The sequence below is a fragment of the Channa argus genome, chromosome 1, assembly GCF_033026475.1.
Source record: "Channa argus isolate prfri chromosome 1, Channa argus male v1.0, whole genome shotgun sequence".
Classification (NCBI taxonomy): domain Eukaryota; kingdom Metazoa; phylum Chordata; class Actinopteri; order Anabantiformes; family Channidae; genus Channa; species Channa argus.
In genome coordinates, this window is record NC_090197.1 from 23,901,907 (window position 1) to 23,955,399 (window position 53,493).

The 53,493-nt window shown below is 37.9% G+C and overlaps 1 protein-coding gene across 8 annotated transcripts; it reads right to left on the bottom strand.

Annotated features, from left to right (window-relative positions):
• Window positions 1-5,809: 5,809 nt before the first annotated feature.
• On the bottom strand, window positions 5,810-37,545 carry phactr4a (phosphatase and actin regulator 4a). 8 transcript variants are annotated; one of them, XM_067508505.1, is made up of 17 exons: window positions 37,231-37,545; window positions 31,320-31,433; window positions 28,434-28,476; window positions 28,190-28,209; window positions 21,374-21,544; window positions 21,209-21,289; window positions 19,982-21,124; window positions 17,374-17,724; window positions 14,680-14,811; window positions 13,599-14,172; window positions 11,655-11,899; window positions 10,644-10,806; window positions 10,289-10,344; window positions 7,773-7,834; window positions 7,512-7,649; window positions 7,025-7,101; window positions 5,810-6,899 (listed from the first exon to the last, which is right to left on the bottom strand). In XM_067508505.1, exons 4-17 carry the CDS (start codon window positions 28,203-28,205, stop codon window positions 6,884-6,886), a joined length of 3,225 nt encoding a protein of 1,074 aa, XP_067364606.1. In that variant the 5' UTR covers window positions 28,206-28,209; window positions 28,434-28,476; window positions 31,320-31,433; window positions 37,231-37,545; the 3' UTR covers window positions 5,810-6,883. The 8 variants fall into 8 exon arrangements, with proteins under 8 accessions (XP_067364606.1, XP_067364617.1, XP_067364626.1 ...); XM_067508516.1 differs by having other exon boundaries at window positions 37,392-37,543; XM_067508525.1 differs by lacking the exon at window positions 28,190-28,209.
• Window positions 37,546-53,493: the final 15,948 nt, after the last annotated feature.

Consider the following 53,493-nt stretch of genomic DNA (forward strand, 5'->3'; position numbering starts at 1 on the left):
TTATACCAAAGTACCACTCTTTGCCCATGTCAACCTTAAAACTAATAAAGAATTATACTCACCCAAACAAAGATCAGACTCCATGACTCCATGACTCAGCCTCACTTTGGGATTAGGCCTGCTCAGGGTTGCCCAAGTTGCTTGTTAGCCAATTTTGTTATGGAGTCTGAAACACATGGCACCAAAATAAACTGAGCAGACAAGTCTACAGGGCAATCAGCTGGACTCCTTCTCACTAACTAGTCTTGTGTTGAGTCCATTACCCAGGTCTAGAACAAAAAGAAGGCTTAACACCGCCAATGTCCTGCAACTAATGGTAGAGAAACTTGAGTTTTGTAAAGCATTGAATCAATCTGCTCAGTGTTTGAAAGTTTTTGACACAAGTAAAATAGCGACACCTGCTGGCCAGATTATTTGTAGTATCTGTGAATGGGTGAAATAAACAAAATAGTTGGTCAGTACAAGCTGTTTATGCTGCCATTATTATGTTCAATAAAGTCTGTTTTATAAAATTAGATAACTTTTATATAGACTCACACCTGAATGAGAAAACAGATATTTGGTCTTCAAAATCCAGGTGACACCTTTCTCATAGGAGTGTGATGGAACTTTGTTTCGCTTGATTTTTTTGAGTGGTGAAGCGAGTTGCAATACATCTGCTTCAAAAGCTTGATACTGGTGCAAGGAGCTTCGAGTGTGACATCACTACCCACAACCAACCTCTCTTGACCACAACCCCCACTCCCAACACAAAAATTAATTTCAACAAACCACTGTGCCACTTGGCAACACAAAAAACTAGCAAGCATGAGCCCTATGTTGATATTTTATCAAACAAAGCCACATGTTAGCATGCAATCAGACCTAACACTAGAATACCCAGCATGCCTAGCTTGGTGTTTGCCAGCAAACATTTATGCCTTAATAATTATCTAATCCTTCTGGAAGACCTAGTACCATAAACTATACACATCCACAATTTAGGTTTCAGCTTCTTGGCTGTACTCTAACATTTACTTACCCTTCTTTGCTCCTGTTCCACACACTTTATTGAATTCAATTACCCTCTTCACACAGTCTGCTAAACTGTCAGCCATGTTTTTTAGTGCCTACTTTTAGCTCCACCTTTTTATAACCCATTTAACTTAACAGAGAGAAATAAAACACATCCTGCTGTCTCTACTGGGAGTCCTGTATAAAGTCACCAGATTCTAAGTCACCAGATTCTTAGGGAAATTTCAATTGCTGAAGCAAAAAAAAAAGTCAAAATGCTCAAAAAACAAACAGGAAGTGAAAACAGGCTGAGTATCATCAGAGTAGAAACCCAGCACCTGGTAATGTCTGTGCAATTTAGATTTCGGTCATTGACCGACAAAGATTTACAATGAAGTTTTAAAACTGATGGATACATTTATTTTGTTGGGGGTTGTAGGAAAACCCATTCCATCCACACACAGAGACCTAACACAGACCAACCAAACATGGCCTCCAGTGGATCTGAGTAAGAGAACATACACACCAGGTACTGTATGTTTAGAGATAAACTCCAGAGATAGCTGGACTCACCTCAAACATGAGCAGACTATCTCTTAACTGCTGTAAAAATGTAACTAGCATTGAATTTTGGGTAATAGACTCAAAGATAGCATTTTAGTTATAGATTTACCTTCCTCTGTTTTGCTTTGAAAAGCACAAATGCCAGTGCCTTTCTGAGCTAACTATAAAAGGAAAAGGTGATGGAAATAATTTACACAATTTAAGTCAAAGTTAAATTAAGCACAAGTTAAAGTTACTGTAAAGTTAAAACATTAACACTTCCCATCAGTTTAAGGTCCTATTATCCAAAATCTTTTTAAATTCACTCTTTCACTCTAGTTACTTTCTCCTTTAATTTTAACAACAAGTTTAGGATGGAAGATACCAACTTAGATGAGAATAGGGTGGGGGATTTTATCACAGCGTAATGAAGGATTCAGTAAAGTTCTTTCAATTCAAGCATCCTGCAGATTAAATTCCAGGCAGAACCACACAGTCTACCTGGGAAACGCTCCTGCTGGGGCAGATGTTTTAAAGTCAGTGTGTTTGCTGTGGTTTGCTCTTAGTGTTTCGCCAGCTATCACCATCCACAAATGACTTCATCATCAGGCTGATCACAGTCTCCTGTACCTGTCCCCCTATGCATGCAGTATCCATGAGCACCATGAGCACCATCAGTGACAGCCCCTCCGGGCTCACCTCCGCGGAGATGGAGAGAGGCAGCAGGCTTTGTTATATTCACAAAATGTAATTACAGTCTTGCATCAATATCCTACCTCTCCACATCTACCCACCCCCACCCCGTTTGTTGACTGCCAAGGTTCCCTAATGATTCAGTGATGCCCCCACCCCTTCCAACCTCTCCAGCTTCTTTTACAATCCATCTCATGCTGCTACGAAAACAGCCTGTCTCCATCCCGCTGCCTTTCCAGCAGTGTCTTCATTTGTGCTTTGTCAGCAGCAGAAGGTGGTCAGGGTGAAATGTCTGTTTTTGAAATAATAATCTGGCTCTAGATTATTATTACAACCCTTAAAGATGCAGTATTAACTTTTTTTTTAAATATTACCCTTTTTTTGTAAAGTTGACAGTTTCTGACTGAATCCGAATTATAACTATTTCTGCTTAATTAGTAAGTTTGAGAAAATTTACAATCATTATCAGATTACATTATTGTAATCTGATAATGATTAATACCTGAATTGCAAAGTGTAGCAGAGTGTAGCAGAGCAGAGAGAGAGAAACATGGATAGAGCACATGTGAATAATTTCAAGTCTTATGTCAGTACTAACTTACAGGTAGCTGCATATTGTAGCTTTGGACTCCCATTAAAGCTAATGCTGTGCAAAGTAAACCAGATAATAATAATGCAATAATGTGATGTGATAGGTTGATTAAATTAAGATGCTAAAGCACGTTTGTTATCTAAATGTAGCTGCATGCCTCTGAAACCCAATGAATGGATTAAACCCTAGACAAATTGGATATAAAATTTTCATTACCCCACTGCAGTCATAAATATTCAATGCTATTCATGGCTAAAGTGAAGTTCAGCTCATTTGTCTTATTTCTGTAAGAACACAATAACTCACATAATAAACACAGTAGCTGTCAACGCTTGGGATTTGTAGCTAATTATACATTCATGCAGAGCTGCCTTCAGAGAACAAAAGTGATACCTGATTTAGTTTGTCTCGCTTTGTAATGTCTGAAAAGGATTCAGTGATTCAAAGAGACTGTCAGGTACCTTGATGTGTTTTTTTTAAATAATTGAACACAATGTTTTAAGGTGAATTGTCTCTCTGATGTAAAATTATGCATGTTTTTCTGATTGATATTTCTTTGGGGTTGTTTACTTTAGAATCCACACAGAATCCGTGCCACTGACAACAAGACAAACAAAGGAATGCAACAAGATAATGTTGAAGTTTACAATCTTCATCTTAGAGTGTGAGCATGTTACTGTTTGTTAATCAGTCCTAAACCCTAATTAGACCTCAGCTAATGAGAGTGCCACATTGTGTAACAGTGAAACATTGGCTGAATGAAAAGTCCATGTACCATGATGATGTACTTCCTCACATTGTTTCACCTTGTCACAAACAGATGTTGGATATCTGCCTTCCACCCTGCTTTGTAATACTTGTAGGCATCATGGGTTTTGTAGGTTTTTAATTCAACACTCTTATTCAACACTCTTACTGCAACATCCATTGCCAAGATAAGGAAAGAGACAACTGTGTACTGCTGGTCTTCTTCTCTATCTGCATTTACGCTTCCATCCAAGATGTCAGCAACTCTAATTAGTACCACACAACATTCCTCTGTGCAAATAGCATGACAGTGTGATAACTAGCTGACCAATTTGCAGAAGAAATCCTCTGACAATCTGCTGATAAGGACACACATTCCCAAGAACAAGTTTACAGACACCCTACCAAGCCCACAGGTTGAACTGAGCCTGTTAGAAATCAAGGCACATGGACACACCTAAGTCACTCATTTTAAAAGCACTGATGTCTCAATCCCATCACAGATTATGTCCATTTATCAATCATTCACACTGCAGCCTTTAAAATGAAGCAAGTGGATGATGTGTAATGGCTGGATATGACAGCGACTGATGAGGAAGAAATTTTATCTAGTGGTCTATAGATTTGGTTTCTATCATTACTGCTGGTTTGACATTATTAATAATGATTACTGACACTTGGATTTGATTTGTGCTCCCACATGACCAGCATCTCTCACTCTTACTCACCGTGGAATCTTTGTATTTAATTTTTTTTCATCAAGTTGCTAGTATCATTTGAGGGCAGTAGTATAGCTCCTATAAATCTTGATTAAGTAATTTTATGCTTTAATAATAATCTAAAATGTGCTGCTCATTATGGTACTGGACATTGAATGGAAACTTTACAAAGAGCTTCAGATTGAATAATTGTTGAACTGACCAAGCAGCATCCAAAATCTTGATTTTCCTTCCACTGTACAGTACTTTACTGTTGGGATGTCACTTTTTATGCGATATACAGTGATTCGTGTTTGTTCTCCAAAACACATTACAACCTTGACATTCTCAATCAACATTACAGAGAAAATGCTTTGTGGTCTAATGGAACTAAGCTTGATTTGTTGAGGAAGGATGCAGCTTTTCCACTAGCACTTTAAATATTTAATGGATGTGTTTGAAGAGATATGAAAGTTAAAATTGTGTTTGTCTATACTAGTGACCAAATGATGTTCAGATTACATTTTCTGACTAATTAATTCAGAAAACCAGGTCACGTCATACAGCTCACATACTTTTTGTTGATAAATGTATAAATGAACACACGCAAAAGCACAAATATGTTCAGGATAGTGGGTGCATTAATAATGGTATTCAAAAGGATTTATTTTAGCGGCTCGACACCACCCTGAGGCAGTCATTGATTTTGTTTTTATGCTATATATTTTATTGCACGTTTTAATGCATGAATATGTAAAAATTATCTAAAATTAATCACAGCTACTTGTTGGAAATGAACTGCGACCTGGTATGTTGTCACCAGTGCAATTTCAAACTCAAGACACACCAAGTTGAATTTGACAGGGGTCCTATTCATATGTATTTATAGGAAGAAAAATAAACAAGCAGGCCAACTTATAGGCAGTATCCATACCAGAGACGATCCCAATGTAAATAAAATGTACAAAATAAAATCAGCATACAATTATGCTCATCTCAGTGCGTACAGACATGTATGCCTTCGAACTGAATTATACACATTTTTAAAAATATGCGATCGACAAGGAATAAGCTCTTCTCCACTTGTTCAGTAGAGTCTGAGTATACAATTCACCAGACAAAAAAAATCTGTAATTATGTCATAATCATCTGACACTCTGTAACAACCAGAAGGTAAAGTGGAGGAGATCTGAATCTCTGTTGTCTGACCAAATCTCTGTGCTGCTTATTAGTATTACAGGGGAACTTAAAGAGAAAGAAAGGCTATATTTGTTTAGAGAAATGTTACTTGCACTTGTCTGAAGCAAGGGAGTCTTATTATCGCAGAGTTCTGTGGGGAAGGAACCGCTGTGGGGAAGCTTCCTGGCTTTCTTCGTTTTAGACCACACTGTAGGACGAGGGCACACATGATGAATACTTTGTGTTTATGTAACACTGCCCTCATCTGGTCAGTGTATAAAGACAAAATGTATCATTCACTCTAAAACACTGTCACAAACGGAATGTTTGCCCAGCGGACAAAGATCAAAAGAATGACACAAACTGAAATGAAAATCACAGATTATTTTAATTTCTGTTAATTTATACAGTGCGGTTGCAAAAAGTGTTAAAGACCTCTGTATCAAAAAAAGAGGGACAAAAATACATTTGTACCATTACTGCTTGCAAATAACATTTGAGATAAACATTACAATTAAAACATGTCAGCATTAATGTAGATACATAATATAAAGTCTATACAGTTGCAGCCAACTAATGACTTGCATATATAAGGTACCATAAAACAGCCAGGAAAATAAAAATATGTACATTTTCCTGTTATAATTACTCAATTAGAGGCTCAATTTTCCATACACCCAATTAAGGAACATACGGTAAAGTGCCTTATTAGAAGATAATCCAGTGATATGTGCTCCATGAGAATCATTTAAATGATTAAGAAAATACAGTAAAATGCACATTAGGATATTATATTGGAGTCAGTGCTGTGCAAGTCTACACACAGACATCTCAAACAACACGTGAGGTTCAATTAAGAAGGAACTGTACCAAAGTCTGAAACTTGAATGCTAAAAATCATGAGGAGTAAGGCTGATGCAGTGTGGCACCTTTCGTTTCCTCTTCTAGTACCAACACAAATATACAGTGTTAAGTCTGAATTAGTTCGGTGTTACTATAAGAACTACAATTATGTCTTTATGTGCAGCCTTCCTGATGTGCAAGGAAGAGAAAAAATATGTTGTGAAGGCAGGTGAAGGCATGATGAGTGCGGGTTCCCCTGAGGGGCACAGTGTGTGATAACCCTGCAAGACTTATCTTGTCAGTTCTACTGCAACTTTCTGAACCCAGAGCTCGGGGTTCTCACTCTTAGTGTCAGCACCTGGTACATGGATGCACTACCAGCTTCTCCTGTTTTACAGGAGTATATGTGAAAGTCTGCAGTAATTAAACTGACATTCGTGGCTCTCTACATTTTGGTTCAAGTTGTCATTGACAGTGGTCAGTTTCAATACACGAAATCGAACCAAATGAGCCACATTTTCAGTTCTGAATGGGGAGCAGGACTCAGAGCTCCTCGCTTCTGTCAGTCCAAGTGAGTTACAGGTCAGCATGGAGACTAAGGCCGATGGAACCTGGAGGACAGAGATGAAGGAAAAAAAGAAAAAAAAAAGAGAGAAAACAGATCTAATAAGTTATTGATACTTTGCTGATGATGGTGAAGATTCATTTTTAAATGGGAACTGTATACAAGCCTGACCGTGTGTAGATCCTGCTTTCTTCGTGAACCTCCATCTCTGAACTCTTGAATTCATTGAGCTCCTTTCGTATGGCCGCCTGAAAGGAGACATGAAAGGAGAAGCGGGACTAGATTTAGCCATTTACAGCAGGGCACAAAAGAAGAAAGGAGCGTGTGATCAAAGCTCTGTAAATGTAAACTTTTTTCCCCCCACTGTTGGTATCCTTGATAAGCTCATAGGATTTTTTAAAAAAACAAATTTAGCATGTACTGTACTTCTGGTTCTATACATTATTGAGCTGGACATGAACATTTATGTTATAGTTCAAACCAGTCATAATGGAGCATCTAGCTTGCATTCCTGGGATTCCTTTTCGATACTGAATCTGCTTGGTATGCAAATCCTCAGACTAGACGCTTCTGATTTTGGCTTTCACTTGTTAATAAGCTCTAAGCCACATGAGCTCCGTAGGTATAAAGTAAGGCATTGAATGTGTGTGAGTCCCACCTTGTCAGCAGGAGTGAGCTTGGTCCACGGTTTATCCGCTCGGCGGTCATAGTCGTGGGCATGGGTGGACTCAACGTACTCGTGGAAACGCAGGATTTTCCTCGCCTGGAGTTCAGCCACGGTGGGTCTCTGGGACAGCTGGTGGTAAAAATCAACAAAAGTAATAAAGACAGGTGTTGTTTTCTACTTCACAGCGGCACAAATGACTAGTCCAGAGATACTGTGAAAGCGCATGACACAGTTACGTTATTATATCCTAACCTTTCTTGTGAGCCTCCGCTTGATCTCGGATCTCTCTAATCGCCGATCTGCTTCATTCTTGGCTGCAAGAAAGGGAAAAAATAGGTTTAAAAAAATAAAATAAAATGATGACATTCTATAAAGGAAAAGACACTGCAGCCAGTCAGGTAGAAGTCACCTGAGCTGCTGTCAGCACACTGCAGCAACAGGAATCTAATCACTGCCTTGGCTTGTACAAGGCACTGCTTTGTTTAAAAGCGAGTGCAAAGAATTGTCTTAGCCTAGTCCAGTTGAGGACATGTGAGACAGTGCAGGGGTATGAAAACCAGATCAAACCATGATGATAGACTGAACAGGATTGTGTTCATACTAGGTTCTGAAATCTAACTTGACTGAGGTTGAGTGCACTGTCTGCTGGTGCTCTCTGCTCATACTGTATATTTATGCTTTGCCACATTTAAAAGGACACCTTTTCTGATTTAGAACTCGTTTTATTTGGTTCTTGTTTGGGTAGTACATGTAAATGAATGGCGTTAAACTTCTCTGACTTTCCTATATCAAAATATCTCTTTACTTCTCGCTGAAAAATGGCTCCAGATGACATAATTTGGAGGAACCTTCAGTTCAGATTATGTCATCTTGTGGCTCATACTATACAGTTTTTAATCATGGTTACCTCCTTTTCCAGAGCTCCTACAGATGACATCATCTGAACTCCCATTGATGAAAAACTCCAGTTGACGTCAACTGGATTAGTTTATGTACATTAATGTACATTTATACCCTAAATTAAAGTAATAGAAGTAAAGTAAGTGTCATTCTGCTTTGCCAGATACAATTTTGGGGAAAATCATATTCTGGTGACAGTAGATCATGAAGCACTAATGCTTAATAATAATAATGTGCTCTGCTGACACAAAAAGCAAGTGAAGAGATACATGATTAGAAGTTTAGCATTATACATAATGACACAGACAGGAAGAAAAAGAGGCCATATTACAGGGCACATGACTTTGGGATCACTACGTTACAGACTTTTTAATGGACTTTATAGACCACTCTAAAATATATAAATCAATTTGGCCATCCTGGAGTCATTACAATACACATTTGACAATGATTAATAGGGGTTGTACACTTTGTCTCTGCCTGGTCTGTTCCATCCAAAGAATTACACAAATGCAATGTTGGGGGTAGAGGAATAGTTGTGCCCACACTGTGTTGAGAGTAGATTGAGGGTGGTGTGTGTGTGTTATTATTTATTTATTTATTTTTTTTTTTTACAGCCACACAGAGCGACTTGAGATGCAGAAAACTGAAGGAAGCGGTTGTTGGTTCTTTTTAATTTTCTAATGAAATGTCAATAATGATCATTCTCAAAACAATTTAAAAAAAATAAAATAAAATGGTGTTAGCTTTGCTGAGAACTGTTATAATTGTCACTATATAAAATTGTACCCAAAGTCAGGAGTATGTGGTGTGTTATAAAGAAGAGCCAGAAGATATGGATGAACTACATCCAAAGTGATATATCTGGCCATTGGGGTGCAGCACACCTTTAAACAATTATGCATGGTCACCTGTAATACATATGTGTATCTGTAGTGTTTTTCACAGAATAAAATTTTATTAGTGGTGGTGGGATAGTGTAGCAAGGCGGTGCTGTGCTTACTGTAGTTAATCTGAGTTTATCAAAAATGTGTATACGCTGAATTTAGTACAGAAATGTACAAAAAATGCAATATATTGTGTGCCCGTGCATAGCAGAAGATAGGCAACTATTGATTTTTTTAAAACATAATAACAGACTTATTTCTCAACCGCTAACTGGTTCAAATACACTACTGAGGGCCCTGATTCAGAAGTACAATTTCATTTGATTTATTGACTTTATGTAAAAGGGTTGGTTTTACTAGAAAGGGTTCTCTTTTAAGAGGTCTTGAGACCAACCGACTCTGATAACTTAAAGGTTTAACAGAATGATACTTCTTCTGCTGTATATAGACAATCTTTGGCAGACTGTGTTAAAGCCTGTTTCTACACCAGAGAGCAAACATAGTATGTTTCATTTGTCATTATGCCAATCTAAATCATGAAAATAACACAACCAACATCTGATCTGAGCTGCTTTTTGACATTTTAAACAGCAAAAAAGTAGTTGCAATAGAGTGAAGGGAAATGGTCCACTACTTAAATGATCCTGGATATAATTTTGCTCACAGCCATAGGTGTATGCATTCTTCTTTGTACAATGTTTCTACTCTTTTGGTGCTGAGGGGGCATATGATAATATTTAATTAGCTCGCAATATGTTAATAAAGTGAAAGTACCACTGATATTGTAAAAACTGCTGTGTTTAGTGACCATCATTAAGCCTGTGGTAAAAAAAAACCCACATTTGATAGTGGTGAAATGGCTGCTCAAGAATATTATATATTTAAGTTGAGAAGAGAAGAATGAGAAGTGTGGTTTGAGACCCTGTGACAAATCAAATGCAGACCTGAAAGAATAAATGGATGATAGATGAAGAGTTTTACCTTGAAGGATGTTCCTCTGCTCAAGCTCTTCTGCTGTCGGTCTCTGACTGAGTCGCCTGAAGACAGAAAATACTTTTAATTGACTACTTTAAAAAAATAATATTGAAAGAAATATATTTCATCATTAGGTGTAGGGTTCCATGACAAACTAAATATATGACTGTTTATTCTTAGAGTAAAAGGAGAGCCTCTTAAACTCCATGGATTACATGGAACATTATGAGCAATGACCATATACAAACTACATCACAACTGCAGTATTACAGCAGATGACACTGACTTGCCATGTCCAAGTTTACAGTAAGTATGTACATCCTGTCAATCAGTTTGCTGACACACAATGTGACTGCTGTACCGTGTGAGTGCAGTGCCGATCTTGTTCCTCACTGCCATCCACTGCTCCCTGTTTTGCCAACTCATGTCTTCACAATTCTCCGAATCATTCCTCTCTTCTTTCTCCTGTTTTTCCAGACGCTTAGCTAAGGTGTCCTTCCTCTTCACACGACTCGCCAGACCACCTTTTACACACAAAGTCCATATATTTACACAAAGAGGCTTTCTACAGCAGGTGGACATGTGTGTGTGTGTGTGTGTTAATTATTATAATTACAATTATTATTATTGGGGTACTCTTTTTATATTGTACTAAAGGATGTAGTGGCTCATTTCAAAATTTTTAAGATATTATTACCTATTCCTTATTTTACCTATTCTTTAATGTTGTTTCTTACATTTATTCTCTGAAGAGTTTTTCTGTCTTCAGTTGCATTATAAAAGCCTCCAGAGTCGCTCATGCGTTTCCCTAATGCTTTCATCAAGGAAAAAGTGGAATGTGTTTAATGTCAATAAAAGGAGCAAATGCAGTGATATGCTAATATTTTAAATCTATTTTTGATTGTAAATAGTATTAAGTTGAGGCATAACAACTCCAAATGTATGGTTTAGTTCAGCTGTAAGACCTCCGAAAACCACTGTGTGTAGTGTAGGGGACATCAAGTGTTGTTAAAAGAGGTGATGTAACACACTGTCATAACTTTAGAGAAAAGCGGCTGGCATTAAATCCAATCATTCAATTTTTTTGGTTTCAACATTGACATGCCATCTTTCCATGGATTAGGTTCCAAAAATTGCAAATAGAGTTTGCACTCTAGGGATTTAAAACAAAATGTTCTTATTGGCACTTTTGTCTTCACATGATATTTTAAAAGATATAACTTCAGGGTGCAGATTAAGTTTATGCAAAATATGCATAAGCTTTCATACACTGAAAGTCAACAAGGTACTGTATTTCTTAACAAAGCCTATAAAATCTCCACCGCCTCATCTATGTGACCTAATAGAAGTAGTGTAAGAAAGACAAACTTACTTGTGGGGACTTCCTCATCGTCATCATCATCCTCACTTTTAGCATCATCTCTGTACAGTATTGGTCCATCTGAGTCGGAATCCTCATCACTTTCCTCGGGGCCTGTAACTTCAGGGATGACGCTGACTCTGTCATCTCCAATCATACCCCGCCTGCTGCGGGGCTCGAACTCTGGCTTTCGGAAAGGTCTCTGAGGTTGAACCTTCCGCAGCTCCTCTTCCATGTCAAAGTCATCATCTTCTGGCCTACAAAGACACATGAAATCTGTAAGATGGATGAACAAACTCAAAGTCATTTATTCACAGTCAGTCCTTGTTCTCTTCTATTAATCTCAACTATTTGCCAAAGAGATTTACAATAACTTCAAGAAGTCTTCAAAACAGTAGCAGCAGAGACTAAGAAAAAAACTGGTTTTCAAACCCAAGTACAGATCAGCCTAACTGTTGGCCTGTACTTTGTGTCTGTTATTAGCCAGGCTTGTAACTCAGGATTTATTTATCTTGGCTTGTCCTCCTACAGCACTCAGAATCATACAATTGAGGGGGATCATTCTGATGTGGCCTATCCAAAGTACAGGGTTTCCAGATTAAAAAGCAACCTTATTAAGTTTCAACTTGCATTCCATGGTTGTAGTTTGTCGAGCATTCTATGAATAGCATTAAACTTCCCTTTGCCTTCCATGTATTGAAATATCCCTTTTCTTTCTTGCTTAAAAACTCAGAATACATTTTTCCACTCTGATGGTGCTTTCTGGTTGTTCAGACTACAGAGTTCATAGTCTTGGTTGACCTGCTCCTCCAGATCCCCTTCAGGTGACATCATCTGGACTTAAAAACTCCAGATCATCCTTCAGATTTCATATCAGTTTTTTAGCTCTACTATACTGAGCAGCTGAAGAACTTCTCCCAATGTTGGGACAGAATTATTTTAATTTAGAGAAATCAGTAGGACATTTAATATCAATTAATATGCACTCACTTTATTAGGTACTCCTGGCCATCCTATGTAAAATAAATGAAGGCCAAAAATTTAGAACCACATCTTCTTATAATGCACTCCACTACAATTCCACCACCCACTATGAATAAACAGAGTAGCATTATCAATATTATTATTTTTCTTGTTTGTTTATTGTTGTGGAATAATCTGTCATTTTCACCTGTGGTTGATAAATAAATGGGTATAGAAATAAGACAAACGTATAGATTCCAGGGCATCAACAGTGGAAAATTAGGCTTTTTTTTTTTTTTTTAAACCTGTGGTCTGAAAAAAATGCAGTGTGCATAGTGCAACGCAATTGATTGGTGCAAAAATGCAACAAAAATAAATGTAAGAGAAATGACAGTAATGCAAAGGATAATGGGTAATAGAGTAGAATTTAAATTTGCCGCACTTTATTATGTAAAGTGCCTTCAGATGACTTTGTTGTCAATTGGTGCTATATAAATAAAAGTTGAGTTGAATTGAATTCAATCAATGAGAAACTCAAAAAACACTCGCCATTGATATGAACTCTCAATTACTTTTTGGATTAGTCAATTAGTTTCACATATAAAATCTTAAAGTTTTCTTGTAGTTTTCTAGTAAATTTCTTGTTAGTCTTAAACCACAAATTATTTAGTTTTAGAATAACAAAGAATAAGAATAACAAAAATCCACAAATCTTGACATTTTACTATATTTCTATTTCATATTTTCTTGAAAGTGTATTTAAACAGGGCTGAGTAACTATCAGTTTATTGCTGATTTTGTGTTTTTGATTGACAGTTTAAAGCCCACTTGGCGAAAACAACAGAACCATATGTCAGGCTTTTGTAATTTAACTTAACCAATAAATCAAAAAAGAAAAATAAGAGACTGTTTCTCTTAATTTTCTGCTTTCAAACAAATGAATGCTGTCTTTTAAAAGCACATAATGCACAGTATACTATGCGGGATACTTACAGCCTAAGAGGTTCAATAGTAATAGGGAGAGAGTGCCGTGAGTTACCCCCAGCCTCAGCAAAGATGTCTGGAGGAGACTCAAACAGTTGGGAGTGGGCCCTCTGGGAACCATCTGGGTTAGGCTGAGTAGGACCAGGGCTGGCTAACGCTCTCTGAATGAGGATGTGTAGGGGGACAGCTGGAGGTCGGCTGGGAGGCTCTGTGGATGGGCTGGGAGGATCAGCTTGGATGGTGGGCACAGCTCCAGAGAACGTGGTGCTGGGCTGGAGCGACTGAACCCTGGGTGGAGACGGAGGTATGTGGGAGGGCAGTGATGAAAGAGGCTCAGGGGAAGCCTGAGGAGGTGTTGCACTTGTCTTGTCTTCTCTGCTTTCTCCTTTTAAGACAGCAGGTGGCACCTGTACAGAGGCTCCAGCTGGGTCAGTGGTAATTGACTCTGGGACCTGAATCAGAGTAGAAGGATCTGTAGAATGTCGCTTGGTGACTGGGGTCATCCTTTTTGGGGGTGTCGGTGGTGAGCGCTTAGCTGGAGCTGGGATTCCTATGACGCCGCTGCCAGGCTGTAAAAGCTCTACTGTAAACAAACCAATTAACAAGAATGAGTATTTGTCACACAGGAGGTTGATCATACCGAACATGCAATCAGAATGTAATGATGCGCATTAACTCTGTAGATGTGACGTTAGTTTGAACAACTACAAGCAAAACAGCAAATATGTCTCCAACAGTTTTAGTCTGTAAGAAAAAACAAAGATTTCTGCTACAGATGAGCTGGTTGCTGAGTCAGTGAAGAGTGTCAGATGCACGCACGCACACACACACAATTACCAGACAACTGTAGCAGAGGTCTTTAATGATCATCCAGTGACATCAACAAACACATTCAATATGCTCTGGCACAACATCCATGCAGCATTTAGAATTAATTAGCTCAGCTGAGACGTGGTCCAGTGGCTGCAACACACATGCAATGCATTACTGGTGTTAAAATAGAGCTGACGAATGTTACATTATGGACAATCTACACCACCAGTTTATGGTTCAATTGAACAGATTAAGGTGTAGCGCGCCCGCTGGGTACCTGAGCTGGTCTGGCTAGCCCTGTGCCGCAGGTACACAGGTAGAGAAAGGTAGAGGCCAAGCTCACTCTGGCGTCTGCAGCCGGTCCAGTAACAAGGCTGCCTAGCCTTAGAGCCCCTGTTCAATGAGGAAGCTGGCAAATATGAGTGGAGATGTCAAGGGGGGGGCCGAGTTTACATTCCAAACAGGGAAATAAGTAAAAGATGGAGGTTTACGTGTGGCTTTATAATCATCTAATGATAGATGTATACTCTGCCGCTGGAAAAGCGACAGAGTATACATCTATCATTACATGATTAAATTCTGTGGAAATGAGCACTGGATAAATACTTTTGTTAATTCCCTGGTTAAACCTACATATGACTGCAGTGTGGCAGTACACTTGGACATATCATTTGTTATGAAGGTTTCCTGACAACCTTGTTTACTTGTGATGGTAAAACTGTTCACATTAAGTCAAATTAATTATTGACAGGGAAAACCAAAATTAACTTGTTTCAGCTTGTCCAACACTACTACTACTACTACTACTACCACCACCAACGTATTAATATTATTGCAGATAAACCGTCATCACTGTGTAGGTCTGTCAATAAGTAACAAGAAATCAAGAAGAAATGTAGTTAAAAAAAAAAAGAATCAGCTAGTAAAAATACAGTATCAGTCCCAATCTTGAAAAAAATCCACATTTAGCTGGGCTATGACACCTAGGATGCATGTAGCATAGCACACTGACAAACACCTAAAGACTGTGTATGGAACAGTGTGCAATGAACAGTGAAACCTAACAGATAGCAGTGGAATGTGTCACCGAGCAAGACAGTTTCTAACAGATAGTGTTGGGACAGGCTGTAAACAAGAGCACTATGGCATGTTGTAACAAAGGATATTGAAAACCCAGTCAGTTTCTATCAAACCTCTGAAAAAGTGCCGACTTTGCATAAATGGTGAAAAGACAAGCCAATGCATGTCTCCTCTCAAAAGAATCGTAGATGTGCAAAGTGAAACTGCACACTTGCAACACATCAGAAAACACCTACACTACACAACAATGAGGCTAAGTGCAAAGTTAATGACTGTCCCAGCTCATTAGTTAGATTTACACTGCCATGACCACCTACTCCTAAATAATCAAGTATTTAAAAACATTTCATCATTTCAACAAGAAATTTCATCCAGATTCTAATAAAATCAGAACGAAAAGCACTTTTAACTAGTGAAGGGGAGACAACGCAGAAAACTCGTCTACATGGGACTACATAATTATAAACCTAAGAGCATTTTATGGAGAAGCATCAAGGGATTTGTTTTCCATGTGCCCTCAGTTATTGTGCAATATTTCTGCTGAATCAAAAACAAGCAAATATAAAATGAATGGGTCTAGTGACTAAAACGCTGTGGAATGGAGTGCAAAATTAACATGTTTTAATTTAGTCACATCATCATCATCAACTCTTATTCTATATAGATTATTTTGCAAATATGTTTTAACATATTCCATACACATAAGTGTCAGCATCAGAGCATCCAATAAATTTCACATTTAGGTGGAATACTGGCATCAACAATAACACTTTTGTAGAGTTAGAAAGTGATCTATTGCTTTCTGTGAAATAGGAAAAATGAAGAAAATGTCAGGAAGCATGACTCATAGTTTGTGTGATCACATCTTTTACAAGGATTCTTTCATCAGCTGCTGCTGTTTTCCTTTACTGAGCTGTTCTGTGTTGGTTGCTCATTGCACCAGTGGGTCCTTACTTTTTTCAGAACATTCCAAATTGTTGCATTAGCTATGGGCAATGTTTTTGCAATGCTTTTGATTGTTTTCCCATCTTTGCCTATATAAATTATTTAAACAACCAAAGGTACAAAAGGGTAAAATCAAGAGTGGTCATTAGTTCAACTATTTAAGTGGGTTGTCAAGTAACATGTTCCAATACTTATTTGTATTATTGGGAGATCTGATAAAAAAAAAAAAATATCTATACGTTGATTAAAAAAGTGTAAACAGCATCAAATAATAAGTGAAATTCAGAAATTCATTTGATCTCCATTTTTTATCTGGAACACAAATGTCTGCAGTGTACAGCAAAGACAAATGAATTAGCCTTAATACATTTTGAGGGGACTGTCTTTGAGCAATGCTTCCTAAATAATAGATATATACACACAGATTTACTGTACATGAGTTACTTAAGTTGGTCCCCAGTTACCCACATAAACTGATTATCTTTGATTAACCTGTTTAAAAAAAAAACCTTTCTGCTCTCTTGCACTTGTATCTCGTGAACTGTGAACACTTTTCTGATAGGACCTTGCTTTGATGTTTTCTCCTTGACTTAGATTTTTGCTTGCCTTGTACCTCACTTGTAAGTCGCTTTGGATAAAAGCGTCTGCTAAATGACTAAATTTAAATGTCTAAATGTAAAACAATTGTGCTGTGCAGTGTCCCTGGGCCTGATTGACTAGTGCTTCTGTGATTGTTGCAGCCTTAAATATTTTTGCTTTTTAATTCTGCTTTTAGAATTAAAAAAAACAACAACATTCTTTATAATGTTTTTAATTGGAAGGTTGCAAAGATTTAACTCCTTTAAACTCCTGGAGACTCTGTATAACAAAGTCTCAACTTAGACCAAAACAGCTGTTTATAGAGGTTCAATGTAAATCTACTGGAGTACATAACAAAAAAACTCACCGTGCAGAGCAGGGCTGCTGTTGCGGTTGGTGGGTTTAGGTGGAGGAACAGGAGGTTGCTTAGCATGGGGAGGCACAGGGGGGGGCACATTAGCATCAGCTGAGGAAGAAGCAGTATTGGAAGGTCGAGGTGGTTCTTCGACTATTAGAGAGACCGTCCTCAGTGGCTTGGCCACAGCTATAGGAGCAGAGGAGGAAGTTGATGAAGAGGAGGGGGTTGTACTTCTGACAGGATCAGTGGAAGAAGCAATGAGGAATTTTGGAGGAAGAAGGGCTTGTTTTGGTTCGGGAGGATCTTGGGGAGAGTCTTCTGTTGGAGAAGGGTCATGAACAAAACGGACACCAGCAGACTCTACAAAAACAAACACAGACATTAAAGGAAAAGCACAGACACAAAGGTTCTAATGTTGCTGTATGGCAAACTACTGGAAACACAATTACCCACAAGGCAACTCTCAGTTACTACAACTATTAGAGAAGGAGGTGACTTGAGTCAGATTTTCTGAAGTTCGCTCACAAGAAATGCAGGCTGACCTGTTTTACCCTCATTTCATATTCACCTAAATCCATTTGCCAGAGCCCAGTGGTTCAGCTTCATAACCCCTGTCAGAGTTTAATAATTTACCATCACAACAAATATTGAGTGATAATTTACTAAAAAGATGGTTTGCAGTACCCAAAACAGAAGATGTTTCCATGTGTTAGTGCATGTTTACCCTACACTTTGGAATAATGCAGAACAAGTAAAGACATAAAATGTTACTTTAGGATTACTGTTAAATTATAATTTTTATAATATAGCATGCATTTTTATGGAAAATAGCCAACAAAGAGCATGTGGGGAAAAAAAAGGTATACTGATTTTTTATGTAATGGTTTACCCTTTCATCAAGTAGAACCCACAATTTTCTCTGATATACCAAAATTGTTTTTTATATTTAATAAAAAACCGACATCTTTTGACATTGAATAAACATAATATTTTAAATAAAATAATAAAATTTGCCAGGGCAAAGATAATGGGACCTAATTTTGTACTTGCACAACCTTTAAAAAGGCAGACAACAGCAATTTCAGAAGCTCTAAATGAGAATTCTGCACCTGCCAATAGGTAGTTTGTCCCCTTCTTCTTGAGCAAACTGCTCCAGCCGTCTCAGGTTTGTTGGTGCATATTCTACGCTGCATGTTTCAGCTCATTACATAGATTTTTGATAGGATTCACATGAGTGTTCACAAAGGTCCAGCTCGTGCCATTCTTGGTGCTTTTAGCTGTGCCTTTTAGGTCGTTATCCTGTTGGAGGACCCATGACCTGCCTATGAGACAGACCTTTCTCACACTAGGCAGGAATACTGGATTTCACTCATTCCTTTGTAGTGTTTTTACATAGATTTCACTGTGCCCTGCAAAGATTCAATCTACCCAGTTGCAGATGCTGCAAACTTTCTTTTCTTAATAGAGCTCATGTGACTTGCTGAAATACTCAAGTTTTGTCCGAAGACACTATCACGGAAGCATTATGGTCGATCAATATGCATTTTCGTTAATTCCAGTCTGGCTTTTTTTATGCTGTTCCTTGAACAGTGGAGTCCTCCAATGAGGCAAGTGTCAGTCAAAAAGCAACATGCGGTCCAATCAGTCACTTATGTACCCTGAACTTGGACTAACATATCTCTTTGATAGCTGTCCTGTTTGTCTACCATTTTCAGTAGGAATTAATGATTTGTAAGGCTACCAACAAATGTATCCTCGTCTGTAGGTGAAAGTATAATCTTTAGTCATTTTATTAAAGACCACACTTTTGATGTGTTGCATTTTTATTAGTCAAGTCACCATATAGTACATTGTACTGACTCATCCAGAGCTAGTTTTGTCACACAAGAGCACAATCTGCACTGGAAGAGGCTGGCAAATCAGAAATATGTCTAGCTGAGCAATCAGGTTAACATTCACTCGTGGCACTAATGGCAAACAGGATTGCCATTAGTGGACTGTTTGTTCTGTAAATAGCTTTCTGACAAATTATGAATGTCAGAGGGAGATGAAGATCCTCAAGTCTTTATTTATATTGTTCCAAGTTTTTGTTGCCATCAACAATATGCACCAGCATCAGAAACAAAAACATAATTAAACATTTGTTGTCTCCACATGGTTTCTATGTAACCTCCATAAGTGGATACTGCATTCATATTTTGTGCCTAGGCAGACAGTGTCTCTACAGTGTGGTGAACAAGCATGAATTAGACTTCACTGCAAAGAGTTCACTTTTAAAGGTTTGCATATCTTCCTAATTTTACTCACCATTTAGGTGGTCACATTTTATTTTGAAAAAATTTCAAAAACATGGTCAAAGAGAAAAACTGATAGGAGCCGAACATCATTAATTATTCCCTTTGTTTTGGTGCGCTTAATGCAGTTTTCAGGATGCATGTGCTACGAAGTGATATTTGTGAAAAGTGCTTGGTTTTTTTAAATAAATAAATACATTTTAATAAATAAAAACAACTTGAATTAGATTTTTAGCAGTTTCTCATTTATCACTGCAAGTTTAAAAACCTGAAAACACACACTAGATAAGTTGTTGTATCTGAACAGAAGGGAGAGATCTTACCTAATCGTTCTCTGAACTCTGTAGCTGGAGCGTATCTGGGCAGAGTACTCCTCCTGTCAGCTTCTGAGGCAGGCTGAGGCCTCTTGTTGTCCTCTGATGAACTTTTATGCAGAGAAGGCCTTAAGTCTATCTCAGACACAGGCCTGGTTATAGGCCTTGAGTCATCCAGCTTTTCTTTCCTCTCCCGCTCATCTCGACGCTCTCTTTCATTTCTCTTGACCCGGTCATCCTGTCGGTCCCTGTCCTCCCATCTATCTCGATCATCTTTCCTCTCCTTGTATTCTCTATCTTTGTCTTCTCTCTTTCCCCTCTCAAGTCGCCGATCCCTATCTTCTCTCCTGTCTCTCTCATCCCTCTGTTCTTTATCACGATCTTTCTTTTCCTTCTCATCTCGTTCTCTGTTCTCCTTCTCATCCCTCTCTCTCCTTTCTCTTTCCTCACGAGCCCTTCGTTCTCGCTCCTCAAGATCCCATCTTTCTCGCTCCTCAAGATCCCGTCTGTCTCGCTCCTCAAGATCCCGTCTTTCTCGCTCCTCACGATCCCGTCTTTCTCGCTCCTCACGATCCCTTCTCTCCCTTTCATCCCGATCCCTCCTTTCCCTTTCATCCCGATCCCTCCTTTCCCTATTGTCTTTTTCTTTCCTTTCATCTCTCCTATCTCGATCATCTCTACATTCTCGCCTATCTCTGAAGTCTCTGTCTTCCCTCCGCTCAGCTACCCCATCCCTTTCCTCTCGTCTGTCCCTTCGTTCCACATCTTCCCTGTCCTTCCTTCCTCTGTCTTCTCTGTCATCTTTTCCATCTTTCCTCTCTTCTCTGCGGTATCTATCATCTTGAAGAGGTCCTCTGGGTAAAGACCCTCCTTTCTTATCAACATCTGATGGCAGACGGATTCGTCTGTCTACATCCAAAGAAAGACGTACATGAGAGTCCACATCCAGGGGTGCTCGGTTACTTCGGGAGGCATCAGAGAGTGCCCTGTTTCGACGTTCATCAATTTGGAGCATCTTGATGGGATTCACCTTCATGTCAGACTCCCCTCGAGACACTCGCACCCCCACTTCCGAATTTCTGTCAACATCCAATGGTACAGGGTGCCCATTTTTCATTGGTGGAGGTTTGGAGTTGTTCACATTGTGGGTTTCTGTTCCATGATGAAACAAGCAGCAAAATACATGTCAGTACTTCAATAAAAAATAAAAAAAAAAGCTACCAATGTTCTACCAACCATTCTCTGGGATGTCCTTCAGAACCCCTCTGGCAACAAGCTCTTGGCGACTTTTTCTTACAGAAATTTTTCTTTCCAAAACTGAAAGGGGAAAAGAAAAACATTAAAACAATCAATCATCAAATCAACCATAAATTGAAGTATATAAGCAAGTGGAAGGCAGACCTATAGATGTTTCGGTGAACTTCTCACTTGGCTTCTTCTTTCTCCATTTCCAGGGCTTGAAGAAGTTTCCCATTTTGGAGAACTTTCCTTTTTGCTTATTTGGGGGTGTCCCCCGACCAGAGTTTCCTTCTTCACCCCCTGTTGTGCTTTGTTGCAGGTCGACCTCATCGTCTGTATGAACATGACATAGTGGCATAAAAGTGAAGAATTTAAGATAGGCAGAGAGAAAGAAAAGTAACGTTGCTCCTGCGAACAGTAGAAACTGCCTAAATTAAGGGGGAAAAAAGCAGTGGAGAGTGACTTATTTAAGATTCAGCATGGCATTCTGCCCAATTTCTGACTTAAACTGAAACTAACAAGTTTTTTTTGTTTTTATATAAAGGAGGTCCTATGCAATGATAAATTATTTTATTCACTCACACTACTCTGCTGCAGCCTTTTGTCCTGTACATTAGCAATTGGACACCTGCCAAATAAATCTAAGCTGTCCAGGAGAAATCTCCTTGGTTAAATCCCTAAATCAGGGTTTCCCTAAACCCTGATTATGGATACAGGTTTCTTGTTTGCATGACAAGCAAGTTGTCAGTGTACTTTAGAGAGTCAACTATAACCTGGTCACTTATTACCATGTAACAGTGCTAAAGAAAATAACGCATATAAAAAAAATAAAAAAAAATCAAACAAACAAAAATAACTGATGCACCAGATGCAGATTAAAAAGCTGACTGAACATTTAATAATATGCAATGCTCTTCGGCAATGTGTATCCACACATTATTTTTTTACAGTGTAAAACAGCTTACTGTGAAAATGATAAATTTTTGCCTAAATGTATTCACAAGCCCACATGATGTTCAGGCTTATCCCAGTTCTCTGCCAGCCTATACTACAAAGTGGCTGGTGTGGAATGTTATCTGCAGTATTTCTAAATACCCACATCCGAATGACAACTGCTAGTGGCCTGTGACTACAGCAAACATTACAGTTCAGGAATCATTTGTATCATTCCATGGTAACTGACACTCTTGAACATTATTTGCAATGATGGTAAAAAGAAAATTAAAAGGAAAAAAAGAAGAAGGGGGCCTACATTAAAATCATAAATTATAGAATATAATCAGCAATTAACTAGCTGATACACGTGACAGTAGGTCAATGTAGTTCTTCCTTTCTGGCTGCAACAGTGACTGGGTAGGATTTCTGATCAGGTAAGGGTGGGTGAGGTCAGGATTATCTGTGACAATAAAAAACAAAGCTGCCCCAAATTCCAATTACTGCCTGCTCAACTGTTACATGAGAGCCAGACAGTGAAATACTGGTACACAGTCTATTCTGGTGTCATTTACAGGGTGGTGTGAATCAATGTGATTTTTGCCACTGATGCGTATAGAGTCGTCTAACGTCAAGGTTTTCCTATTCCTGTTTCAAACCTAATACAAATACAAACTAATACAAAAAGTAAATAATAAAACTGAAAAAATTAGCACACAACAGTGAAACAAACCATGACTTCCCAAGTTGTTCAAATTCTTGAGTGATGAGTCACATGGCAGCAGTTGTAAAACACTGTACAACATAGTATAAAGTGTATAAGGTACGTGGGTTAAATGTAAGTAGGTGGAGGGTGGGACTTAACTTACATTTTACCATTAAATGTACAGGACGACAGGTGAGATCATTTTCTAATTACAGTAGTCACACTTATTATGTGATAGTGTGAAAGTGGCAAAAAAACTAATATGTACAATATGGTGACCCAACATGGTATTTCAATTATTGGGGCTTTCAAATAATTATATTTTTATATTGGTAGGTCCATATACTGTACGCACACTCATGGTCAAAAAGACAAAAAAAAAAAAAAAATACATCTACTGTACGGATAAAGTGTTAGAATACTATATATAAAGTGTATTAGAATACATATGCAGTTCTCTATCAATAGACAAGAGCACATTTCAAGTTACAGGATTTACAGAGTGACTAACAGCTACTGTTGACAAGGACACTGACATAGCAAACATTTCTTACCACTGCACCATCATCACTAGTAACACAACTGTAAGGTAAGTTGTAATTAATATGGTGTAATTTTATAACTTCTTTTATCAACTAAATACAAATTATTTATATGATTAATAATGACATATAATAATAGATATGTTTACGCATTTTTGCACTACATAATCACACTTATTTTAAGCAAAGACTGGGGATGAGGATGAAATTTGTTAAAAAAGCTTAATTTCAAATATCAGAACATAAGGAGAATAACATGACAGATATTAAAGCAACAATGGTAAACTGTGACCAACAGAGCAGTTCAGTACAGTTATCTCATCAGTCTACTGTTTCTTCCATCAATTTTCTTACAAAGTAATCTTTTAAAAAGCTAAACTGCTAGATGTTTCAATACTGAGTTATAGCTCAATCTAAAAACCAGTATTACATACTGCTGTGAGGAGAATAGGTGATTTCAAACAGGTCTGTAGGCTCTCTCACTAAAATTGTTTTCTCACTAAAGTGTCCTTTAGATGTCTGTCTGTCTGTCTGTGGTCTAGTGCTGTTCTCTAATCTCAGTGCCCTTTACGGCTTTACCAGTCAAAATCCCATGGTTATAATTTCTTTTATCTATTACTTTCCCTACTGTAAGAAATTATTTTCCTAATCAACATCACTACCTACCTACTACTTCATTGTGCCAAAATCAAAGTTTCTGATGACTGGTCTGTCTGCTAGTGGAAAACCTTTTAAACCCTCCAGACATACACAAAGTGACCAAGGAAGCGTTGCGGTTGGTAAAAGTATTTGTATCCTAACCCAGTAACACACCACTTTCACAGTCAGACTTACATGTCTTCCAAAGCTTGTAAAATGACCAGTATGTATTTAGTATTCTGAAACCAAATGCAGTAAATTCAGTTTACACACAACAATTTTAATAGTCTGTGTATTGTCTATATTGATTGCTCACAGTTTTCTGTATCAATGTAGTTATCGTATAGGACTGTTAAACCAGACAAAATAAATAAATAAAAAATTGAGCAACTTTATCATTTTTGCCATTTTCTTAAGCAAAAATAGCAATCCTTTTCTGCTTCCAAATTCCATCACCCCTCAGGATGTGGAAAATCATAACAGGCATTTTTACAAGTTTCTCAAATTTAATGAACAAAGTACTGGCATGTTGCAGAATAGAAAATATAAATTGTCAATTGCTGCCAATTACCTAAAACAAGTGCTGGATATCTGGCCTTCAAGCAAAGATGACCAGCTTTCGTCTGCCTACTGTGTGGAATACATTAGCCTTCTGAAGGTATGTGCAATATCCTATGCTAAAAGGCAGGCATACAAAGCTCAGTGATCACTGTGCAGAGAACTGACCCACACAGCTATTCTTGATGCATAACCCAGACACTAGACTGTGTTAAAGTGGGAGCGGCAGCTGAGAGAACACTAACGTGGCTTGGTTGAAAATGGATCAAAGCATAATGTGGTGACTATGAGGATGGAATTGGGAAATGGCAGCTTTTCATAATACAACCAGAGAACTGAACAGGACGACACAAACACATAAAGTGAAGGGCAGGTTTCCTTTTTAACAATCCTCGGACTAAACAACACACGTGTGTTTCTACACTGACTATAAGGAGAAAAGCAGACACACTGGTAACAACACAGACTTCTGTAAATGTTCATTGGCCATTCAAACTCAAGGGACTAAAAAAAAAAGGCATGAGAGGTGCACTAACATCCTAATGCAATACTCTGCACTAGTCTAGTCAAGCTGTCCATATGACTCATGCCAATCACATGACATGTTGACACCAACCACAGTACAAAGAAAAGCACACTGGGGTCAACATACAACTTTCATAGAGTAAAATTGAAAGGTGTTTAGACAGAAACCCTAAAGTAAAATAAAGAACAAATATTGATTTAACAAGTTCTGTGAACGGTCCATTAATAGAGGGCCATGACATAACTGTGAAAAAACAGGGGGGTGGGTCTGCATTACACAGATGCCAGATGCCAACAGCAGCAAATGTATATTATTCAGAGTAACTGTACAGTTTATATATAAACAACTTTACAGAGAAGCTCTCTCTCTTGCCAGGATGAGGCTTTATAATTGACTGTACAGTTTTGGATTACAAAATGAACTCCATTCAAGGTAATGTCATCAAGTAAACACAACAGATCCACATGGGGAGAGACCCGGTGTCAGTTGGTGCCTTGTACCCCTAAATTCTCTTTTCCGGGAAGGCCATAAGGAGATTGAAAGAGAGTTTCCAGGGTTGTTACATTTCACAATTGCTACATGCCGACTATACAACTTTTTTTCTACTCGTATTTTTCTACACCTGTCTAAGCCTGCCACCTTACTGTCTCTTGTTTAAAACACCTGCTCATGTATATACACTATCCCCATGTTGGCTTTTAAATATACTCAAACATGCCAGCCAAGTTGTTTACCCTCTCCTCTCTACAATAAACCAGTTAGTGTATGTTGGTAGCCTGGTGCATTGGACTCACCTGTGTTGTTATGGGCTGGTTGCTGGGCCAATGTTTCACTACTAGCACTGTGTCCCATGCTATATCTCCTTTCCCTGCTGGCCTAGCAGGCCCTGCCTCTCCGGGGCCCGCAGCAGGAAAGGAAAACTTAAAGAACCCTTACTGTCCTAAAACCAGACACAGAGCTCCTGTAACTCAAGACTGCCTTGACTGCTCGCTCATGTTGTTCATTCTTTCGTCTCTCTTGCCATGCCCCTCCCTTCATCCTGAGTTATTTGCACTCTCCCTCCCTTTCTCCCTCCTTCTTTCAGTATAAAACACAAACACACTTGCTCAGTCACTCCCTCCCTTCTTGGCTCTCTGACTTCATAAATAAGGTACACCACTATTAATAATCCTACATTCTTGGATGCCTTTCATTCCTCAGGGCAGTTTTGGGGGTTTACAGCAGGCAAGGTTTGAGGTTTGGCCAGTCTAGCCATCAAGCTTGAGGGACATACAATGCAGTGGAGAACTCCCCCCAGCACTATTTGACAGAATGTGTGGGGGTGGGGGGGGCTTCCTAAAGGTTGAGGGGCGGGCCCTTCAGGGCGAGGTAATTCGAGATGTAGAAGCTGAGACGAGCCAAGGTGGAGCTCATTGCTCAAGAGGAAATGATGTAACAGTGGGGTGCAATGACTCACAGGTAATTGTCCTTTAAAACTATAAAGTGCATATGCAAAATGACGCTGGACCAAAAGTGTTCTTTACAAACTATATCTCTCTAAATCCTTGCAGTCAAAAATGCACAAGATACATGAACGTAACATCAGGGCAGACAAGACTTGTCCATAGATCATCTCAGAAACACCCCAATGAAAAACATAAGCAGGATAGACAGGCAGTTTGTGTTTGCACATTTCCAGGTATGATTAGCTTATACGCAGTCAATGTGTGGGTGTTACAGAAAATCCTCCCTGTACTGAGATAAACGTGTAAGAGGGATATGAACCATCTTTTATTTATTGCTAATCAGATGTAATTTGGTTTATATTTTTGCACAAAGGAAAGTGTAATGATGTCACATCGCTCTCTCTAAAATTAAGTAAAAAAAGCACACTATTGCAAATATATTAGACAGACACCAGTATTAAAGATAAAATGTTCAGGCATTCAATACATCATAAGAAGCTTACTATCTACTATTCAAACATCAGTTGCTCCCTCTGCAGTCCAACGGATGCTACAGCACTGAATGCAACTGACAGGCATGTGTGGAATGCAAGAACACAAGCAGGCTTCTTGTTACGGTAATTAGTGCAATAATACTAACGTTGTATTAAATAAAAATAGATGACGATCTATGACATATTGTAACCTAAGAATCCATATACTGAATTCTAGTGGCAGATAAAGACAAAAAAGTGTCAGACTTTTCAACAATAAAAATGGGGAGGAAAAAACAAAGACGACCTGATGACTTGCAGAAACACTATGACACTATGTGAAACACCATCATGACAACCCCCAAAGCATAACATAATATAAGGAAGTCATAAGGAAACATGAACCAATATGCACATCAGATCAAAATAAAAGAACATGTGAAGCACTGCAGTTACTCAAATGTCATGCCTTCATGTCAGAATATTTTTTTTAAACTTTTAGAACAGATCAAAAGAGGAAGAGCTATTTATTTCTACTGCTTGGCCACAGGGCCAGACAGGGATGAATAGATCAAGCTTCCTTAATCTGCTCCCACCATGGCCCAGTTGTCTATAAAGTGATCATTAAGCCTCGCCCTGTTCAAATGTGACATTCCATTGCTCTAAAACATAAGAAATAAATCTGGCTTTAATACAGTCTCTCTTATGTTGAAAGTAAAATTTTGTTAAAGAATATATTTCGAGACAAGAAAGCAGACTAAAATTTAAATAAATGGAAAATACCGTAAAATCATAATAGGACATACAAGGTTCAGCAGTTTCCTTTCATAAACAGAGAAAAGACAGGTTAACTCACAAACATATTCAGATTGCACCGCCATCCCAGGTTTTTTTCTCACAGATGTCACAAATGCTCAACAATAGCTAATCGTAAAAAAAAAAGATCATCTGTTGAACTTGATGTGATGGTAATCAATGGTGATCAAGCAGACACAAGCCCATGTGTGGCAGTGAGAGAAACCAGCAGCTTGGCTAAGCTACAGGTGTGTTATTTCAGTGAGGGCCAATCAAATGCCTGTAGATACCAGTATAGCGTTAAAGGGCCAACCCCTTGGACAGTTTCATAACTTGGTACTGTGTGTGTGTGTTGACTCACCACTTTCTGTCATCATGATACTGTCAATGAAATTATTTTAGTCTCACTACAGCCAGGTATAGATAAAAATTCAAAATTTCAATCAGGTTGCCCTGATATGTTTTAACATGAACAGGATTTTTTTTAACATGGTACAAATGTTAAATTTTTTATATGTGCTAAAATATTTATCAAGTACACAAGACTCAAAAAAGTTGAAAACATAGAATTTTGGATTACAAAATAAATAGGGTATTTTTCTTACCAGGATTTTCCATCAGTGTTCAAAACTCAGCAGTCAGCAGCTCCTGAAACAAATAAACAACTAGATGGTGTCATCATGAAAAACATTTGTTAAACTTAAGTCGAATTAAAGTTAATTGTCAATAAAAGGGCACAATATAATATCATAAGATGAGTAAATTGAATTACATGAATTCTTTATCCCATCTCTTCATAAACAAATATATTACCTCAAATAATCCTCACACTTAGTCTGAAAATATTTACCCTAATCTACAGCAAATGCAGATTCAGAATTACTTAATTACAACTGCATTTTATCAAGGGTTTGGACAACTGTAGAGTCACAGAGCAGATCATTATAATGTTACATTTTACAAGATCTAACAAATATATTCCACTCATTAGGACAGTGAGTGGAATATAAAAGTGGTTGAACTGCAGTGTTAGATGAAACAAAAAAGTGCATCCATCAGCTTACAGAGTGACTAAAAATACATTTTTAAACTTTGCTCAATAATGGATAGGATTAAAGGCTTTTTCCCACTCCACAGTGTTGGCCCATCCATAAAATGACACACGACAACTTCAGCCTCTCTTTCTTTTAGCAAACAGGAATTTACCAGCAGCAATTTCATTTCTACCAAATGGATGAGTCACCTGACTGAACTCTGTCCATGGAGAGGTGACTTCCTGTATTACATGGAGTATTACATGTGTGAAGATATAGGGCAGCAACTGACATGCTTTCTCTTTGTACATATATTACTTGCAGCGCTCTCGCATTTACAACTGAGTGTATACGTCTTTTGAGTATGAAATTGCTGTAAGACACTGTTAACAAATGCAGAGGAGAACAGAAATGCATGCTTTCCTATTTCTGAAACACTATGACAGATGAGCTCCAACTCATCCGAATGCTCTAAGAGTGAGCAATCTGTGGGGTTTTGAGAAGGAAGATTAGGCATAAATATCTACAATTGCTGCACAGCTGATACATTATCATAAATATATTTACTAATTTTATTTAAAAGTTCACCATAAAAAATAAAAAAAATAATGTGATTTGTCTATAGGATGGGACACTGATCAATTCTTTCTCCTCTTTTTCCAATAATTTAGTGTGTGTGTGTGTGTTGCATAATATTGATATATCAGTGTTTTTCATAAATTGCCTTGAATGTGTCTCCCATACTCTATACAGTTATATAATGATCAATGGCTTTCAGCTTTTCCTTTCAGGGGTCGCCACAGCGGAACTGTTACGCAATGAGTTTTTTACGGCAGATCCCCTTCCTTCCGCAACCTTCCATTTTTATCCGGGCTTGGGACCGGAAACATGAAACTGAAAAAATTATATCAAATATATTAACAGAGCATTATTTAACATTGATCTGTGCTGCATTACAGTCCTGTGAGTTCTGACCATGGAACTTGTTTGACTAATGTGAGGAGCTTAGCCAGCACATATCTTTGTTTTTTTTCCTGTGTAATGTCATATAGCAGATCATATCATTTCTGGGATGACATTGCATTCCAAGACTTTAAATTATGACATAACTAAAATAGTTGCTCACCGCACCACTGTACGTTAAAAAAGTTATTTTATGAGACAGAATGCATAATAGTTTAGTCTGAAATAATGATCTTGGCAGCCACACCCACTCTTTCTCCTATGAACAAGTAGGGTGGACAGTTTCTGCTGTTCCAACATAAAAATTATCATCTCAAATCAGCTGTAGGTTAAAATTCTATAATTTACACTGAGCATCTTATTGACATAATTTAGTGTGCCTCAATTTTTCTTTCCTCTGGTGAACCCATGGCCCATAAAAATAAAATGTAAGCATTAAATTGTTTAAATTATCACTTAGGCACAAAGTCATTTACAAAAGCAATCAGTTAAGTTTGGAGAAGCATGCCCCCAGACACCCATACCAAATATATTTCATGTAAGAATGATTGGCGGATACTGGGTCTTAAGACAAAAGAACACACCAATTGCATTTCATCTGCCGGTTGAAAGCACTGACTGAGTCCGACTGGCACTGACTATGACCAGTACTAGCAGTACTAGCTTTGACCAGTACTCATGACCAAATCACATTTATAAATCATCTATAGTCATTAAGTGTGTGCCAGCCAATGTACAGTAATTTGGAATGGTACACACATGCATTCAAGATTTGATCATTTTGCATTCCAACATTTCCTTAAACTCTGTTTCCACTTTGTATTTAAGGGTTGTTGTGTGTTCACTGATGAGGAGAGCTAGCAATTTATATACAGTAAACATGCAAAAAGGGGTGCTAATAACTTTGTTTTATTTTTTATTATAGTCTTTGAATGCAAACCTAATGAGTATGCCAGACTGCAGTGTGCTGCACAAAGCACTGATTTCTTCTTGTACAGTGAAATAATTAACACCCAGAAGTCTAACACCCACAACCTGGTTTACCAAAGTCTTTACATCAGGATCAGTAATGAGCTGCCACTGAAATATTAAGACATCCTTATAGTGAACTGAACTGTAGAAATTCAAATGTTGATCTGGCCTGTAATTGGTCAGAATCAGTAGGTGGCGCTACATAATTACACTGAAAAGGGAGGTCCTATAAACCGTATCAGGCTGTACTTTGGAATGTCAAAGACTCAAAAACAAACTGGTATAACTCAATCTGTGGGATTGCGCAGGTAGTGCAATGTGTACACTAAAAAATATAGAGAGAGTACAGGTTGGCAGGCCAGTATTTGACCTTCTTATCTCATTGTCTAGGCCAAGTTCTTATAGTGTTATGATAAAGCAAACAAGCTCTGTGTGAATTCAGCATTTAGATGTGGTGATGCTGAAAGAAAAGTACTTTTAGTATACCCAGCTCCAAAATACATTCTTGTTATGCCCACTTACTTCTACTAATCATTGATCTTCAATAAGATCTTCCACAGAAAAACTGTCCTTGCAGTTTGGCAGGGACTTCTGGTTCCAGTGGGACAGCTTAGCAGCAAATTGAATACAGCACTCCTGTGAAGTATATAAACAGACAAGAATGTAAAACAGGACAAAATCTAAATCAAATTCCTTCTTGGTGCTGGGTGGGGACTATCAAATAAGGTTTTAGTTGATGGCATTTTCTTCAATTTTTGTTTTTTAAAGTACTGAAATGAGTCCATTACCTGCAAACTACAGAACTAACTCTGCTCTGAACTGTTAATGAGCTGCTAACTGCTTTTTTAAAAACAGGGGCCAACCCTTAGACTAAACCAAAGCTGACCAGGCAAACTGGTTAAACAAGTCTTTGACTACAATATACACAAAGCACTTGGTACTTCTCTTAATCATCTGTGCCCAAGTTTAAAGTGAAAAAATACAGTTAAACAATTAAAGTGACTTCATGAAATGTAGCTCCTATCATAATGAAAAGGTTAATTTATACTGTAAAGCTAAATTCATTGATAGTTTATATACTACTAACCCTGGGGAATTAAATGGGGATTTTTTAAAAAAGACAATCATTTACATTTTTGCATTGTACATTTATTTTTAGAAAAGACCTCTGTATACAGTAATCAATTGATATATTTGACAGACAAAACACAGACTGAGTGTGTGCTGAACACAATCAATACAGTTTGTTGACCAAATTATTCTTTCTAAATCACAATGGTGTTAATATACACTAGATGCACACATTTCTGGGCTAATTAACAAAAGCTCCATTAGGTTGTTTGTCTTTTCTCATGATGTGAAAACGTTTAATCCATTCATTATCCACTGTTTCTAAACTTACGATAAAGAGAAAGAAGTTGATATGCAGCTAAACTCACAAATAATTCAATCCAGTTCAGCAACACTGCAACCCAATTCCATTATCAAATATCCTCCAAGTTTACTAGGCCTGGGTGAGTTCCAGCTCTGAAGGACAACAACTAGAGCTGGTGCAGGCCTGGCAGCAAGAGTAAAAACAGAGGTGGGTTAATGTGCACTTCCCTGTGAGCACAGAAACCAGCAGATGTCCAAGGCCCTACAACATGCAATGTAATGCTGACAACCTCAGGACACCACTTGAATGTGTACAAACATACACCGGTTCACATGCCTAGTCCTGTGGTTATTTTAAAGAGTAGAGATAACTGTCTGAACCCATTGCTTCCATGGTTTTCTTTGGTTGTGTGTGTGTGTGTGTGTGTGTGTGTGTGTGTGTGTGTGTGTGTGTGTGTGTGTGTGTGTGTGTGTGTGTGTGTGTGTGTGGACTACATATAACATCCCATGGTCATAAAAACTACAACTGAGACTGATAGACAAAGTGGGAGACAGGTTTTCAAGCTTAGTAAAAGGATCCAACAGTATTTAACTGCTTTCACACAACCAAGTGTACATCTCTTTTAGTACTTATTTTTGAGGTGAGCTTTCATTCCTGTTTACACAATAAGGTGGAAATACTAAGGTTGTGAATGTACCAGTTTTGGAATTGTACCGTAGTAAAGACAATCACAGTCAGAACATTTGGAGTTTCCCTTATGAAAATGAATGCATGCCTACTAGTTTTTGTGGTTTCAACACCATCATGGGGAACAACAATATACAAAAATAATGCCATTCACGTATTTTTTTATTAATTTTTATCATTTTCTAAGTGCACTATCGCAGTAACTGCAATAACGCACTGCCTGTTTTTCTTTTTTCAAAGATGACAGCATACTGTAAAAAACAACCTTGAAAACAATCTGTTAGTTAGTAACTACAGTATAAGTCACTACCACAAATCAAAGCTAAAGCAAAAGTTTCACAAACCATCAGCATCAATTAGCATCATGCTAACTGGATAGGCTTACTGAAAAAAGCATATCATCTGTGCAACAGCTCACCACAGAATCCATTGTGTTAATTCATATTTGTTGTACTGTGAGAAACTCTAACTGCAACTATACTTATGTAGTTCTAATGGAACTTAAATGCTGTTTTATGATAACAAATAATGGTGTCCTAGCAATGCAATAACACCATGAATGACAACTATAAATATGAAAAAGGTCTTTTTTACTTTTGCTGATATTTGTAAAACATGATTCCTTTAAAGTTCAATGTTTTAAAAAGCTGCGCTCTGTTTGCAGTGAACTGATAGTTCATAAATTTCATAAAATCATGTTTTTTCCCTGTAAGCTTCCAATTAGCTCATTAAAAACTCCCAGTTCATGGACAGAGCTCTGCAAAGCCCAGAGCAGCACAATCAGCCATTGTGCCAAGTTCATTCTGCAGACTTGGCAATCACAAAATAAAGAGCCAAGCTGGAGTTTGTTTGTGGGTGAGCTGCATAACTCTAAATAGGCCACTGTCAACAGCTAGCTGATAATGAGACACACACACACCTCATTACATAAGACTCACAACATCCTCTGCCTATTTTTAAAACAAAACTTGCTTAAAACTATTCAGATTCAGATAACAAGCACTTATTTTTTTTAACCATCTTTAAAATTTAGTTTTAAACATTTGTTTTAGAGGTATTTCAAACATACTATCAGAAAAATTGGGGAACAAATATTAGTTCTATTCTTTTCTTTTCTTTTCAGGGGTCAGGACAGTGACTCATGTGCCTCCAACTAACCCTGTCCTCTGCATGCTCTTCTCTCAATGCAACTAACTTCTTGTCCTCTCTCACTACATCCATAAATCTCCTCTTTGGTCTTCTTCTAGACCTCCTGTCTGGCAGCTCCAACCTCAGCAATCTTCTACCGATATATTCACAGTTTCTCCTCTGAACATGTCCAAACCACCTCAATCTGGCCTCTCTGATTTTATCTCCGAGACATCTAACATGAGCTGTCCCTCTGACGTCCTCATTCCTGATCCCGTCCATCCTCGTCACTTCCAAAGAGAACCTCAACATCTTAAGCTCTGCTACCTCCAGCTCTGCCTCCTGTCTTTTCATCAGTGCCACTGTCTCTAAGCTGAACAACATTGCTGGTCACACCACAGTCTTGTACACCTTTCCTTTCATTCTCACTGATACTCTTATCACACAACACACCTGACACTTTTCTCCACCCATTCCAACCTGCTTGCAAACGTCTCTTCACCTCTTTTCTACACTCTCCGTTGCTCTGAACCGTTGACCCCAAGTACTTAAAGTCCTGCACCTTCTTCACCTCTGCTCCCTGTAACTTCACCGTTCCACCTGGGTCCTTCTCATTCACACACGTATTCTGTCTTGCTGCGGCTAAGATTCATTCCTCTCTTTCCAGAGCAGACCTCCACCTCTTTAGATTTTCCTCCAACTGCTCCCTTCTCTCACTACAGATCACAATGTCATCTGCAAACATCTTAGTCAGAGGTGACCCTGGATGCAGACCCACCTCCACCTTGAACTCCTCTGTCTCACCTACAGCACAACTCACCACTGTCTTACAGCTCTCATACATGTCCTGCACCACTCTAACATACTTCTCTGCCACTCCAGACTTTTTCATACAATACCACAGCTCCTCTCTCGGCACCCTGTCATACGCTTTCTTTAAATCTAGAAAAACACAATGCAACTCCCTACGACCTTCTCTGTACTTCTCAATCAGCATCCTCAAAGCAAATACTGCATCTGTTGTACTCTTTCTAGGCATGAAACTATATTGCTGCTCACAAATGCTCACCTCTGCCCTTAGCTGAGCTTCCACTACTCTTTCCCACAACTTAATTGTTTGGCTCATCAGCTTTATTCCTCTGTAGTTGCCACAGCTCTGCACATCTCCCTTGTTCTTAAAAACTGACAACAGTACACTTCTCCTCCAGTCCTCAGGCATCCTCTCACTCTCCAAGATCTTGTTAAACAAACTAGTCAGAAACTCTACTGCAACATCTCCTAGACACTTCCATACCTCCACAGGTATCTCATCAGGACCAACTGCCTTTCCACTCTTCAATGCCCTCCTCACTTCATTCTTAATAATCTTTGTTACTTCCTGCTCCAAACCAGTCACCTCTTCTACTCTTTGTTCCCTTTCATTTTCCTCATTCATCAACTCATTAAAGTTCTCCTTCCATCTTCTTATCACACTCCTGGCACCTGTCAATACATTTCCATCCTCATCTTTAATCAGCCTAATCTGCTGCACATCATTCCCATCGCTACATCTCTGCCTCACCAACCTGTGGAAATCCACCTCTCCATCCTTAGTGTCCAAGCTAAATTCAAGTCCTCATATGCTCTTCGCTGTAGTTGTCCAGTTATCTTGAAGTACCCCCCAGAGCCCGTCTCACTTGTCCCTGTAAACTACACAACAATTACTTCTCTAACTTCCATCACTTTGTCCTCTTCATCTTCCTCACCAACAGAGTCATTTTACACACCATCATCCTGTGTTGTCTGGCTACACTCTCCCCTACCAATACTGTGCAGTCACTGATCTCTTTCAGATTACAACATCAACACAAAATGTAGTCCACCTGAGTGCTTCTACCTCCACTCTTATATCAGCCTATGTTCCTGCCTCTTCTGGAAGAAAGTATTCATCACAGCCATTTCCATCCTTTTTGCAAAGTCTACCACCATCTGCCCTTCTTCATTCCTGTCCTGAAGACAAAACCTGCCCATCACATCTGTTACTCTGTAACTTCAGATTGATCAACATGCCCGATACTCTTAAACATGACCTCTCTGATTTGGGTAAAACTTACCCCTAGACAAAAACTGTTTGTTATCTGTGAAAGAAAGTGCTAATGTAAACAAGATTGCAGTTACAGGCCATAGTGGTTGTTCATTTCCCATCATTTGAATCCTCTGAAAAGCTAGGCTAAACCCCTATGCCCTATCAGCATCTATTTCACATCTTCATCAATAACGCTACCCACCTTCATGTATTTAGACTGACATGACATTCCTTATACTCATTTTGCTCAACAAGTGAGGTGTAATCCTTGCAAGATGCAACAATCCACAACTATCTGTACAGACAGCACAATAACACGTGTGACCTGATTACAATCCTGCCCATCTACAACAAACAATACAATCAGCTGCAGCTCCGTTTGTCTTCCTTATACTAAGTGCCTGTGTTACCCTATGGGCGTATTGCTGCCTTTAGCCAGTACTAAAAGCACTGGGTGCTTGTTGTAACAAGCACTCAGGCCTGCGAATGGAATGCAAGAGAATGCTTCAAAGAAACAAGGTGTTCCCCTGGATGACAAATACCTCACAGCTGAAGTTTCCCTTCAGTCTTTAGTGTAATATAATGCTAGAGCTGCCATGCAAAGGTCTGAGGGCTCCCAGATGCAAATGTACCAAGTTAGAAGAACTGCAAACTAATACATTTGTTATACAACGTTAACGTAAAAAATAAAATGGGGTTTTCTGCCTCCGAGCAGTAATTAATTTCTATAAGAAGAGCATAACAAAACGGCTAAAATTAGTCATAAGTAACGTTAATGTATTTTCAGCCATTCAACACAGTCCTAGTGCTATCCATAAATGTGTATCCCACGAGCTAAAATCAGACGACTTCAGGCAACAAACAGAAATTAACTGCGGAAAGTTTAAATTATGTAACGTAACCGCAAACCAACTGTTTTCGGTTTCCCTACTCATTTACCGTTTGTAATTTAAATCAATCTGACATGCCCGAGATTTAAGAAGGGAAATGCATCTCAAACATTGCTGATATAAAGCTAACTTAATCCTTGGCTGCTGCTAGCTAACCTAAATAACCTTAGTCAAAGCCAGCAACAGGTGGCTACAGTCTCTGTCCGGTAGCATTAGCTCTTTTTAGCTTACTCACACTCTTTCCAGCTCAAAAACTCCATTGTGTTACCGTCCACAAAAGCTACTTACCTCCTTTTTAAGAGCTTGGTTAGCTTGTCAAAAAATTATCCAAAACCCAGGAACCGTGTCGTCACAGTTAGCTCGTCAACCACTGATTAACTACTTTTGACACTTGTCGCAGCTACCCATTAAAGGGAGGAAAGCAAGGCGGAACTAGCCTCAGTAACTACCTTTTGAGCCAAATACTTTCTTAAGCCGTCAGAAAAAAAATGTACACCAAATCCCAAGACCGGCGGTACATGTTCTAGTGGAAACTTCTTGGTTTATCAACCGTCGCGGTCAAACGCTACTGCAGGTTAGTTAACTAGTTGATAAAAGGATTAAGCGTCGCTGCGCATGCGCACTTCTTTACGGTGGGTGGGTGGGGGGGTGCTGCTGCCTGGACCCCCCTTTTCAAACGTTGGGAACCACGTGACCATGTGTGCAAACGGTAAAGATTTGGCAAAGTAATACGGTATGGTAAGACCAGTGCTGGTACACACCAGTGCTGTAACTAAGTAGATCTACTTAAGTACTGTATTCGAGTATAGTTTGGAGATCTTTGTACTGTAGAACATTTGTTGATGACTATATTAACATTTTTTTTTCTCAGATCTAGATGAATAACACAAAACACAGGTGCAGTGCTGGTCCAACCCCGGTAGAAATTGGGGAGGATTGCATCAGGGAGGCGCCTCTGGCGTAAAAACTGTGCCAAATCAACATGCCGACAATGATCCGCTGTGGCGACCCTGAACTCATGGGATAAGCCAAAAGGACAAAAAAACTGTTCATTTCGACCTCCATTCTGAAAACAAGGGTAGCACCTATTAAAAATAAAATGTTTAGACTCTTTGTGTAATACAGGCTTTCTTTTTTAACCTGGGTCATTGGACTTTATTATATATTATATTATATTGTTCAATATTTATTAAAGGTCAAAACACATGACGATCAAAAGAAGTGTTCAAGGAAATAAGCTCTTATTTTTGCAACATTAAAGTTATGAATACATGCATCAACAAATATAATCTAAGTATAATGTATTCAATGATGTTAAAAGAAGTATGTGAACAGAGAATTTTACACTGTAGTATCAATACTTTTACTTAAGTAAATTATCTGACAAGTAATGATTCCAAGTTAATACAAGGTGCTCTCTTAACTAATGTTTTCTTTTTACTGATGCCTCAACCCAGATAAACATTTGTATAAAATGAATACCATAAGATACAAGCAAGTACTTGGCATCAGATTTTCACCATATAGGCAATTTAAATATGCATTTCTGATGTCATTATAAAAAATACATAATTACAGACCAAAAATAAAATAACATTGTGACTCTTTCCCAAACAACTATATGTGCAAATTATTACTGTTGCAATATTACAGCTTGTATGTTTACTTCAAGCCTCCATGCAAAAGAAAAAAAAAGTCCATATCACTTAGAAATACCATATTATTTACAAACATTAAGTGACACACTAAAGATGTGTCACTACATTTGTATACAGTTACTGATCTGTGTGTTTATTAGTTTGTATAGATGGACATACATTTCAAGATGTTTGTGTATTTCTTGAAAGACTGTGTTGTATTGAATTAATCTCTCCAGTAAAAATTACTTGTCATAGAAAAGCTTAACAATATCATATCAACATGTATACACCGAAAAACCACAGCATTAACACCAGTACACTTAATATGGTCATGGAGGACAAGGGTCAGCATGGCCACTCTGAACAGTTTGCAGCTAGACAGCCCTATACACTGCAAAATGTGATACACTGTGTTCAGAGGTGATAGAAGTACACAAACTCAATACTCAGGTAAAAGTGCAAGTATTAGCTAAAGAAAGGTCTCCACTAAAAGTATCACTTCAAATAATTTCCACAAGTAAAAGTACTAGAGAGATTATCTACATTTTTCTTAAAGTATAAAAGTAAAAGTATGCAATTTTTACCAACATCACTGTTAGTAAAAGGGGAGCTGATATTGTCCAGTTTGTGACCTGACAGGTGTTTATTAGTTCACAATTTAAAAAAATAAATAAATAAATCTATCCTGTCATCGGGGTAGAGGTGGACATGGATAGGTCGCCAGTCTATGTCAGGACCAACACTCATATTCACACCTAAGGGCAATTTACCTAACCAGTTAACCACTTAACCTAACATGCATGTCTGTGGACTGTGGGAGGAAACCAGAGTACCTGGAGGAAAGCACAGGGAGAACATGCAATCTCCACATAGAAAGGCCTTAGCTGCAGGTAGATTCTAACCGGAGACCCTCTAGCTGTAAGGTGCCATCGGGCTGCTAATGAAAAACAAATTATATTTTGCGGTATTAATGTTGTGGCTGATCGGTATACAGCTTTTCACAAATCAGATTTCCCTCTCTAGCAGTAGGCCACGTGTACATTTGTCTACTGTATGTGGACAATCAACTGCAGTAAACAAGATGTCTCAAGCCAAATCTGTTTTCCAGCTACAAATACTGTAGAAAACTTCTTAGAATTAGTATCTTTCTAAATTTTAATTGTCATTTGTGATATGAATGAAAGCTGTATATTTAGTCAAGTGTCCTTTAGAAAATTAGAAAAGGAAATTACATAAACATTTTTTACGTGAGCAACCATGTCTCTTTTGTCCTCAGAAGGTACATAGTTTAAATGTTTGAACATTGTGATCTCTTCTGGTCATTTGCTGAACTACATACAATGAGTAGTGCACCTGTTTCTGTGGACCAGGGGCACAGGCTTGTCTGCCATCTACTGGTAAAGGCCTGAGTGTAGACACTGAGAGTGGAGACATTTAAAGCTGCTGGATAGCGCTACAAATTTAAATTAATTATCAACTCAGTTGTGGGTATTTCACCTTAGATTAATAAAACAGGAAAGAAACGCAGACAGAAACAGAGACTTTTCATGTTTGCCGCAATCCAAGAACAAGGCATTGATGCCAGACTTGATAATGGGGCAATTCAATTCATGTGGCTCTGATAAAATTTATGTGCCCTTTGTTAGCCTGGTTTTAGGAAGTAAACACACTATACAGAGCTGCCTGCTGTGAGAATATCAGCCCTGGCCATTCCCAGTCTGGAGCTGTTGTTTTTCTCCTCAATAGTGCTGAACTTCTCTCCACATGAGGAACTGGTGTATTATGGAAAAGCCACACAAATGCATCCCTGCCAGTGACATTTAGGTGCACCCAGTGTTGCCTTATTGCCCCAGACAAGGTTTCCCACCCTCTTACTGTTTTGAGTTACTGTGTCCTTTTATGCTGAGTCAGTGGATGAGGATAACGAAGAATTTAAAGGCAAATGAGGTGATACTGCGTAGTTCTAGCTGTTGCAAGTGAACAAATCTACTAGGCAACAGTTTCTTTTTAGGTTTACTTATTCAAATATATGAAAATTGCCTTTACATTTAATCAACCTATCATTCCCCAGCAATGCAATGTTTTTTTATTCAACAATACCTTACCATTTGTAAATGGACATTTTTTAGTGGCTATTTACAAATTTACATTTGAATGAATAAACCTAAAAAGAAATTGTTGCCTAGTAAATTTGGTCAGTTGCAACAGCTAGAACTATACAGTATCACCTCATTTGTCATGCACAAGCTTTGGATTCTACTTTCTAAATGGTTTCATTTGCATTGTCATTTATGGAAGTTTAGAAATATTATAATATTATCAGGCTTTGCTGTTTGGAAAAGTTTTATGACACCCCCCAAGGCACTTTTCAACAGTTAATATCACAAAGCAACAAAAACACACAATCACAGCCTCTGTTGTGTTTGGACTGCAATATTCATCTTCACATCATAAAACCTTAATACAAAATCTGGATCTGTAGGCTGTGAAAACACAGCTTAAGCACAAAGATTTATTTACAGACATGGAACAGAATAAATGATCCTGGGCCTAATACATCCTAATCTTACTTTATATATGTCCTCAGACTCATATTGAACTATACCACTCAGTCTAAGGTTACACTGGGTAGTCACCGAAACATGTCCCCCTCTTTCTAGTGATTTTCCACAGTGGCTTAAATTACGTTGTGTATCACATAACATCTTGGTTACGTTTCCTCTTCAAAGAATCATTACCAATCAGCATTGTGATCTTGAATGGAACACCCTCATATCAAACTTAGAAACAGTGAACAAACAGAGGAAATCTGCATTAGCTGAACCCTGAAAAGGCAAACTATAAATATGCTCTGTAGTCTCAGCGCTACATGGTGAATAGAATCTGGACAATACATGTTCTTTGATTAACTACACCCACGTCTTCAGAGCTAAAAACAGTCATCAGGATTAAGTGACAGCTTTTGTCATGTCTCTTTTTTAGACATTCATTTCCTGAGCCAAATCTGGATCATCAGACCACAAATTCTATGCTTGAATTAAAAAGGATAAAGTGGGAGTACATATTTGCTTAACTCACTCAACTACCTACTAACTACTCAGATTTCAGAACATTAATAGATATCAGAATACAAACAGGACTTTCATGCTATACATTCCACACAAGGTCATGACTCTTTTCTAAAATTAGCACTAAAACATCCATGCCCAAGCGTTTTTGGCTTTTTTTTTTTGTTGTTGCTGTTAGTTTTTTGTGAGGCGAAAATAGTTTGATAGTTGGATAGTTTAATCTAAAACAATGCTTTGTATAACATCATTTTTAATATAAAATATGTACCTTAACTAATGACTATCACTGTCAGATGTATTATATTTCTCTCCTATATATGCTATAGGCTTGTGGAGTCTGCAAACATATGCAAAAGTTAGTACGTCCTTATTTTGAAATGGCAAAAAGAGTGAAACCATAACCTAATAACAGCACCCATTCAGGTCGCAACAGTTTTTTCATCGCTACAAATAACAAAAATGGTCAAAGAGAGTATATAAAAAAATCATAGTAAAATATTGATATCATTTAAAAATTGCAAAATTCTGAATACCCATTGCTAAAACTTTTAATTTAATTAATTTCTGTTAAATAAACATTTGTAATAGCTAATTGTGAATTTAAAAAATATTTAGCTGAAAAATATTTTTATTGTACTAAGGTGGAGTACTTCTGGTTCCATGGTTTCCTTTAGATACACTCAGTTGTAAAATGTTTAAAATCAGCTAATTATATTAAATTATAATTAAATCTCCTGTGGGACTATGAAAGGGAGCATTTTTATGCTCAACAAAGGCATGTTTTTCCATAGTGATTTAATGTACTTGTTATTTGTGGTGGTAGTTATAGACAATATACTGTACAATATTATACCTTTTTATAAGAGATAATTGCACCCAGCAGTTTGATGTGAACATGGTTTTATTAAGAATTACTTTTCACTCATAATTCTAATATAAAAATTAAAAAAGTGAAACAGATAAATCACAAATATGGGTTATATTTAGTTTCATTGGTAAAACCACTGACCTGATTACAGAATCACCTACACTTTCCTTGTGTCACCATACAGGAAAAAAACAGGAAAACAATAGGCTCATCACTGTGGACACAGAAGCTGATTATACAGAGCTCTATCACGGTTTCACTCAAACATTAGATAAGCCAGTGCTATGCAATGCTGAAAACAGATTATGGGTGACTCACGATTATAACCCTCACCCTACTGACCTTTAGAAACTTGCAATAACACTGAATAACATTCCCTGTCAGTTATTGGACAAGCTGAAACAAACAGATGTATGTTGTTATTCTGTCTGGCAAATTATAAATCTGTTGAATATTACAATGCAAATTAGGCCATATACAATATATAATGTTACCAGCTTCATGACAGCCTGATGAGGATGTTACAGAAGTGTTGCATCGAGTCAGATAGAAACCCAATAGATTGGAAAGGCTTTAATTGTGCTAACAGTGTAATAGTTTTTTTAGTAAAACAAGAAAACAGTAAAATGATACATTAAAATATGCTGCATTGCACCATTGCATGCGTACATTCTACGCATGCAATAGTGAAATGCAACATATTTACTGAATTATTGTACTCTTAGGATTCATTTCAATCCACTTATTCCTTCTTTGATAGCTGCAGTAATCAGTGTTTATCTAACAGTAAGACCCCCCCCACTACTTTTACACCTTTCTGACGTCAAAAATGAGGGGGTGGGGTCTGGACTATCGTCATGTAGTGGTTTCTGCAGTTATGTGGAGGTGAGAAAGTATTTGACCTTCTAGCCACTTTTACTCATTCTTTTCACTCTCTGAATACCTTTTAGAGAGGGCTGCCTAAAACATATTGTTTAAAAAACACTGCTGTGTCTCTTCTCCTTTGTTGAATCTGTGTGTGATAAATTTGAATAATTAAAACTAGGCTGTCAGAAGATTGACCATGAACAGTTCATTTCATGTCATTGCTGAACCTGATCCAAGAAATAAAAATAAAATCATTACACGTATGAGGCTTGTTTATATGTAGTCAATTTGTGCCACTTTTATTCAAGTTGACTTACACTACAAATACACACACACACACGAGCAACTTGCAGTACAGTGTCTCACTCCAGGACACTTCAACACGTGGAAATTTGTACAATTGTATTATTCGCTGACAGCTGAACATTAAAATCTCATTATTAAACAAATTGAACCAAAGAGAGATTAACAGAGTCATAAAATCTAGATTTTTCTGGGCTGCTCCCTTCCATGTGAATAATAGTGGCAGGCTGATGTTTTATCAGAAGTAGAATTTTATTCCACAGTCAATGGCATAAACTTGTGCAGCTAAACAGAGGTGGAGCAGCTCGTGCATTTGGTAATTTTCTATAGTGCTGGTCTTTAGCAGTTTGTATGTATGATCAAAGTTTGACATAAGTTAAACGAGTAATGTTATCACTGTATTGTATTTTTTTGTAACACTTAATAAATATTCAGACATCACCAGTGTTGATTCTGGACTGATTCTTTAATGAGGCTGCCAAGGAGTAAGGGGTTTATAGCTATCATAGCATAAAGTCAGTATAAGTGGACATTAGGGCCCCATTTTCCCGATATTTGGAGAAGCCCAAACACTTGTCTGGTTTTGCTTTTCTGACAGAAAGCCTCTGGGCATTCTATTATATTCAATTATAGAAATTTGTTGCAGTGCACACTCTTTCTCACACTCATGTTGTCCCCTTTTACTTTTAGATTCTGCTTTGCCTTGTCACTGCTTCTGCTTCTTTACCATGACCTACATCACTACCATATCTACCCCTTTCCGCACCTTCCAGACTGAATTTGCCAGGATGTCTACCTTGTCTCCACTCCTCATGGTCTAGGCTGAACTGCTTCTTGGCTCTCCCAGCCTCAAGTTAAGCCTGCTACCTGCCTGCACCCTGTTGGGGACACTTCTGTTTTCTCTTAGGACTGTTGGGTCAGAGGCTCTGTCAAAGAAAGAGACAACCAGAGACATTTTTGCTGAAAGCATTTATTAAAGATTTTTGAGTAACCTGACATAGACTTTTGTGGAATAAGGTTTACAGAAGATTTAAAGCTGCGCTTGGTGATTGCCTTGGTGTCCTTGTAACCTCCTCTGCTGGTCCTAGAATTAAGAAAATGTGTCCCACATTTGAGTCCTTTGTTTGGGTGACAGAAAATGTCAGGTTTTATAGGTGTAAGCTGACAACTTCAGCAAGCCAAGTGTTATCTGTAACAATACAGATAATGTTAAGTCATGTTTGTAACCACCTGATGAATCTAGGTCCACTAACTCCTGAGAAAATAAATCCTATAATCAATGCTCCACTTATTACCTACTAGTTAGCTACAGGATAACATCTCTATGGTGATCAGATGGCTTATCAGATGGCTTAACTCTGGAAATGAGGTTGTTGAGAACAATTGAATCCAATGAATATAGTAATGTTCCATACATTATAATAATGAGCTAAAAGATAATAAAATGCTGTGAAGTACCCATCAATAATGCAGTATATACTATATACTATTGCCTTCAAAGTCAAAAGTGTACATGAATGACTTGTACAAGTGTGCAGAGCAGTAGCATGCTAAGAGAAGGGACAGCCAATGTTCAGCCAATTGGGAACAAATGTAAATTAAATGAAGACAGGTGAGTGGGTGGTTGTTATTAATGGAAATAAAAATCTGTGACACCTAATCCTTTAGCGTCAGTTATACAAAAACTTGGTTGGCAGAACACAAACAAGGTATTATGCCTAGTTTCAACACGTCATTTGCAGCCCCGGCTCATGTTCTCTTGCTGCTGGAATAAGCACACTAGCTAATTTGACTTTATCAAAGAATGAAGTACAGAGGTGTGACGTCTGAGTTTGAGCACCTGGTGTCTGGATGATAAAATGTATTTACTGCTGAGGTTTTTGTTGGATATGGATGTTACAGTTAACAACAGCATTAGCATCCTCAGCTTCTTCTAAGCTGACAGGTGGCAGCAGAACACACAGCAAAGACAAGAATCAGTGTGGATGTAGCACTGCACATTCTGTGACGGCACATTCCAACCAGTGTCACACCTCAAAGATGGGGACGATTGACAGGCTGACAGCGGCTAATAATGCCATGGATCATTTGGAAATTAATAAAATGGGGGAACATTCAGATACAGAGCCACAGAACATCACATAATTTAAGTTTTGGAAAAGTTACTTGTCATCATTTGAAAAAGCTTGCCGTTAAAGCAACGTTAAAACTTTGAAGCAGGTTTTTCGACCCTTTTTACTATGTGACATCTCAAAAAGGAAAATCTAAAGTTAGTTTCAAAGTTAATAGTGCATTAAAAAAATGCAAAAGCTTTATCTGAGCAAATGTAACCTAGATCACAAATGGCAAACGAGATCTTCTCAGCACTCAACAAAGTCCAGCTGTCACTGATAACACACTCTGTTCATTTACTTGTCGACACTGGGCAGTAATGAGCAAACAAAGATTTATGATGGCTAGACAGGTTGACTACAGAGCTATGTTATAACAGTCAAGCTGCACTGTTTTAATGGATGTGAATAAGTTCAGGTTGTGCCAAATAATAAGGCCAGTTAACCCTAAGCCTTGTATTAAAGCAAACTACTGCAGTAACATTTACTTAAAAAATCAGCAGCAAAGAACCCAAATAACTCTATGGAAAAGTATTTCACCATAAATACTATTATTATCGGGTAGTGTCAAAATGTATGTAGTCTTAAAGAGACTGGCAAGTTCTATTTACTTTCCGTTGCACTCCTGGGTGTCATCTGAAAAATAAACCAACAGGGCACACACAGGCATCAGGTTACAATGAGAAAAAGAGCAGTAACAATCCAGAGGGTAAACTGGTTTCTGTGCCATTCTCACTGATGCTAGTCTAGTATAAATACAAATCTGATCAGCAACTTCACACTGTTCTTTCAAACTGTGTTTTTGAGTGTTCTCAACCTAAAATATTTAACTGTGACAGACTCATGATTTTTTATAAGTTAAAAATTGTATTTGGAATTCTCACATTTAAATTACCAGTTCAACCTTTGGGAAAATAGTTTTATGGCTTTATGACCTTTTAAGAGCAGCACCTAAGAGGGAGGCAATCAGCTTATCTTAGCATAAAGATGCAAAGTCACTCAGCTTTGTCCAAAGTTCAAAAATACTGAGCAAATGTGCTTTCTAGCAATATACAATAAATGAAACACTGACAGACAATGTTGCGTTAACTGTTGGGGAACATGGAGGCTATCTTGTGATCTACATGTCTACGCATTTACTTTTTACCTGTGTTATGATGTGAGCAACAATAAAGGTCAATGGCACAGACAAATATAAGTTGGAGACTGACAGACTGTGAGTTTTTGTATGAGAACGCTGTAAATACTATCAAAATAGAAAATCTCTGGAAATGTCATTTACATCTTTGTGATACCAACAGTCTTGAACAAATCGTTTTCTGAAGAAGCACAGCTTTATTTTACATTACTCCTTTCTGACCTTTCAATGAATCAGACCTAAACACTAAAACATATTATGTGGCACAATGATTGTCAACCACAGCTGAATCCTCCCTTCCTACTACCACCCCCTCTCCTGTCATCATGAATAAAGGACCCATCATCCTGGGCGTCCCCGCTTGATAAAGCCAGGGATGGCAGCATGTCCAGAGGAGTTAGAGCATCATGGAAACTTGATAAAAAAGGTTGCTGCAGGCAAGAGTAATTGTTTTAAGGGGAGATTCCTGAGACTATAATTAGTTACACAAAGATCTGTGGAGTGTCAGATATATTTAGGCTAGAAAATAAAACAAAGGTGTCTGAAGTTATGGAATGTGTGAGAGTGTAGATTGATAAGATCGAGGTGCGGGCCAGTGTCTGTAATGTTTATAAGGGGATAAACATTCTCAGTTGGGCATTAGATCAGTTTTCCTTCTACATGCACAATGATGACATAACAGTGTCTAGGACTGAGGTGGAATTTACCCATTAGAATCTACATTCCTGTGTAAACAAGGTCATTGTGATGGTTTTACCTCCCACATTTTTGGACAAACAATATGTTAGAACTGGAAAAATCCAACCAGAAGAGAAGATCAGGGGGAAAAAATTAATTTTGGTCACACTAACACGAATGAAACCGTCCTGTGTAGGACATTAACTGCACGCATGCTGATCATCATAGTCATATAGCTACTACCTGAGGGCAGAAGATTAGCTGCTGAATTGTGTTTGTTGCAGTCGAAGTTGGCAGCACAAATGAATGGTGTCACTGCAATACAAATCAGTCCCATGCTTTGAGGTTCTGTGGGCCGTAGCATTTGAGCTTTGCGAGGTAGAAATGGACTGAGGCTGAGGTTTATGGTTGTACTTAGATGGGTTGAATTGTGGGCCAGTATATCCTGTGTACAGCAGGTAACATACCTGTGGTGCATCAGGGGTAGGGAGAAACTGGCCTTAGATGAATGATTTGCCAAAAATATCTTTTCATTACCTAAAATTGACCCTAAAGGAGGACACAACTTGATGAACAAAGTTGATGACTATGTAGCTATAACTGGACAGTTCTAAGGGGTGTTCAGTGCTTTGCGTAAATGCACCTCTGTGTTACGTGAAATAAAAATATATATATTTAAAATAAATAATATATCAAAACAACTACTGTAGTAAATAAATGAGCTAAAGTACAGCAGTTTCATTTTAGTTTGTTGGTTGTCTGAGGAGTTCTGCAATTGAAAGTAAAACTGAAATACTGTGGGAAGTTTATTGTGTCTTTCATGGTTTGGCTTATTTCTTATCAGCTTCACAGATGCGTAGGAAAATAGCCAGAAGTTCCCTGAAATTTCCAATTTATGTATATTCTGATGCAGTTTTGCAATTGTTTGACTCATTCAGGATGTGATATGATCATATGAAAAACACTCATCATAAAATATGTTCTGTACTGTAAGTGTTCTAATGTGTATTAACCAACATATGGAAAAAGAGAAAGACTCCGAGGGAAAGAGATCTTTATCAGGACAGATATCCTGTCAAGTCATGGCAGGAATAGCACAGGTGGATTTTATAACAGTAATGATGACTGCATTCCATTCAGGCGAGCCTGTAGATCAAATTATCATGTAAAATGAATCATGGTGATGATTTATTGGTATATGGTATATAGCCATCTTTAATCTTATGTGATACATCTGCACTTGCTGTGCTAAACAAAAGGTGCACAGAAGGTTTACATAAGCCTCATTTACAGGGAAACACGAATGGCAGCACTTACCAACTCCTCACCAACTTTAAAATAGTTGGTGGTAATCTGGTGGTAATCATGATCTTTGTCAATAACCATATCAAATGAACAGACACAGAGGGCACAAGGCATCATACAAAACCATACAGTATATACAGGTTGTCAAACAATACAATAAAGTATAACAACACCCTGCATCAAGCAGCCAGAGAACCTTCCTCATGGTCAAGGTTTTGCTTAACAACACAATGGTTTAAGGTTCATGTCTTAAAAAATTAACCAAAGCCCCATAAAAAAAATAGAAACCCAGGCAAAACTGCAGTTAGCACTGAAAAAGGAAAAGCAGAAAGTTATTACAATGTAAACCAAATAGACTAGGAAATACGTTTCCGCTAAGGGATTTTTTTTACCTTAGGAGCCACTAAATAGTTTGTCTAGTCCACTTTAATAAAAGCAGGTGAGTAAACTAAATGCATAAGAAATAAACCAAAAAACCACCAGGACCGTGCAGCCCAATTGGACATTTAAGGCTGACTTTAAGGTGTAACACTCCACACTGCTACATACAAAAGCACTGGAGTAAAACTAGGAAAAATTTGTTTTGTTGAAGATTAATGAACATATTGTGTGTGACTGTCTCTCTATTAAACCAGACCACAATGAAGTGCCACAGGAAGGAGTCAGCATGTCTGCACTTCTAATTCCCTCATCCCAAAGTCTATGGGTGTTTTTGAATGGGTTTAAGGTTAATTACATTTAGATGTTCACTGACATACTGTAAAAGTCATTAATTAAAAGCCAACAGTGCTATTTTCTAACTATTCATGACTTAAAAAACACTGTTACAAGCATTAAATGAAAATACAGAAGTTGTCTGGAACATTAAACGTCATCATGCTGAACGTGGACACACATCTACTCACTAATACACACAGTTTATTACTCATGATCACTAGCTTTATTAGGTCACTATTAGAAGTAAGACATTTGTAGAAGAGTTCATTATAAATCAGAAGTTGAAGTCATGCGGCTGTGGTGTAGTTTGTTTTTGGCCTAAAAAAGAGCTTTTAATTTATGGTGATTGTGTTTAAGCTTAAACAGTCATAACAGTGGTGTTCATTGGTGAAGATTATGTTGATAAACAAAATGTGTAAGTATCATAAACTTCTGAGCTTATTTCCAGTAAAAGTCCAACTGCCAATGAAAAAATCATATAGATATAATCCAGTTGTGATTTGCTACAACACATATTTGCTGTAAGGATGCGCTTCTGTTCTGTGGACTTTTGTTCTACTTTCAAATAAATGTTTGTATGGTTCTGCCAGTCAAGGTGCATTTTATGTGTTTACATATCTGTCCAGATTCATATGTAAGGTGGAGACCAGGGCTTGACATTACCACCCACAACCCCAAGTGACTTTTAGTGGTCAGTCCCACTAGCCAGTCTGGCAGGTTCTGTTTTAAATGTTTTTTTAACTATAGTCTCAAGTGCGATTAAAATAATTGCAATGTCACTATATGACACTACAGCTCCCACAATCACTATCTGCATACACTGTTTGTTCATTTGTCCATCATGAAGACTACTGGCTACCGCTTCTGCGCTACTGACCAATCACAAACAGTACTGTAAATAAGATGTCCCTGTGGAGAACATGTGGGAGATGTAAACTGGAGGAGATACGTGGTGGCATATAAAAGTTGTAACAACATCCAGAAATTGGCCTGGCAATAATAATTACATTAGTGACATATCATATGGTGTATGGACATAACTTCGAAAGTCGTTGCCGAACTTGATATTGTTTTTGTAGAGCACCTTAAGCTGAATGCCATGTAACAATTGCAAATCAAACAGCTAATCGAATATTTCTCTGCACCTTAAACTCAGGTGGACATTTCCTCTCTTTTGTTGTACCTGGACTGTAACTGGATTATTTCCCTTTGTGCCTGGGGTTTCCATAAAGCAAAAAAAAAAAAAAAACACTAACGTAACATTTGCTTCTGTCAAAAGCTTTCTTGATGTCTGAAGGTCAGGGACATTTCACAGTGTGGGTCATCTGTACTTGATCAGAAAGTATCTATGTGAGAGGTGTTCAAACAATAATGACAATGCAGAGTACACCCTGGACTGACAACTATTCAAACTCACATTCACACCTACATGCAATTTAGAATTACCAATTAACCCAACATGCATGTGTTTGGGTTGTGGAAGGAAACCAGAATACCAGGAGTGCAGGGAGAACATGCAAACTCCACACAGACGGAGGATGCAGCCGGCTGGGGATTCAAACCACTCCACCAGAGTACTGCCCTATTTCAGTAATCTCTACTGAATTTTAAATTATCTCAAAATAGTGGCCAGCGAAATGCTGAGTGGTTAGAAACTTTGGAATGGTACTAGCCACAGTGGCTGCTGACCAAAAAAGGTAACATCAACCCCTGGTGAACAATATTAACGACTATAATGAAACATATTAAGTGTATTTTGGAGCCAAAATGGAAGTAATCACTACATTGACCTGTATGATTCTAATGAATAACTTTCAGTCAGAAAATTATTATTCACTATATTATATTATATTCACTTATATTATATTATAACCAATGTAATATTGGTTAGAGTATTCTTTAGCTATAGCCTCAATTGATCTTTAAACTACATATTTTAATCAGTTCATCCCTGAGACCAAGTGGATGCTTGTGTCAGATGTAAAGAAATTCTCTAGAGACATTCCTTGGATAAAGTGATAGGAATGGGAGAGGAGTGGGGTCAGAGTAGTCTTAATGTCTGACCCCACAAATGTAAACCAAATTCTAATTACTTCATCACTGAATCCAAGTCGGCGCTTTTGTCAAAATACAATAAGTCCTCGCAAGGATTTCTTGAGATATAACATTTATGAGGATGGGGCAGATAGATAGAAAACCTAGGCATTTCCAGTTAAGGCTGTTAGTGACAGAGAAGCACAGAAAGTAAATACTTAATCAGCACATCTTCCACTTTATTTTTAGAATATTTCTTTGCTGTGTCCATTGTCCTAAAATTCAGGTTCATAAGCTTTCAAACAGCATTCCTCAAAGATACTAACACGGGACAATCATTCTTTCTTTATTATATTTCACAATATACGATATGAATCAATATGCAAAACAGCTTATCTGAAGTCGAAAGAGTTCCTGCCAAACCATCTCGGACTGTCATTACTTCTTGTGACAATGACAAAGAACGTCTGGCAAATTGTAGGTTAATCTCCTTCAATGCTCTCTTAAATAAGTTGTGAAGCGTGATCTGGCAAGTGTGAGTTTCTTAAAAACAATCTGTAAGTCCCTGCTGTATGTTTCAGTATGATTAATGAGCCCTGTGGTCTGCGGAGGTAGGAAGAAGCAGAGAATTTATGGTCCGCATTATGGCTAGAATAGTTGAGGAAGCACTTAATAAACAACTGGGTGCCTCATGAGGAGAGGTATGAAGGAAGAAATTCTTATCACATGACTTCCTCATATTTGTCTGCACGTGCAGGTGGAAATGCAAAACGCTTCTTTCCTTTTTTAGAGATTCTATGTAGTGATGTAGTAGTGACGTCTGTGATTAACCATGAGTTCACTACTACATGACTCAAGCAGTGTTGTATTATTTTAAATGCTGCACACAAATATCACCAGTTTGGGTGATTTTGGGTGAGTTTGGGTGAACATTAATCCACCTTCTGCACATTAATTTAGGCCTGCAGGCTTCCTGTCCCGTTTTGGAGACAAGTTTAACGTCTATGAAATGGGAAGGCAATGTCTAAAGTCAAAGTACATCAGTGCAGATTCTTTACATTTGTTGAAATGGCATTAGGGTCACTTTAACTAGCTCCACCTTTAACTGCTGTTTTTTTCCCACAACCAGGCTCTGTACAAACACAGATCTTTGTCCAATGACCATTTACACCCTGAAAGGTTGTTGAAATACATTCGTACTAGACTTGTACATTTATGTTACCAACAGCAATACATTTACAGTAATTGTAATTTTCTATTTTAAGTACATTTTTGGAGCGTGTAATTTATACTGCAACCTGTGAGAAGAATTTGTTTAGGAATTTGAGTATTTCTACTTCAGGCATGTATTTGCACTTCTAAAATCACTGGAAAGGGGGTTCAGTAGCCTATGTGACCTCCAGATTTAATATCAAAGAACATGCAGGGGTATCAACTTTTTTACTGCATGAATTTGTCTTACTGATCAAAAATGTAGTGCCTACATTACTCACAATGGAACATAACCACTAACAAGTCAGAAATTCACAAATGTTTTAGTAGGATATCTGTGATTGCAGCCAGAGGATTTTTTATATTGATCATACACATACTGTAAATGATAGTCATAAATCACTGAGAGTGAACATATCAAAAACATATTCCCATAAAAAGTATTTTTGTCCACCGCATTATCAAGTCTTGCACTTTCAAATTGTTTTGGTATTTTAGGCAGTTGCAGCAAGTTAGAAAAAAGATGTGGTGAGGCTTAACAGAAACTTCACTTCTTCCAAATTTAGTAACCTTTAGTTTAGCAACCTTCAAACACAACCACACAACATCT

Excerpts from the sequence above, each read along its gene's own strand:
- phactr4a (XM_067508479.1), bottom strand. The coding sequence starts at position 25,967 with ATGGGACACAGTGCTAGTAGTGAAACATTGGCCCAGCAACCAGCCCAT. Across the intron at positions 21,290-21,373 it reads GTTCACCGAAACATCTATAG|TTTTGGAAAGAAAAATTTCT; the intron begins GTCTGCCTTCCA and ends TTCCCCTTTCAG. Across the intron at positions 14,173-14,679 it reads GGCTAGCCAGACCAGCTCAG|TAGAGCTTTTACAGCCTGGC; the intron begins GTACCCAGCGGG and ends GTTTGTTTACAG.